Source organism: Prionailurus bengalensis, chromosome D1 (assembly GCF_016509475.1).
Source record: "Prionailurus bengalensis isolate Pbe53 chromosome D1, Fcat_Pben_1.1_paternal_pri, whole genome shotgun sequence".
Lineage (NCBI taxonomy): Eukaryota > Metazoa > Chordata > Mammalia > Carnivora > Felidae > Prionailurus > Prionailurus bengalensis.
In genome coordinates, this window is record NC_057346.1 from 62,921,093 (window position 1) to 62,993,181 (window position 72,089).

General features: G+C 37.9%; 5 protein-coding genes across 5 annotated transcripts in view; all 5 read left to right on the plus strand.

Moving 5' to 3' along the window:
* The window catches only part of LOC122482629 (olfactory receptor 56A3-like), a 1,002-nt gene extending 188 nt beyond the window's left edge, over nucleotides 1-814 (plus strand). The window contains exon 1 of the mRNA XM_043578944.1: nucleotides 1-814. This exon is cut by the window's left edge and continues 188 nt beyond it. Within this exon, the coding sequence (XP_043434879.1) occupies nucleotides 1-760 (760 nt within the window). The 3' untranslated portion in view covers nucleotides 761-814.
* Nucleotides 815-15,822: 15,008 nt separating this feature from the next.
* Nucleotides 15,823-16,782, plus strand: LOC122482630 (olfactory receptor 56A3-like). Its single transcript, XM_043578945.1, has one exon. It carries the CDS (start codon nucleotides 15,823-15,825, stop codon nucleotides 16,780-16,782), a length of 960 nt encoding a protein of 319 aa, XP_043434880.1.
* A 17,436-nt stretch (nucleotides 16,783-34,218) lies between these two features.
* Nucleotides 34,219-35,240, plus strand: LOC122482631 (olfactory receptor 56A3-like). The gene has a single exon (XM_043578946.1). It carries the CDS (start codon nucleotides 34,219-34,221, stop codon nucleotides 35,176-35,178), a length of 960 nt encoding a protein of 319 aa, XP_043434881.1. The 3' UTR covers nucleotides 35,179-35,240.
* Nucleotides 35,241-45,935: 10,695 nt separating this feature from the next.
* Nucleotides 45,936-47,339, plus strand: LOC122482632 (olfactory receptor 56A3-like). The gene has a single exon (XM_043578947.1). It carries the CDS (start codon nucleotides 45,936-45,938, stop codon nucleotides 46,881-46,883), a length of 948 nt encoding a protein of 315 aa, XP_043434882.1. The 3' UTR covers nucleotides 46,884-47,339.
* Nucleotides 47,340-69,064: 21,725 nt separating this feature from the next.
* Nucleotides 69,065-70,006, plus strand: LOC122482633 (olfactory receptor 56A3). The gene has a single exon (XM_043578948.1). The coding sequence runs from the start codon at nucleotides 69,065-69,067 to the stop codon at nucleotides 70,004-70,006; it is 942 nt and encodes a 313-aa protein (XP_043434883.1).
* Nucleotides 70,007-72,089: the final 2,083 nt, after the last annotated feature.

The following is a 72,089-nucleotide window of genomic DNA, read 5'->3' on the forward strand; positions in this document are numbered from 1 at the left end:
GTACTATCTACTCAGCATCCTCTCCCTGCTGGACATCATACTCAGTCTCACTGTCATTCCCAAGGTCCTAGCTATCATCTGGTTTGACCTCAGGTCCATCAGTTTCTATGCCTGCTTCCTCCAGATGTTCATCATGAATGGCTTCTTTGCCATGGAGTCCTGTACATTCATGGTTATGGCCTATGACCGTTATGTGGCTATCTGTCACCCACTGAGGTACCCATCCATCATCACTGACCAATTTGTAGTCAAGGCTGCTGTCTTTATTTTGGCCAGGAGTAGTATTGTTACAATGCCTATCCCCATTCTCTCATCCCGACTCCATTATTGTGGGAGAAAGGTCATTGAGAACTGCATCTGCACCAATATGTCTGTCTCCAGGCTCTCCTGTGATGATGTCACCATCAATCGCCTTTACCAGTTTGCTATAGGATGGACTGTGCTAGGATCTGACCTCATCCTCATCTTTCTCTCCTACACCCTCATACTGAGAGCTGTGCTGAGACTCAAGGCAGAGGGTGCTGTGGCCAAGGCCCTGAGCACATGTGGCTCCCACTTCATCCTTATCCTCTTCTTCAGCACCATCCTTCTGGTCTTCGTGCTCACTCTTGTGGTGAAGAAGAAAGTCTCCCCTGATGTGCCAGTCTTGCTCAACATCCTCCACCATGTTATCTTCTCAGCCCTCAACCCTATTGTGTATGGGGTGCGAACCCAGGAGATCAAGCAAGGAATCCAGAGATTATTAAAGAAAGGGTGCTAATAAGGACAACAGGATCTCTGCATTCCTGAGTTTTGAATCAATAATGGGTGAGGGGGTTGATATTCACATCCACGAGTTGCAATCTCAAAGTGGGTAAATTGGATAACGTGTCTTCTTTAATAAAACTTAAGTTTCATTGTAATTTCTTTTTTTTTCTCACTTCTCCCTTAGGACTATCGTTGACCCCTTTTGATTTTCCCCCAAAATATCCTATTTTGACAAAATACTGGGAATCCTTGGGGGACAGGTTCTGAAGTGAAAAATTTATGTTCCTGAGTATACAGCTGTTAATATGTCATGCCTTTGGAGTTGAATATACAACTGTGGACATTTTGGCTTACAGTTGTATAATATGTAATGCATTCTTATTCTTATTTCCACAGAAGGGAGCATATTAAAGACAAAGACATAGGCGTGAAATTTCAGTCCTGAATGATGGATCATTACTGCTGATCCTAATTGGGTCTCCATTTGGGTGGTGATTCAAAATGAGGTTTGTAAGAGGACAGGGTTTTTGGATGGATTTGTCACTTGTGCAACAATTAGCAATGTATTTGATTAGATTTGAGATACTCATAAATTTTCCTCCCCAAAGGGTTTGTGCTTTGGACGTTTATCTTTTGGATCCAGGCTGTCAAAATTTATGGTATCAAAATACAGTTCCTCTGATGAGTTAAAGATTGCAAGAATTGGGCGCTTGGGTGGCTCAGTCAGTTAAGCATCTGATTCAGTCTCAGGTAGTGATCTCATGGTTCATGAGTTCCAATTCCACATCAGGTGAGCTTGAGCCCCACTTCAGGTGAGTTCTGGTTATCACTCTTACCCTCTCGCTCTCTCTGCCCCTCACTCACTTGCATACGCTCTCTCTCTCAAATAAAATAAAAACTAAAAAAAAAGTTTGCAAGTGTTGTTATGTATCGTCCTGTAATAATAATTTAAATATGAAAAATATAATATCTGAACACTGTTTTCATATTAACTGTACAGTTTCTAAGCACTAGATAGAGACTTAAGGTTTGAATTGTAAGTCCTGCACAACTACCAAAAAAAAAAGGGGTCTTTGGGAACAAATTAGGTGTTCTCATTGTGTTTCATGGTATATACTCATTGGCTACCCCTGAGAATAGTGAACAATTTGTTTCAGAATATCCTTGCTTTTTAATTTTTTTTAGAGACAGAGAGAGACAGAGCATGAGCAGGGGAGGGGCAGAGAGAGAGGGAGACACAGAATCCGAAGCAGGCTCCAGGCACCAAGCTGTCAGCACAGAGCCTGATGCAGGGCTTGAACTCATGGAGTGTGAGATCATGACCTGAGCTGAAGTCGCATGCTTAACCAACTGAGCCACCCAGGCACCCCAGAATATCCTTTCTAAATATGAGCTTTTGTGCCTCAATAACAACTTATCAGTGTGTTTCCTTGTTTAGACCATGGAAGGAAAATCTCTTAACAGTCTAAATCAATACTCTCCCCTAAACCTGGGTCTTTCAGCCTTAACTGAGCACCTGGATTCATCCTTAGACTACTTAAGCTTTCACTCAGCACAACTCTGTCTGTTTCTTCATCTTCTCCATCTCACAGTGAAGAATAATAAATTGGTGTTTCATTCCTCTGCTTCTGGATATCGCTATGAGCTACTATTTGAAAAATAAACCTGTACACACATAATTAAGAAATAATAGTTAAGAGAAGCCTGGGTGGTTCAGTTGGCTAAGCATCTGACTCTTGATTTAAATTCAGGTCATGAACTCACGGTTTGAGGGACTGAGCCTCCCATATGGCTCTGCATTGAGAAATCTGCTTGGGATTCTCCCTTTCCTTTTCTCTGTCCCTCCTCTGCTCATATGCTCTCTCTCTCTCTCTCTCTCTCTCTCTCTCTCTCTCTCTCTCTCATTCTCAACAAATAAATAAATAAATACAATAGAATAGAATACTTAGAAGTACATAATCAACATTCTATTTAGGAATAATATGTTTCTCAAAAGTAAAAAAAAAGTCAAGATCCAATTAGGTTCATACCATAAATAACCTCTTTCTTTGTCACTTGAAAAAGAACTCCCCAAAATCCCATTCTCTTGCACATTTAAACTTTAATAAAATGACATGGTTTAAAATGTGAATAACTGGATAGCAACAGGAAGGTCTTATGAATATGAAGAAATAATATGCTAAAGTAAATTTATCCTACTATCTCTAAGGAGCTAATGAAAATCTACTAGTTCAAACACTATCATATATTAACATCTTCTCATCAAGGAACTAAAAACTTTCAGGACTAATCTCTACTAGGGTCACATTGTATAACAAACCCAGAGCTCTCCAATTAGCTGTTAGAAAACTTGAACATTGAATGCATGAAAAAGGCTACATCAGGGGATTTAAAGCATATACCACCCAAGACTGAGAAAATTTGGCATAAGCCATGTCTTCCAAAGTAGACTAGCAAAATCTTTATATTTAAAACCTATATTTTTGAAATTTTTGCATTGTTGTGTTTATATTCAACTTATACACATTTATGGCTCACATCAAAGAAGTACTGACAGATCCATTTGATAAGTTGAACAGATTAACAATGGCTTTATCCCACTAAAATAATCGATACTAAAACAGTGCTGTCCAGAACAATGTGGGCCACATACTTAATTTTAAACATTTTAGTAGCCACATTAATCTATAAAAAGAAAATAAACTGTAAAAAGTAAAAATGATCTTATGTATTTTGTTGAAACCAATATATCTAAAACATTATAACTTCAACACATAATAAATATAAAAGAATTTAATAATAACATATTTTATATTCTTTTTAGGTATTCCAGGTCTTTGAAATCCAGTATGTATTTTACATTTATGGCATATTTCAGTCAGGACAACTGAGTTTCAGGTGCTCAACAGCCACATGTGACTAGTAGGTAATATATGGATCAGTTCAGCACTAGACATACAGCTTCAAAAGGCAAATGAAAAATGGGTAGGAGAGCAATTGAACTGAGGAAAAATGTATCCTTCTTGGAAAAGAATTAAAACAATATTGTTTCTTCTTGGCTGTGACTTTATTTTTTTTTTATGTTTTTCCATATGGAGGAAAGGAAGCCAGTGTTTTAGAGGATGAATAATGATTTCCCTGTCTTAAAATCTTGCATTACATGAGTGCTTATGTCTTAAAGACCAGTGTGAGAAGGGTAAAGTAAGAGAAAACCCATATATTGCTTTTTACAATACACAGTCCTCAAATCCTGGAGCAACAGATTTGAAATACAAACCATATAGGGCCACCGGGGTGGCTCAGTTGGTTAAGCGTCCTCCTCTTGATTTTGGCTCAGGTCATGATCTCACAGTTCCTGGCATCAAGCCCTGCATCAAACACTGTGCTGACAGTGCAGAGCCTGCTTGCGACTTTCTCTCTCCCTTTCCTTCTGCCATTCTCTCTCTCTCTCTCTCTCTCTCTCTCTCTCTCTTTCTTGAAAGAAAGAAAGAAAGAAAGAAAGAAAGAAAGAAAGAAAGAAAAAAGAAAGAGAAATAAAGAAAAAAAGAAAGTCATATGTAAACCTTGGAAGTTACAGAAGCTAAGAAAAAAATGTAAATAAAGACTTTACTGATGATAAGACAGGAATATTAGTGCTAGGAGAAGCAACAGATGATAGTGTCAAAGGTTTATCAAAAGTTAGATGTTAATAATCATACTCTGTCATTACTTAAACTACTCATAACAGTATTTACAGGTACATATGTATGAGTATTTTAAATTAGTTGTTTTCAACTCTATTATTTTAATAAAGTATATTTTATATGAAATGCTTAATAGTGAAAATGGTATAATTACTCAGTAAAACATATCAGTAGGAAAAACAGTCTCTTAAAACCTAATACCCATATCCACAAAATGTTACAGCTCAGATTTTGTCGTGAGACTTTTCAGTTTACTTACTTATTACCCACAATTGGACCCTTCCTTCAACGTGCAGAGAAAGTGAGACAAATCTTTGGGGGCAGACACAGCTGACACCAGAAATTGTGCCAGAAGAACAATGCAGAGCACAACAGAGAAAGGTAATGGCCCTTTAGGCCAACAGTCCATATTATATTATCTGCAAAATATTCATTGATACCTAATATAGACATCTTTGTTATGGTGCTGGGGTTGCAGTAATGAGCAGGACAGTCAAGGTCCATGTTTATAAGTGCAAACGGTCTGTGCCTGGAGGAAGGAGAAGTCCAAGAAGCAAAGGGAAATGTCAATATGTAGGAAAGACATAGCCAAAGAGAAGCTAAGGTAGAGGTCTAAGTGGCAGTGGCCACTTGGCAAAAAGTCAGGACCCAAATACGGAATAGGATTTGAAGGACTAGGCAGAATATTGCATTAGGAACTTGAGTTTGAGCCAAGGAAGTAACACAATCCTATAAACCGAAGCTATACAAGCACTCTCAACAATAGCCAAATTATGGAAAGAGCCTAAATATCCATCAACTGATGAATGGATAAAGAAATTGTGGTTTATATACACAATGGAGTACTATGTGTCAATAAGAAAGAATGAAATATGGCCCTTTGTAGCAACATGGATGGAACTGGAGAGTGTTATGCTAAGTGAAATAAGCCATACAGAGAAAGACAGATACCATATGTTTTCACTCTTATGTGGATCCTGAGAAACTTAACAGAAACCCATGGGGAAGGTGAAGGAAAAAAAAGAGGTTAGAGTGGGAGAGAGCCAAACATAAGAGACTCTTAAAAACTGAGAACAAACTGAGGGTTGATGGCAGGTGGGAGGGAGGGGAGGAAGGGTGATGGGTATTGAGGAGGGCACCTTTTGGGATGAGCACTGGGTGTTGTATGGAAACCGATTTGACAATAAATTTCAAAAAAAATAAATAAAATGAAAAAAATGAAAAAAAAAGCAACCAAAGTTATACAGAGGAAATTGGGGCTGAAAAACAGGGTTCCCTTCATCAGAACCAGGCACAATCCAGAGAAAATGTATCACAGTACAGTCTAATAGAAACGATAACTCAATGCTAAGACCTCTACCTTCCAAAATATTATTCAAATAATTATACTATGAACCCAGCATGCTTAGATTAGATGCCACATGGGGGAAAGCTGAGACAAGTCATAGAATATTAGATCTGACTCCACACACTAAAATCTAGGAATAAAGTAGCTATCTAATTCCAGGATGCAGGACACATTGTCTGTCCTTTGTCAGTGAGAGTTTTCAAATGTCTTGTAATTACAAAAGTACTTGTTTATATTTTCCTTTTTGTGTAATTTAAATCTTGCTTGAATTTTGTGAGCTCTATTTTGTATATATGAATATGGGGGTACTTTCAATGTATGATATAGTTAATGTTTCAATTCTTAAAACTGGTGCTGCCTGTACACAGACTTTGATAGCAGATTTGACAGTATAGGGGGAACAAAGAATTTAAAGGTATAGAAATGTAAACTATTTAAACTAAAAAACATAGAGAAATAATGCTGAAAAAAAATAGCAGAGTGACCTGATGACAGATATAATATTAAACAGTCTAGTATTCATATACTTGGTCATTGAAAGCATAGACAGAGAGGAAGTAGGGGAGAAAAACATAGTGACAATGTATTAGAGTTTATAAACTATGTAGAAATAAAATGTGTGGTAAAAATAGAAGAATGATATGGAGGGGTCAAATGGAAATAAACCTTTATAAATTCATATCTTATATATGAAATAGAATAATATTATCTGAAGGCTGACTGATAATAGAAAGATGCATATATTAAACACTAGCACTGAGAACAGTAGAAATTTTCTTTCAAAAGCCCAGATTTTTAAGGCCACGTAGTTTCTGTTGCAGCTATTCTGCCATATAGAGTAAAAGAAGCCATGAATGGGTTCTAATCACATCCACATAGCAAATGTCTGTGGTTGAAGAAGTACCAGACATTGGAGGAGTTAAGCTGGAGTAGTTGAGGGACTCAGGGCTTGCTCATCCCTTGAACACAGCTAGATCAACTTCAAATCTTGAACACCTAGTAAATCAATTTGAGGAGTGGGAGAACAGTCTGCATAGTTTGAGAGGGAGAACCAGGCAGGTATGAGGTGTGGACACAGGAATTGGGGGAGAGAAAAGCCATGGTGCCATGGAGGGTAGGGAGCTCTTTTTGAGATGAGGAGAGATGGGAGAGAGGCAGCATCTCATCAGGTTAATGCAAGAAAAGCACTCCCCCAAAACCACTGTCTGGGGGACTGGGAAGAACTCCAGAAAGTTCTTGCAAAAAGTAGAGATCAAATTCCTATGTTCTGGAAGTCCTTACCATTCCCTGGAGTCAATTCAGGTGGGTCACAGTGCTTCAGAAGAGGAAGCCTGAGGCCTGGGAGCAGATAGCTGACACCATGGGATAGGAATCCTCTGGGTCGCAGGTTCCCCTTCCTGGACTGCATTTGGAAGAGGGTATATTGACTCTACAAGGACAAAAGACCTAGCTGGAGCCTATGAGCAGTCTTAATGGCAGGTGACAAAGGCACAGGCAGATGCTCTGCTTCACCATAAACTCCAGGCACCTGCGCAGCAGTGCGACTGCCTTTCTGGGATAGAACAGCACCAGGTGCAGCACTGTGAGGTTCACCTTGGGAAGAGGGCACTGGGTCTGTATCTTGCCAGGTCCTTTAAGATTTGCAGTTATAAAATCCACACACGCACCAGAGATAAAACATAGGAGAGCTGTCATGCCAGCCATGTCAACAGCCCAGGCACAGATGGGTTGAGGGCAAGGATCTAATGGAGGTTTGAGACACAGGAGGGGAGATTGTTTGCTTGTCTGTGAGGGCTCTCTGATCAGTGGAAGGCATGAGCTCCCCACCCCAGGGAAGAAAGAGCAGGGTGACACCATCTCCCCCAACCCCCACCAGTGTGGTTGGACTTCAGTGAGCAGCACAGCACCTCCAGTGGAAGCTGAAGTCACACCAAACCCTGCCCCGATGTGCCCTGCAGGACATCTTTACAAGGGCAGGTCTGACTATGAGCCAGTGCAATGGGCCTCTCACCCACAGGACCAACACAGGCACCCCCACACGCATGAAGTCTACTGATCATAGAGTTCTCCAAAGTCTCAGCTTCAGTTCTTCAGCTCTGGAGGAAATAGGAGCAAGCCTTTTTTTTTTTTTTTAATTTATTCTTTTCTTCTCTCTCTCTCTCTCTCTCTCTTTCTCTTTAATCAGGCTTATAGTTTTTCGTTCATTTGTTTGGGGGGTTTTGGTGTCCTTTTATCAGATTTTTGGATTAGTCTTATTTTTTTCTTTCTTTCTTTATTTTTCTTTGAAATCAGGCTTATAGATTTTTGTTTGTTCAGGTTTTTTGTTCTTTTTCCATTTTTTTTGGATCAGGCTTTTTTTTTTCAAATCAGGATTATTTTAACAAACAAATCAAGCCACACCTAGTTAAAGGTCCCAAAACCCCTGCAGAGGAACTCTGCAGAGGACTGATTCGGGGGAAAGAGCAAACAAATCACAATAGCAGAGTGTACACAGATAACACCAGAAATACTTTCTGAAGTGCTAGACCCTGGACACTCTATGACTGCCTCTTAATATACCATTATTTTCAGGAGCCGTAAACATGAACAAGCTTTCATAACATGCAAAAGAGAAACCTAGACAAAATGACAAGATGGAAGAATTCTCCCCAAAATAAAGATCAAGAAGAAACCACAAATAGGGATTGGCTCAAAACAGGTAGAAGCAAAACAGTTCAGAAGCAATCTGAACAAGAATTTAGAACAACAGTTGTGAGAATCCTTGCTGGGCTTGAAAAATACATAGAAGACACCAGAGAAGCCCCTGCTGCAGAGATAAAAGACCTAAAAACTAGTCAGGCCAAAATAAAAAATTCTATACCTGAGATGCAAAACTGACTGGATGTAATCATAATGATGATTGAAGAAGCAGAGAAATAAATAAGTGATACAGAAGATAAAATTATGGAAAATACTGAAGCTGAAAAGAAGAGGGAAAGAAAACTATTAGATCACAAACATAGACTTGGGAAACTCAGTGATTCCTTAAGCACAACAGTACCTGTGAGATAGGAGTTACAGAAGAGCATGAAAAAGAGACCAAAGTTTTATTTGAAAAAAATTAGAGCTGAGAACATCCCCAATCTGAAGAAAGAAACAGGCATTCAAGTTGAAGAGGCACAGAGAACTCCCCTAAAAGTCAACAAAAACATGTCAACACCAAGACACACCATTTTGAAACTTGCAACATACCAAGATATGCATACCAAAAGCATCAAAGCTTAGAAAGGGCCAGAGAACACCATCAGAAACTCCAACTCTACAGGCAACATAATGGCCAAAAATTCGTAACTTTCCGTATTCACTCTAAACGTCAATGGACTCAAGGTTCCAATCGAAAGACATAAGGTAACAGAATGGTTAAGAAAATAAGATCTATCTATATGCTGTTTACAAGAGACCCACTTTAGACCTAAAGACATCTTCAGATTGAATGTAAGGGGATGGAGAACCATCTATCAAGCTAATCGTCAACAAAAGAAAGCCTGAGTAGCCATACTTATATCAGACAATATAGTCATTAAAAGAAAGACTGTATCAAGAGACGCAGAAGGGCATTATATCATAATCAAGGGGCTATCCACCAAGAAGACCTAACAATTGTAAATATTTATGTGCCAAATGTGGAGCACCCAAATATATTAATCAGTTAATCACAAACATAAAGAAACTCATCGATAGTAACACCACAATAGTAAGAGACTTCAACACCCCACTCACAGCAATGGACACATCATCTAATCAAAAAAATCAACAAGCAAATAATGGCTGTGAATGACACACTGGACCAGATGGACTTAGCAGATATATTCAGAACATTTCATCGTAAAGCAGGGGAATACACATTACTCTCCAGTGCACATGGAACGTTCTCCAAAATAGACCATATACTGGGACACAAATCAGGCCTCAGCAAATACAAAAAGACCAAGATCATACCGTGCATATTTTCAGACCACAATGCTATAAACGCGAAATCAACCACAAGAAAAAATTTGGAAAGGTAACAAATACTTGGAGACTGAAGAACATCCTACTAAAGAACAAATGGGCTACCAAGAATCTAAAGAGGAAATTTAAAAGTGTATGCAAGCCAATTGAAATGATAACACCACAACCCAAAACCTCTGGGATACAGCACAGGCGGTCATAAGAGGAAACTATATAGCAATCCAGGCCTTCCTAAAGAAGGAAGAAAGATCTCAGACACAAAACATAACCTGACCTTAAAGAGCTGGAAAAAGAACAGCAAATAAAACCCAAACCAGCAGAAGACAGGAAATAATAAAAAAGAGAGCAGAAATTGATGCTATTGAAACCAAACCAAACCGAAACAAAACAAAACAAAATAGTAGAACACATCAATGAAACCAGAAGCTGGTTCTTTGAATGAATTAACAAAGTTGATAAACCACTAGCCACTTTGATCAAAAAGAAAAAGGAAAGGACCAAAGTAAATAAAATCAAGAATGAAAGAGGAAAGATGACAGCCAATACAGCAGAAATATAAACAATAATAGCAGCAATTATATGAGCACCAATATGAGAAATTATATGCCAATAAAATGGCAATCTGGAAGAAATGGACAAATTCCTAGAAACATATACACTACCAAACTTAAAACAGAAAGAAATAGAAAATTTTAACAGATCCATAACCAGTAAGGAAATCAAAGCAGTAATCACAAATCCAAAAAACCAGAGTCCAGGACCAGATGGCTATCCATGGGAATTCTATGAAACATTTAATGAAGAGTTAACACCTATTCTCTTGAAGCTGTTCCCAAAAAATAGAAATGGGATGAAAACTTCCAAACCCATTCTATGAAGCCAGCATTCACTAGATTCCAAAACCAGAGTCCCCACTAATAAGAACTATAGACCAATTTCCTTGATGAACATAGAGGCAAAAATCCTCAACAGGATATTAACCAACCGGCTCCAACAATACATTAAAAAATTATTTACCATGACCAAGTGGGATTTATACCTGGGATGCAGGACTGGTTCAATATCCACAAAACAATTAACGTGATTCATCACATCAATAAAAGAAAGGACAAGAACCATATAATCTTCTCAATAGATGCAGAGAAAGCATTTGACAAAATACAGCATCCTTTCTTGATAAAAACCCTCAAGAAAGTAGGGATACAGGGATCATATCTGAAGATCATAAAAGCCATATATGAACGACCCAATGCTAATAACATCCTCAATGGGGAAAAACTGAGAGCTTTCCCCCTAGGGTCAGGAACAAGACAGGGATATCCACTCTTGCCAATTTTATTCAATATAGCATTGGAAATCTTAGCCTCAACAATCAGAAAACACAAAAGGCATCCAAATTGGCCAGGAGGAGGTCAAACTTTCACTATTCGCAGATGACATGATACTCTATATGGAAAACCCTAACGATTCCAAAAAAAAAAAACTGCTAGAACTGATTCATGAATTCAGCAAAGTTGCAGGATATAAAATCAATGCAGAGAAATCGGTTGCATTCCTATACACCAACAATGAAGCGACAGAGAAATCAAGGAATTGATCCCAGGTCCAATTGCACCAACACCCATAAAATACCTACAAATAAATCTAACCAAGGACATGAAAAATCTATACACTGAAAACTATAGAAAGATTATGAAAGAGATTGGATAAGACACAAAAAATGGAAAAAGATTCCATGCTCCTGGATAGGAAAAACATATTGTGAAAATGTCGATACTACCTAAAGCAATTTACACTTCAATGCAATCCCTATCAAAATAACACCAGCATTCTTCACAGAGCTAGAACAAATAATCCTAAAATTTGTATGGAACCAGAAAAGACCCCGAATAGCCAAAGCAATCTTGAAAAAGAAAACCAAAGCAGGAGGCATCACAATCCAGGACTTCAAACTACTACAAAGAGGTAATCATCCAGAGAGTATGGTACTGGCACAAGAACAGACACTCAGATCAATGGAACAGAATAGAGAACCCAGAAATGGACCCACAAACGTATGGCCAACTAATCTTTGACAAAGCAGAAAAGAATATCCAATGGAATAAAGACAGTCTTTCAGCAACTGGTGCTGAGAAAACTGGACAGCGACATGCAGAAGAATGAACCTGGACCACTTTCTTACACCAAACACAAAAATAAACTCAAAATGGATGAAAGACCTCAATGTAAGACAGGAAGCCATCAAAACCCTTGAAGAGGGTTTTGACTTGGCCGCAGCACCTTCTTACTCAACACGTCTCTGGAGGCAAGGGAAACATAGCCAAAATGAACTACTGGGACCTCATTAAAATAAAAAGCTTCTGCACAGCGAAAGAAACAATCAGAAAAACTAAAAGGCAACTGACAGAATAGGAGAAGATGTTTGCAAATGACATATCAGATAAAGGGTTAGTATCCAAAATCTATAAAGAACTTATCGAACTCAACACCCAAAAAACAAATCATCCAGTGAAGAAATGGGCAAAAGACATGAATAGACACTTCTCCAAGGAAGACATCCATATGGCCAACGGACACATGAAAAAATGCTCCACATCACTCATCATCAGGGAAATACAAATCAAAACCACAATGAGATACCACCTCACACCTGTCAGAATGGCGAACATTAACAACTCAGGCAACAACAGATGTTGGCGAGGATGCAGAGAAAAAGGATCTCTTTTGCATTGTTGGTGGGTATGCAAGTTGGTGCAGCCACTCTGGAAAACAGTATGGAGGTTCCTCAAAAAACTAAAAATAGAACTACCCTACGACTCAGCAATTGCACTACTAGGCATTTATCCACAGGATACAGGTGTGCTGTTTCGAAGGGATACATGCACCCCCATGTTTATAGCAGCACTATCAACAATAGCCAAAGTATGGAAAGAGCCCAAATGTCCACTGATGGATGAATGGATAAAGAAGATGTGGTATATATATACAATGGATTAATCCTTGGCAATCAAAAAGAATGAAATCTTGCCATTTGCAACTACGTGGATGGAACTGGAGGGTATTATGCTAAGTGAAATTAGTCAGAGAAAGACAAATATCATATGACTTCACTCATATGAGGACTTTAAGAGACAAAACAGATGAACATAAGGGAAGGGAAACAAAAATAATATAAAAACAGGGAGGGGGACAAAGCATAAGAGACTCATAAAAATGGAGAACAAACAGAGTTACTAGAGAAGTTGCGGGAGGCGGGATGTGCTAAATGGGTAATGGGCACTAAAGAATCCACTCCTGAAATCATTGTCGTGCTATATGCTAATTTGGATGTAAATTTTTAAAAAATTAAAAGAAAAATAAATACTGCTCACAACTAAAAAAAAAAGAATTAATTATTGATGATTTGGGTGTAGATTATTTACATTAAAAAAAAAGTTCATAATTGTAATTAAACCAAAATCAAAAAGAATGAAATGGACTTACAAGAGTAACAGGGATAGTTGTTCATGCTTTACTGTTGAGTGAAAACAAAGAATAACATCAGATTTATGATCCACTATATTTATAAAATTCAATCCATTCATCTTTCCATAGGTGAACATATAAGCATATTTAAGTATTCCTAAGATTAATTAGAAAGACATATTTTAAACACACTGGAGCTTTCACTTTTCTAAAGAGAAAAGAAATAGGAGTGAAGTTGAGGTATTCAGGGACAGGGAAATAAAAATAGAGTAAAAGAAGACCTTTAAAGAAACTGATGCTGACAGCACAGCCCAGGGAACATGGTCAATGCTACTGTACTTGTGTTATATGGTGACAGATGGTAGCTATACCTGTGGTGAGTGCAGTATAACTTAACTGTATACACTTGTCGAATCACCATGTTGTACACCTGAAACTAACGCAACGTTGTGTGTCAACTACAATCAAGTTTTTAAACTGAAACGTAAGAAAGAAAAAACAAACTGATGATGCTTGCTCCCATAATTTGAGGATGGGAAAAATTCACATGAGGCTCAAAATGAAATAGAAATGACTCCTGTTTCCTAGTATACAGGTGTATACACATCCCATTTGAAAAATCTTCCATTACAGCAAAAATCATGATAGGACTCTCTCTTTTAAAAACACATTGCATTTTCTCAGGAATATTTTTTCCAAGTTACTCTTGCATTCTTATCATTATAACGCCATGATGAAAGTCATTATAAATTTACATCAGTCCATTTAATAGCATGGTTTGGGAGGCACCTATCTGACAATGGGCTGCAGGAAGCCCATTGGAGCTTCTGAGTGAGATTATTAGACCCATGGAGGACACCCAGTGTGCCTGTGCAAACGAGGGTGAACATGGATGGATGGATGGATGGATGGATGGATGGATGGATATAAGACCCCGAGTCCCAGGAGACTAACTGCCTACAGGACGCAGTCAATGTTGGGCTGGATTACCAGAGCTCCTTCCTTTCAGAGAGAAAGAAAAACATTTTCTTCTCCTACCTGCCTGCTTGTCTCCCAGGAGGGCCTTTTAAGCACAGGGAAATGGGGATGGAGAAGTTCCCTGAGGGCAAAGTCCCTGATGCTCTGGAGTTATAACTACACCCAGCTATTTCAGGAACTAGCCGGAACTCCAATATCAGTGGAGCCAGACCCCTGCTCACATCCTCTGTAAGTGAGTCTGGATAGAGGGTGCCTGAGGGGCAGCTATACCAGGAGTAGGCAGAACACTGGGCATGGTGGGGGGAGACATTTCTCTTTAGTCCAGATCTGTGCTCCTTTCCATTCCTGAGTCACTACTGTAAAAGTAGTGCGAAAACAGGAGAGGAGAGACCGCATGCTGTCTCAGATCAGGAGGCACGTGTGAGAAACTGTACTCTGGAACCTTCCCTTTTGCTGTTCTCTTGCCTTTTTACGTATTTTTCTGGGTGCTGCCAGAGATGCAGAGGGGCAGGAATTTGTCCACAGGAGATGAATGGGGATGGGGGTAGGAAGCCTGGAGAGTGTATCATCTGGCGCTTACTTTAGATGATTCGGAGTTTTCAACTGTACACGCTAAAATGTAGTGGCTTTATGGCAAACAATCTGCCCACAAATGCTTGAATCGTGGGGGAGGAATTAAATTTAATCTCAATAACATTAGAGGTTGAAGACAGAGACCACAACTGGGGTCAGTGGGAGTAAGAAAGTGGTTCCTCAGTTTAAGCTCAATCTAAAGAATCTCTAAAGCTATGCTGTAAAAACAGAGAATTATGCCCAGATGATCACTGAGGTATCTGTCACTGGATGCACACAATAATGTCCTAAACAATGTTTAGGAGAGATGTTTAAAGTTCTCTGGGAGTCACTGGAGTTCAGTGGTCCCTACAACAATAACTACTACTACTACTACTACTAATAATAATAATATAGAAAACAACAATAATAGACACAACATAAAAAGAAACTAAGAAAAAAATTATACTCAGAGCAGTGGAAGCAGGAGTCAGAGTACTAAGTGCAAGAGAAAGAATTATTCCAGATTTCTGGAACCCTGACCAAGAATTGTATGTGCATGAGGGTGCATGAGAGACAGTCATGTATCTGAGTCCCTACTTGAGCCAGGTTCTGCTCCTTAACCTTTGTGTAGACAAACCATATGTTTATCATATGGTAGCCCTTGGGGTCACAAAACAAAAAACAAAAAGGAAGAAATTTATAAGCACAAATTTAGAGACTCATCTGAAACAAAGTAGTCTATGAGCAATTTTCCCCTGCTCTGTGTTTCTTCAAAGAAATGACAATTCTATTTTTAAAAACCTGAAAAAAATCAAACATGTATAAATAAATCATGTTACTTCAGTCTTCTATATTGTTTAGTGATGAGAATATCTGAGTAACATGGCACAAATGATAAATAGATAAATTCACATGGGTCTGGATGACCTGCTAGGAATCACAAGATTTACCTAGGTGAAGCAAATTGTTCTAAATTCATGTGTCCGAAACCAGTAGCTAATTTAATCCTAATTTTACAGATCACTAAAAGGAAGCTGTAGAAATATATGACAAAATATGACAGTGCATCAAAATGGCACCATCTCCTTTGAGATTTCAGACTTCCTCCTGAATTGTTTTGTCAGGTCCCCCAGCTGGAAGCTCTGGTTGTCCCTGCCACTCAGCCTCCTCCTCCTCCTGGCTATGGGGGCCAATGGTATTCTCTTGATCACCATTCGGATGGAGGTCTCTCTACATGAGCCCATGTACTACCTGCTCAGCCTCCTCTCCCTACTGGACATTGTGCTTTGCCTCACCGTCATTCCCAAGATTCTGGCCATCTTCTGGTTTGACCTCAAGTCCATCAGCTTCTATGCCTGCTTCCTCCAGATGTACATCATGAATTGCTTCTTTGGCATGGAGTCCAGCACATTCATGGTCATGGCCTATGACCGCTATGTAGCCATCTGCCACCCACTGAGGTATCCATCCATCATCACTGATCATTTTGTAGCCAAGGCTGCCATTTTTATTTTGGCCAGAAATGCACTTCTTACTATGTTCATTCCCATCCTCTCTGCCCGGCTCCATTATTGTGGAAAAAATATAATTGAGAACTGTATGTGTGCCAATCTCTCTGTGTCCAAGCTTTCCTGTGATAACATTGCCTTTAACAGAATTTACCATTTAGTTGTGGCCTGGACTCTACTGGGCTCTGACCTCATTCTCATCATCTTCTCCTATACCTTCATCCTACGAGCCGTTCTTAGACTCAAGACAAAAGGGGCAGCTGCCAAAGCTCTGAGCACTTGTGGCTCTCACTTCATCCTCATCCTCTTTTTCAGCACCATCCTGCTGGTTTTTGTTTTTACCCACATTGCCAAGAAAAAAATTTCCCCTGATATCCCTGTCTTACTTAATGTGTTACACCATGTAATTCCTGCAGCTCTCAACCCCATTGTCTATGGGGTACGAACTCAGGAGATTAAAGAGGGGATTAGGAAATTACTGAGGAGGGCAAGAGAGAACAGAAAGTAATCATGCTCTTGCTTGGTTTTTCTCAACCAATAACTCAAAAACACAATCAGTAGGCAGGGACTGGGAGATAGACATATAGTTCTAATATTCTCATGGGACATGCCTGATGATAAAAACTATATGGTTTCCCCTTTACCCACAGTCACATCACACTTCTTACCCACCATGGTTTTCTGAAGAGACTAAGGATATGGCCCTCCTTTACCTACCTGACCTTGTCCTTAAGTCCTTTGGTAAGAACTGCCTCTCTAACAGCTTCTCAAAAACATGAACCACACTACCATCTCTGGAACTGTTTGCTTATTGTTCCTCTGTCCACAGAACTCCTTCCCTCGCACCCAATGGGTCTCTCTGACCACAGTATTTAAAATAGTACCTAACAATATTCCCCCAAAGCACAGATGATGTCCCAACACCTTCTCTATTTCACTGTTCTTCACAGCATTTGTCACTGCCTAATGACCATAAAAGTTCCTCATTTACTTGTTTAGTCCGTTGACATTCATTAAAATTTAAGGAGTAGAAAGGCACAGTGTTTGGTTTATGGTAGAGACCCACAAATGTTTGTAAAATTAATGATTAAATAAATGCTGAATAAATGATTAATTGTATGCTAGTTACTAGGAATATAATTCAGACACGGTACTTTTTCTCTGGGTTTTTATATTAGACTTCAAGAGTGAGGGAGACCATATTTCATCCACATTCCATGGTCTGAGCACTATAGGACAGACAGGAGCTTAGTCATAAGAGCAAAAGTATATTTTTAGGAACTTTGAATTTGAATATACTTGAGATATTCAAATGGAAGTGTATAGACTTACAGGTATCACACTCAAATAAGATTTGCTCTTGGAAGAAAAAGAGATGTACATGTGAGAACTGACTACATATCCTCATTGAAGCAATGGAAGGAGATGGAATGGCCAAGGGAAAGAAAACAGAGCAAGAACATAAGAAAGCCCACCAAAAAACCCTGAAGTGCTCCATATCACCTTTACCTTCTGGTATCAAGAGATTAACATGGATTCACACAAAGTAGTGTTCAGTGGATAAGAAAAAATAAAAGATTCACAGAAGAAAGCACCTCAACATAAACTGTGATCAATTAAAAAGTGATACTCAATTTTATTCAAGGTTACCTGTAGAAGTGTGGGGCCCTTGTCTGTCTAAACAATTTAATGTGTAAAATGAAGTACAAAATTTATGGGCCCATGTGGTCCCATTGACAAATGTGTGAGTTTATCAATAAAAAGTTAGAACAATGGGTAGAGAAATAGTTCTGATGTATGTATTCATTGTTCTGTCAGTGTACACAAAGATATTTTTGTAGTGTCAAGGCACCACCTTAACAAAAGGGGGACATAAAGTATATTTGAAAAAATAATAGCAGCAAGTTTCCCAATCTGGTAAAAATTATAAACTCAGAGTTCTAAGAAGCTCAATGAAACCCAAGAATAAGAAACATGAATAACGCTATACTAGGGGTACATATCATAATCAAGCTGTTCATAAGTAATGATTAAAGAAAAAAATTATAAAGCCAGATGAAAAGACACATCACAAATTATCTAAATAAAGGATGAAAGCAGATTTCTTATCAGAAACAATGCAAGTAAAACCATAGAGCAATATCTTTAAAACTGAAAGAATAAAAAAAGATGTTAAACTACAATTCTATATCCCACAGTAATACTCTTAAAAACAGATAGATTTTTTTTTAATTTTTTAACATTTATTAATTTTTGAGAGAGCGTGAGCAGGGGAGGGGCAGAGAGAGGGGGAGACACAGAATCTGAAGCAGGTTGCAGGCTCTGAAATGTCAGCACAGAGCTCGATGCAGGACTCAGACCCATGAACCGTGAGGTCATGACATGAATTGAAGTTGGACACCTACCAACTAAGCCACCTAGGCAACCCAGATAAATGCTTTTTTAAACATATAAAAACTGAAATAATTTTTCAATGTAGGCTCACACTACAAACAACATTTGTAAGTTTCTTTAACCAGAATGAAAATATTATCAGATGTAAATATAGATCTAAACAAATGAATTAAAAGTATCAGAATTTGTTACTACATGGGTACATATGTAAGATTTTTTAAATTATTTAAATGCCTTTAATTGCCTATCACAAAAATAACAACAATGCAGCATTTAATGTATAACATACAAAAAAGTAAAATGTATTAAAATAATAGCATAAGCCAGGAAGAAAAAAGTGGAATTAGAAAAAAGTGGAAAAAAGTGGAATTAGTGGAAAAAAGTGGAATTAAGTCATTACATAATACACAAAATAATATGTTATCACTTGAAGATAGACTGTGATTAGAGATGTGTACTATAATCTCTAAAACAAGCCCCCAAATAGTTGATACTCATAAGAAAAGAAGTAATATGGGATGGAATGTTTTAAAGAATAATTAACCCAAAAGAAAGAAAAAGAGAGGAAAGGGAACAGAGGACAAAAGCCAAAATGACATATGTAAATCCAACCACACCATAAACCAAAATAAGTACAAATTAACCAATTACCCAATTTAAGACAGAGCTTGTCATACTGAAAAAAAAAAAAACCTATTTAAATGCTGCCCACACAAAATGCACCTCATGTAAACACAAAGTGTTAAAAGTAAAGGGATGGGATAATATACCACACTAAAAACACCACCAATCAAAAGAAAAAAGAGAGAGAGAGACAATCCAAGAAACGAACTCTTAACTACAGAGAACAAACTGATGGTTACCAGAAGGGAGGTGGGTGGGGGCATGGGTGAAATAGGTGATGGGGATAAAAAGTACACTTATCATGATGTACATTGAGTAATGTGTAGAATTTCTGAATCACTATATTGTACACCTGACACTAATACAACACTGTATGTTAACAATACTGGAATTAAAATTAAAAATTAAAAAAAAGGAAATAAAAATGGGATAACTATAATAATACCAGAAAAAGTGAGTTTCAAAGCCAAAAACAACAGTAGAATATATAATATTTCAAATGCACACTGAACATTACTAAAATATATCATATTCAGGGTCATAAAATGAATCCCAATACACTTAAAAGAATTCATGCAAAGTATATTTTTTACTATAGTGGAATGAAATTACATATCAATGTGAAGTGATCTCTGGAATAAGACCAAAACATGTGAAACATAACAAGATACTTCTAAACAATCCATGAGACAAAGAAATTGAAAAAGAGAATAAAAAGAATTTTGAGCTGAAAAAAATATTAAAATACAATGTATGAAAATTTTTGACATGCTACTAAAACAATAATGTTGAAAACTATGAGGGTTAGAGGTGTCCATCCTCCACACAGTAAAACATTCATGTATAGATCTTGACTCCCCAAAAATGTATCAACTAACTGGCTACTGTTAATATGAAGACATGCCAATAACCTAACCAGTCAACTAACTCATTTTGTATGTTATATGTATAATATACTGTATTCTTACAATAAACTGTGCTAGAGAAAAGAAAATGTTAAGAAAATCAAAAAATAAAGAGAGAAAATAATTTACAGTACTGTATTGTGTTTATTTAAAAAAAAATCCCATAAGGGGAAATCCCAACAGTTCAAATCCATGTTGTTCATGGGTCAACTGTACTGGACACATCTATGAAGCATTAAATTCTTATATTTGAAATACTAGGTATCCAAACAATGACCAAATTCAACCACTAAAAACAAAAACATAAAGAAGAATAAATTAAATCCCAAAAAAGGAAAAGAAATGAACAGGATCAATGAAACAGAAGAAAGAATCTAATAGAAACAGTCATTAAACCAAAATATCCTACTTTGAGAAGAGTGACAAAATGCCCTCAGAGACTTAATGAAAGATATTTCGAATATGATGTTGGACATGCAGTTATAAAAAGGAACTGTTTTATAAAATAGTTGCTATAAAGCAATCAGGGGATGAGCTGCATAGTAGATTAATGCAGCTGAGTAGCATGTTAATGAGCTGCATTAGGCCAAGGAAATTTGTAGTCCTGTTACATCATGGTCAGAAGATACAGAAAAGAGGAGGAGGAAGTGGATAAGAGAGAGTATGCAAGGATGTCACAATGTAAATTTGGTCTCATAAGAGTCACATAAGGAATTAAATAAATGGAACGTACTTGAAGAAATAGAAATGAAGCCTGCTCATTAATTTTTAAAAAGCAAGATTGCAGTTTGAAAGGTATTGTAGAGGGGCAAATTAGATAGTAATAAATGAAAGCACCTAGACATAGTGATGTCAGAGGAAAAGAGTCCCCTCTAAAGGCTATGTGCAGATCACCTACTGTCTTAGGTGGATTCCCAATCAGACTCTGAGATTCTGATACATGTTGGTGGCATTTTGGAGAGTTGAAGTGGAAAATAAAATGATGAAGATAGAAACAAAAGTAAAACAGCCATAAAGAAATTTTAGTAATAAAAATCATGAAGGAGAAAAATTAACATCACATATGGAGGATTTAATGATGGCCACACATCTTTTTACACTCGTTGGAGAAAGAAGTGTGGGCCAGTTTCCCTCCTGCTGAATCAGGGCTGGTTCCAGTGACTCACTCATAACCAACAGATTATGGCAAAAGTGACACTGATTTTAATAATAAATATTTTTGGAGATGTCAAAGATATTTTAATTACATGGGGAAAGTTCATGATACAATGTTACAAAAAAACAAACTAGGATACAAAAATGTACATAGACCATAAACCCAGTTTTTCAAATGTTCACATGCACCTCACATTGGTTCAGTTTTCCTTTTTGGCCATGGATGTGTTATAGGCTTACCTCACTCCAAGAAGCTTGGATGACAGTGCTCTTTAACACATCTGTCTGGAACTTTTTGTTTTGCTCAGATTTTTAAATTTTTCTTTTTCTCTTTCAAGCTTTTATTTAAAATCCAGTTAGTTAACATCCGGTGTAATATTAGTTTCCAGTGTACAATTTAGTGATGCAACACTTACAAACAACACTCGAAGATCATCACAAGTGCCTTCCTTAGTCCCTGTCATCAATTAGACCAATCCCCCCAAAAACCTCCCCTCTTGTAACAACTGGTTTCCTAATGTTAAGAGTCTGTTTCTTGTTATTCCTCTTTTTTCCCCTTATGTTTGTTTGTTCTATTTCTTAAATTCCACATATGAATGAAATAATACAGTATTGATCTTTCTCTGACTTATTTAGTTTAGCAATAAATACCTTTATCCATGTCACTGCAAATGGCAAGGTTTCATTCTTTTTTATAGCTGAGTAATAATACATTGTATATAGAGAGTACCTTTTCTTTATAGATTCATCATTCAATGGACATTTGGGCTCTTTCCATAATTTGGCTGATAATGTCGCTATAAATATCGGAGTGCATTTATGTGTTCAAATCTGTATTTTTTTTATTTAAATTCAGATTAGTTAACAACAGTGTAGTCTTGGCTTTAGAAGTAGAACCCAGTGATTCATCACTTACATATACCACTCAGTGCTCATTCCAACAAGTGTCTTCCTTAATGCCTATCACCCATTTAACCATCCCGCCACCTACCTCCCCTCAGACAATCCTCAGATTGTTCTCTGTATTTAAAGTATTTTATGGTTTATTTGGTAGAGACTGTTGAAGCCACCTGGTCCCAGCAGACCCCAGAAGACGGCCACATCCGCTGGTGCTGGGGCAAGGTCGTTAAGGGTGAAGCCTGGTGCCAGATATGTGTTGTGATTTTCCATAATCCCTGAAACGCTGCTGCTACTCTGTCTCGTGAACTTTTTCTGGGATGGGCTGGCACCTCACCTCAGTCTTGGGGCACCGGCAAGAACAGGGTCCAGTGGACTTTCCTGGGTGCAGCCAATATTCGGCCATTGCTCTTTCAGCCATTACTCAATGAGACCCTCCCACAGAGGGGTGGACCGGGTCAAAGCCATAGTCCTTCAGAAGTAAGGGTCTGGGGCAAATAGCCACATCTGAGACAAAACTTGGGAGAGAGGTTCTGCCTGGGGTCTGGTCACAGAGAGTGAAAAAGCAGGGAGTGGATGAGAGCTGAAGACAGAGGAACAGTGCGCGGTTGCTGATCCAGGAGAGCAGACTGGGTGGCTGGGTGGTGCCATTTTCACCGCTCCCACGCATGTGCATACAAACCAACAAGTGCCACAACAATCCACCCCAGTAGGCTACCAGTGCCATCTAGTGGAGAGCAGAGCTATTACACTGAACCCCACCCACCTGGGCCAACTTAGCTCTTCAAGAACACAAGTCTCATCACTGGCTTAATATATGGACTACAAAGAGCTACATAGACTGTCTTCAAAGGGGAAATAAAGCAATTTCAGTCCTACTTCAATCTGTTAGCAGGTTCATCATTCAATTTTCCTTATTTTTCTTTTTACTCTTTCTCTTTCACAATTCTTTTCTTTTTCTTAAATACAGAAAGAGAAAAAATTCATTTTTATTTTCAATTTTATTAAAAATCTTTCTTTTATTTTTATTACTATATTTTTACCTTTGTGTAAATTTTTTCAAATTCTACTTTATTTCCATCATTTTATTTTAGTCTACTTCAGTGTACTCACCTTTTCAAATTTTCAAACAATTTCCTTTTTTTAAATTTTTTTTCTCATTTTAATTTCTTTTCTTTTTCTTGAATGCAAAATGAGAAAAACTTCATTTTTACTTTAAATTTCTATTAAAAATATTTTATTTAATTTTTATTACTATATTTGTGCTGTTATGTAAATATTTTCAAGTTCTATTTTACTTCCATCATTTTATTTTAGTCTAGTGTATTCACTTTTTCAAATTTTCAAACGATTTCAATTTTTTCTTCTTTTATTTTTTTATCGTTTTTCTCTTTTTCATTTCTTTTTTCTTAAATACAGAAAACAAAAAAATTCATAATTATTTTTAATTTCTCTTAAAAAATATTTTTCTTTAACTTTTTTCTACTATATTCTTTACTTTTGTGTATATTTTTTCAAATTCTATTTTACCCCCATCATCTCATTTTAGTCTACTTCAGTGAATTCATTTTTTTCAAATTCTGAAGTGATTTACTTTTTTTTCCTCTTCCCCCATTTTTTTTCTCTAATCTGTCAAAACACTTTCAACACCCAGACCAAAACACACCTAGTATCTAGCATCATCTATTCAGTTTTTGTGTGTGTGTGTGTGTTTAATTTTTAATATTTTTTAAATTTTAATTTCAGTTTTTCTACCTCATTCATTCCTTTTCTCCCTTCAAAATGACAAAATGAAGGAATTCACCCCAAAAGAAAGAGCACGAAGAAACAACAGCCAGGGATTTAACCAATACAGATACAAGCAAGATGTCTGAACCAGAATTTAGATACACAATAATAATAATACTAGCTGGAGTCGAAAATAGATTAGAATCCCTTTATGCAGAGATAAAACAAGTGAAAAATAGCCAGAATGAAATTAAAAATAGCCAGAATGAAATTAGAAATAACTGAGCTGCAATCATGGATGGATGCAGCGGCAGCAAGGATGGACGAGGCAGAACAGAACACAGAGGACAAACTTATAGAGAATAATGAAGAGGAAGAAAAGAGGGAGATGAAGGCAAAAGAGCACAATTTAAGAATTAGAGAAATCAGTGACTCATTAAAAAGGAACAAAATCAGAATCATAGGGGTCCCAGAAGAGGAAGAGAGAGAAATAGGGGTAGACGGGTTATGTGAGCAAATCATAGCAGAAAACTTTTCTAACCTGGGGAAAAGCACAGACATCAAAATCCAGGAAGCACCCCCATTAGATTCAACAATGGAATCTAGAGGACCCAGAGGTCCTCTAGAGGACCCAGAGGTCCCAGAGGACCCCCATTAGATTAAACAAAAAGCGACTATCAACAAAGCATATCATAGTCAAATTCACAAAATACTCAGGCAAGGAGAGAATCATAAAGCAGCAAGGGAAAAAAAGTCCCTAACCTACAAGGGAAGACAGATCAGGTTTGCAGCAGATGTACCCACACAAACTTGGCAGGCCATAAAGGAGTGGCAGGATATATTCAGTGTGCTGAATCAGAAAAATGTGCAGCCAAAATTATTTTTCCAGCAAGGCTGTCATTCAAAATAGAAGGAAAGATAAAAAGTTTCCCAGACAAACAAAAATTAAAGGAGTTTGTGACCACTAAACCAGCCCTGCAAGAAATTTTAAGGGGGACTTTCTGAGGGGAGAAAAGATGAAAAAAAAAATATATATATATATGTACCAAAAGCAACAAAAGCTTAGAAAGGACCAGAAAACATCACCAGAAACTCCAACTCTACAAACATCATAATGGCAGTAAATTCCTATCTTTCAGTACTCTAAATGTCAATGGACTCAATGCTCCGATCAGAAGACATAGGGTAACAGAATGGATAAGAAAACAAGATTCATCTATATCCTGTTTACAAGAGACCCACTTTAGACCTAAAGACATCTTCAGATTAAATGTAAGGGGATGGAGAACCATCTATCATGCTAATCGTCAACAAAAGAAAGCCTGAGTAGCCATACTTATATCAGACAATATAGATATTAAAAGAAAGACTGTATCAAGAGATGCAGAAGGGTATTATATCATAATCAAGGGGTCTATCCACCAAGAAGACCTAACAATTGTATATATTTATGCGCCAAATGTGGAGCACCCAAATATATTAATCAGTTAATCACAAACATAAAGAAACTCATCGATAGTAACACCACAATAGTAAGAGACTTCAACACACCACTCACAGCAATGGACACATCATCTAATCAAAAAATCAACAAGCAAATAATGGCTGTGAATGACACACTGGACCAGATGGACTTAGCAGATATATTCAGAACATTTCATTGTAAAGCAGGCGAATACACATTACTCTCCAGTGCACATGGAACGTTCTCCAAAACAGACCATACACTGGGACACAAATCAGGCCTCATCAAGTACAAAAAGATCGAGATCATACCGTGCATATTTTCAGACCACAATGCTATAAACTCGAAATCAACCACAAGAAAAAATTTGGAAAGGTAACAAATACTTGGAGACTGAAGAATATCCTACTAAAGAACAAATGGGCTTACCAAGAATTTAAAGAGGAAATTTAAAACTGTATGCAAGCCAATGGAAATGATAACACCACAACCCAAAACCTCTGGGATGAGCACAGGCAGTCATAAGAGGAAACTATATAGCAATCCAGGCCTTCCTAAAGAAGGAAGAAAGGTCTCAGATACATAACCTAACCTTACACCTTAAAGAGCTGGAAAAAGATCAGCAAATAAAACACAAAAACAGCAGAAGACAGGAAAAAGATTAGAGCAGAAATCAATGCTATCGAAACCAAAGAACATATCAATGAAACCAGAAGCTGGTTCTTTGAAAGAATTAACAAAATTGATAAACCACTAGCCAGCTTGATCAAGAAGAAAAAGAAAGGACCCAAATAACTAAAATCAAGAATGAAAGAGGAGAGATCACAACCAACACAACAGAAATAAAAACAATAATAAGAGAATATTATGAGCAATGATATGCCAATAACATGGGTAATCTGGAAGAAATGGACAAACTCCTAGTACACACTACCAAAACTGAAACAGGAAAAAATAGAAAATTTGAACAGGCCCATAATCAATAAGGAAATTGAAGTAGTAATCAAAAATATGCCAAAAGAGTCCAGGGCAAGAAGGCTTTACAGGGGAATTCTACCAAACATTTAAGGAAGAATTAATACCTATTCTCTTGAAGCTGTTCCAAAAAATAGAAATGGAACGAAAACTTCCAAACTCTTTCTAGGAAGCCAGCATTACCTTGATTCCAAAACCAGACAGAGACCCCACTAAAAAGGAGAACTATAGACCAATTTCCCTGATGAACATGAATGCAAAAATCCCCAACAAGATATTAGCCAACCGGACCCAACAATACATTAAAAAATTATTCACCACGACCAAGTGGGATTTATACCTGGGATGCAGAGCTGGTTCAATATCCGCAAAACAATTAACGTGATTCATCACATCAGTAAAAGAAAGGACAAGAACCATATGATCCTCTCAATAGATGCAGAGAAAGCATTTGACAAAATACAGCATCCTTTCTTGATAAAAACCCTCAAGAAAGTAGGGATAGAGGGATCATACCTCAAGATCATAAAAGCCATATATGAATGACCCAATGCTAGTATCATCCTCAATGGGGAAAAACTGAGAGCTTTCCCCCTAAGGTCAGGAACAAGACAGGAATGTCCACTGTCACCACTGTTATTCAACATAGTATTGGAAGTCTTAGCCTCTGCAATCAGACAACACAAAGAAATAAAAGGCATCCAAATCAGCCACGAGGAGGTCAAACTTTCACTCTTCACAGATGACATGATACTCTATATGAAAAACTCAAAAGACTCCATCAAAAAACTTCTAGAATTGATTCATGAATTCAGCAAAGTTGCAGAATATAAAATCAATGCACAGAAATTGGTTGCATTCCTACACACTAACAATGAAGCAACAGAAAGAGAAATCAAGTAATCGATCCCATTTACAATTGCACCAAAAAACCATAAAATACCTAGGAATAAATCTAACCACGGATGTGAAAAATCTATACACAAAACTATAGAAAGCTTATGACAGACACTGAAGAAGACACAAAGAAATAGAAAAAGATTCCATGCTCCTGGATAGTAAGGACACACATTGTTAAAATGTCAGTACTACCCAAAGCAATCTACATATTCAATGCAACCCCTATCAAAATAACACCAGCATTCTTCACAGAGCTAGAAAAATAAACCTAAAATTTGTATGGAACCAGAAAAGACCCCAAATAGTCAAAGCAATCTTGAAAAAGAAAACCAAAGCAGGAGGCATCACAATCCCAGACTTCAAGCTATACTACCAAGCTGTAATCATCAAGAAAGTATGGTACTGGCACAAGAACAGACATTCAGATCAATGGAACAGAATAGAGAACCCAGAAATGGACCCACAAACGTATGGCCAACTAACCTTTGACAAAGCAGAAAAGAATATCCAATGGAATAAAGACAGTCTCTTCAGCAAGTGGTGCTGGGAAAACTGGACAGCGACATGCAGAAGAATGAATCTGGACCCTTTCTTACACCATACACAAAAATAAACTTAAAATGGATGAAAGACCTCAATGTAAGACAGGAAGCCATCAAGATCCTCGAGGAGAAAGCAGGCAAAAACCTCTTTGACCTTGGCCACAGCAACTTCTTACTCAACACATCTCTGGAGGCAGGGGAAACAAAAGCAAAAATGAACTATTGGGACCTCATCAAAATAAAAAGCTTCTGCACAGCGAAGGAAACAATCAGCAAAACTAAAAGGCAACTGACAGAATGGGAGAAGATATTTGCAAACAACATATCAGATAAAAGTAATAGCCAAAATCTATAAAGAACTTATGCAACTCAACACCCAAAAAACAAATCATCCAGTGAAGAAATGGGCAAAAGACATGAATAGACACTTCTGCAAGAAAGACATCCAGATGGCCAACCGACACATGAAAAATGCTCAATATCACTCATCATCAGGGAAATACTAATCAAAACCACCATGAGATACTACCTTATACCTGTCAGAATGGCTAACATTAACAATTCAGGCAACAACAGATGTTGGCGAGGATGCAGAGAAAGAGGATCTTTTTTGCATTGTTGGTAGCAATGCAATCTGGTGCAGCCACTCTGGAAAATAGTATGAAGTGTCCTCAAAAAACTAAAAATAGAACTACCCTACCACTCATCAATTGCACTACTAGGCATTTATCCACGGGATACAGGTGTACTGTGTCGAAGGGACACATGCAACCCCATATTTATAGCAGCAGTATCAACAAGAGCCAAAGTATGGAAAGAGCCCAAAAGTCCATCGATGGATGGATGGGTAAAGAAGATGTGGGGTAATATATACATTCAAAAAGAATGAAATCTTGCCATTTGCAACTACGTGTATGGAACTAGAGGGTATTATGCTAAGTGAAATCAGTCTGTCAGAGAAAGACAAATATCACATGACTCACTCATATGAGGACTTTAAGACACATATCAGATGAACACAAGGGAAGGGAAGCAAAAATAACATAAAAACAGGGAGGGGGACAAAACATAAAAGACTCCTACATATGGAGAACAAACAGAGGGTTACTGGAGGTGTTGTGGGAGGGGGGGATGGGCTAAATGGGTTAGGGGCATTAAGAAATCTACTCCTGAAATCATTGTTGTACTATATGCTAACTAACTTGGATATAAATTTTAAAAATAAAAAAATAAAAATGGAAACTAATAAAAAAAAAGAATAAATGGATTAGAGCACCTTGGTTGAAGAGTTGGTTAAGTGTCCGACTTTACCTCAGGTCATGAACTCACTGCTAGTGACTTTGAGCCCCACGTGGGGCTCTGTGCTGACAATCAAAGCCTAGAGCCTACTTCAGATTCTGTCTTTATCTCTCTGCCCCGCCCCTGCTCATGCTCTTTCTCTCTCTCTGTCTCAAATATAAATTAAAAAACAAAAACATAAAAGAATAAATCGTTTAACCAGGATATTAAAGAAGAAATTAAAAAAAAAAAAAACAACTACACAGAAACAAATGAAAATGAAAACACGACAGACCAAAACATTTGTGATGCAACAAAGGTGGTCATAAAGGGAAGTATATAGTGATACAGGCCTACCTCAAGAAGCAAGAAGAGTCTCAAATACACAACCTAAACTTACAGCCAAAGGGGCTGGAAAAATAATAGCAAAGAAAGCCCAAAACCAGAAGAATAAGGGAAATTATAACAGTTGGAGCAACCATAAATGATACAGAAAAAAATTAAAAAACAGTAGAACAGATCAAAAAACAAACAAACAAACAAACAACCCTAGGAGTAGGTTCTCTGAAAGAATTAACAAAATTGATAAACATTCTAGCCAAACTTATCAAAAAGTGAAGAGAAAGGAGCCAAGTAAGTAACATTATGAATGAAAGAATAGAAAATTTGAACAGACCCATGACCAGAAAGGAAATTGAATCAGTAATCAAAAATCTCCCAACAGACAAGAGTCCACAGGTCAGATGGCTGGACTTAAGTCATGAAAGATAAAAATTAACACTAGGTCTGGAGATCTTATGATGGCCACACATTCTTTTGCACTCCTCCCAGGAAGTCCTGCTTAATCTGGACTGGCTCCAGGGACTCACTCATAACTAACATTATGGCACAAGAGATGATTATAAATGTGATTAAAATTTATCTCTTTATTTAAAATAAAGAGATGATTAAAATGTGATTATAAAATACACATAGAAAATAAAAATCTAAATATTAAAAAATATGTTTAAAAAATGTTTTAAAGTATCACATTTGGATCCATTTCAAATGAAACTCAACCTGCCTTATAACAGTAAACTACAAGCAATAGTAATAAAAATAATGTGGGATTGTTGTAAGGGAAGTCAAAGACACCAATGATGAAACAGAAACACAGCTATGCGTGCATGAAACTTGGTATATAATAAAGCTGCAAGCTCAAATTAGTGAAAAAAGGATAAATTATTTATCTGTGTAGGAAGAAACAAAGTTATTCAACATATTAAATTAAAAGGGTATTCAAAATACTTAGTAACCTCCACCAACAAAACAGAAAAGAGTCAGACCCTCCTCTGGAACCAGGCACAGATGGCCCCACTCTGCTGGAAGTACCCCACACCTCATGGATCATGGGGAGGTCTAAGAGACACCATGAGAGTGCCCAGGGTAGCATTGAGGTGCTAGGGGTCTCAAAGTAGAGGATAGTTACAAAAATAGCAAGTAGCATTTGATATTTGCACTGCTGTGTACTTATCAGGGCATACTAACTTCATACCACTCCTTACTCTTGACAAAATAAACCACAACCAGGTTTATATACATCAGTATGAAACATAATGCATGTTTTGAAAATATTACACAAACAAAAACATATAAACAAAAGTACCTTTGTGATCTAGAGAATATCTATTCATAGAAAAGAAGAGATTTTGACTTGGTCAAATTGAAAAATGTGCATTGAATAATGAACCGCAGACACAAATTGAAAGCTTTATAACAGATTAGAGGAGATACTAGCAATATCTAGCCAACAGGAGGCTCTAATATTTAAAATATGCACAGGGATTTTGTCGATATGCATGAAAAACAAAATGAGTGGAAAAAACAGCTAAAGGATATCAAATATAATAAACAGCATGAAAACCAAAAATGGCTAAACATTATATGAACAATGCTTACTTATCAGGAGAAAATCGAATTAAAAATAATAAAATACTATTTTTCATCCACCTACTTTTTTTAATGTAGCATGAAATGGTATATGGAATATGAAAAATAAATACACTTTAGGAATTTATAGTGAGATTTTGTAAATATTTTGGGTAACAAATTTGATATTCCTAGTGAAATTAAATATTTTTACATGTTATAACTAAAAAAAAATCACACTCCTACACATTACCTATTTTAGGATTATAATAGAAGTATACAAGGAATTTGACATAACAGTATTTTTTGGTTAAGAATTAATTATAGGTCATTTGGGTATAGATTACTTTAAAAAAAAAAGAAAAGAAAAGGCACATAATTGCAATTAAACCGAAATCAAAAAGAATGAAGTGGACTTACAAGAGCAACAGGGACAGTTGTTCATGCTTTACTGTTGAGTGAAAACAAAGAATAACAGATTTATTATCAGACATACGATCCAATATTATTTATAAAATTCAGTCCAAATCATTCTCCCATAGGTGAACATGTAGCCATATAAGCATACTTAAGAATAATTCTAATTATTGCATATTTTAATCACACTGTACCTATCACTTTTCTAAAGAGAAAAGAAATAGGAGTGAAGTTGAGATATTGGGTGAGGTTGAGATATGCAGGAGACAGGGAAATAAAAATAGAGTAAAAGAAGACCTTTAAAGAAACTGATGCTGACAGCACAGCCCAGGGAACATGGTCAATGCTACTGTACTTGTGTTATATGGTGACAGATGGTAGCTATACCTGTGGTGAGTGCAGTATAACTTAACTGTATACACTTGTCGAATCACCATGTTGTACACCTGAAACTAACGCAACGTTGTGTGTCAACTACAATCAAGTTTTTAAACTGAAACGTAAGAAAGAAAAAACAAACTGATGATGCTTGCTCCCATAATTTGAGGATGGGAAAAATTCACATGAGGCTCAAAATGAAATAGAAATGACTCCTGTTTCCTAGTATACAGGTGTATACACATCCCATTTGAAAAATCTTCCATTACAGCAAAAATCATGATAGGACTCTCTCTTTTAAAAACACATTGCATTTTCTCAGGAATATTTTTTCCAAGTTACTCTTGCATTCTTATCATTATAACGCCATGATGAAAGTCATTATAAATTTACATCAGTCCATTTAATAGCATGGTTTGGGAGGCACCTATCTGACAATGGGCTGCAGGAAGCCCATTGGAGCTTCTGAGTGAGATTATTAGACCCATGGAGGACACCCAGTGTGCCTGTGCAAACGAGGGTGAACATGGATGGATGGATGGATGGATGGATGGATGGATGGATGAATGGATGGATATAAGACCCCGAGTCCCAGGAGACTAACTGCCTACAGGACGCAGTCAATGTTGGGCTGGATTACCAGAGCTCCTTCCTTTTAGAGAGAAAGAAAAACATTTTCTTCTCCTACCTGCCTGCTTGTCTCCCAGGAGGGCCTTTTAAGCACAGGGAAATGGGGATGGAGAAGTTCCCTAAGGGCAAAGTCCCTGATGCTCTGGAGTTATAACTACACCCAGCTATTTCAGGAACTAGCCGGAACTCCAATATCAGTGGAGCCAGACCCCTGCTCACATCCTCTGTAAGTGAGTCTGGATAGAGGGTGCCTGAGGGGCAGCTATACCAGGAGTAGGCAGAACACTGGGCATGGTGGGGGGAGACATTTCTCTTTAGTCCAGATCTGTGCTCCTTTCCATTCCTGAGTCACTACTGTAAAAGTAGTGCGAAAACAGGAGAGGAGAGACCGCATGCTGTCTCAGATCAGGAGGCACGTGTGAGAAACTGTACTCTGGAACCTTCCCTTTTGCTGTTCTCTTGCCTTTTTACGTATTTTTCTGGGTGCTGCCAGAGATGCAGAGGGGCAGGAATTTGTCCACAGGAGATGAATGGGGATGGGGGTAGGAAGCCTGGAGAGTGTATCATCTGGCGCTTACTTTAGATGATTCGGAGTTTTCAACTGTACACGCTAAAATGTAGTGGCTTTATGGCAAACAATCTGCCCACAAATGCTTGAATCGTGGGGGAGGAATTAAATTTAATCTCAATAACATTAGAGGTTGAAGACAGAGACCACAACTGGGGTCAGTGGGAGTAAGAAAGTGGTTCCTCAGTTTAAGCTCAATCTAAAGAATCTCTAAAGCTATGCTGTAAAAACAGAGAATTATGCCCAGATGATCACTGAGGTATCTGTCACTGGATGCACACAATAATGTCCTAAACAATGTTTAGGAGAGATGTTTAAAGTTCTCTGGGAGTCACTGGAGTTCAGTGGTCCCTACAATAAAAATTAATAATAATATAGAAAACAACAATAATAGACACAACATGAAAAGAAACTAAGAAGAAAATTATACTCAGAGAAGTGGAAGCAGGAGTCAGAGTCTAAGTGCAAGAGAAAGAAATATTCCAGATTTCTGGAAACCTGCCCAAGGATTACATGTGCATGGGGGTGCATGAGAGACAGTCATGTATCTGAGACCTTACTTGGCCCAGGTTTTGCTACTTAATCAGGGCATATTGTGTATTTATATGTCATATGATAGTCTATGCGGTCAAAAAAAAAATAAGGAAGAAACTTACAAGTACAAATTTAGACACTCAGCTAAAAGAAATGAGTTCCTAAGCAATTTTCCCTTTCTTTATGTTTCTGCAAACAAATGACTTTCTATTTAAAAGAAAATCAGGGGTTCCTGGGTGGCTCAGTCGGTTGGGTTCGAGCCCTGTATTGTGGTCTGTGCTGATGGCTCAGAGCCTGGAGCCTGCTTTGGATACTGTGTCTCCCTCTCTCTCTGCCTCTCCATTTCTCATGCTCTCTCTGTCTCAAAAATAGACATTAAAAAAAATTTTTTTAAGAAAAAAATCAAACACGTATAAATGAACCATATTATCACAGTCATCTATTATTTAGTGCTAGAATTTTCTGAGTAACCCACCATGAAGGATGTACAGATGATATCAAATGGATCTGTATGACCTGCTAGGAATCACAAGTTTCACCTAGATGAAGCAAATTGTTCTAAATTCATGTGTCTTAAGTCAGTAGCTAATTTTTATCCTAATTTTATAGGTCACTAAAAGAAAGCTATAGAAATACATGACAAAATATGACAGCACATCAAAATGGCACCATCTCCGTTCAGGTTTCAGACTTCCTCCTGAATTGTTTTGTCAGGTCCCCCAGCTGGAAGCTCTGGTTGTCCCTGCCACTCAGCCTCCTTTTTCTCCTGGCCATGGGAGCCAATAGTGTTCTCCTGATCACCATCTGGCTGGAAGCCTCTCTGCATGAACCCATGTATTACCTGCTCAGTTTCCTGTCACTATTGGATATCGTGCTCTGCCTCACTGTCATCCCCAAGGTCCTGGCCATCTTCTGGTTTGACCTCAAGTCCATCAGCTTCTATGCCTGCTTCCTCCAGATGTACATCATGAATTGCTTCCTTGGTATGGAGTCCTGCACATTCATGGTCATGGCCTATGACCGCTATGTAGCCATCTGCCACCCACTGAGGTACCCATCCATCATCACTGACCATTTCGTAGCCAAAGCTGCCATTTTTACTTTGGCCAGAAATGCACTTCTTACTATATTCATTCCCATCCTCTCTGCCCGGCTCCATTATTGTGGAAAAAATATAATTGATAATTGTATCTGTGCCAATCTCTCTGTGTCCAAGCTCTCCTGTGATAATATTGCCCTTAACAGAATTTTCCAGTTAACTGTGGCCTGGACTCTTCTGGGCTCTGACCTGACCCTTATCATCTTCTCCTATACCATCATCCTACGAGCCGTTCTTAGACTTAAGACAAAAGGGGCAGCTGCCAAAGCTCTGAGCACTTGTGGCTCTCACTTCATCCTCATCCTCTTTTTCAGCACCATCCTGCTAGTTTTTGTTTTTACCCACATTGCCAAGAAAAAAATTTCCCCTGATATCCCTGTCTTACTTAATGTGTTACACCATGTAATTCCTGCAGCTCTCAACCCCATTGTCTATGGGGTACGAACTCAGGAGATTAAAGAGGGGATTAGGAAATTACTGAGGAGGGCAAGAGAGAACAGAAAGTAATCATGCTCTTGCTTGGCTCTTCTCAAAACTACAATCAGAAGGCAGGGACAGGGAGATAGAAATAGTCCTAATCTTCTCATTGGGGCATGCCTGATGATAAAAACTATATGGTTTCCCTTTACCCACAGTCACATCACACTTCTTACCCACCATGGTTTTCTGAAGAGACTAAGGATATGGCCTTCCTTTCCCTACCTGACTTTGTCCTCAAGTCCTTTGGTCAGAACTGCCTCCCTAACAGCTTCTCAAAAACATGAACCACAGTTCCGTCTCTGGAACTATTTGCTTATTGTTCCTCTGTCTACATAGCTCCTTCCCTCAGGTGCAATGGGTCTCTATGACCACAGTGTTTAATACCTAACAATATTCCCCTAAAGCACAGAATATGTCCCAACATCTTCTCTGTTTCCCTGTTCTGCACAGAATTTATCACTATCTAATGACCATAAAAGTTCATCAGCTTGTTTAGTCAGCCTACATTCACTAATGTTCAAGGAGCACCAGGGCAAGAATTTTTGCCTGATGTATCTCCAGCCCAGTGTTTGGCATATGGTATAGACCCATGATATTTGTGAATTGATGGTTTAATAAATGTTGGAGAAATAATTGAATGTAGGCTAGTTCCTAGGAATATAATTCAGATATGGTCTGTTTTATATATGAGTTTTTGTATTAGGTATCATGTGTGAGGGAGACCCTATTTCATGCCACATTCCATGATCTGAGCATTGTATGGAACATCTCCATAGGGCAGGTGGGGGCTTAGCCATAAGAGCAAAAGTATATTTTTAGGAACTTTGAATTTGAATACACATGGGATATTCAAGTGGAAGTGTATAATAAATACTTGGACTTATAGGTTTCATACTCAAGTAAGATGTACCCTTGGAAGAAATAAAGATGTGCACTTGGGATAGACCACAGATCCTCATTGAAGCTATGGGAGTAGATGGAATGGCCAAAGGAAAGAATATAGAATAAGAACATAAGAAAGCACACCAAAAAGACCCCATATCATCCTTACCTTCTGGTATCAAGAGATTAACATGGAGAAAACATGAAGTAGTGGTCAGTGGATGAGAAGAAAATACAAGAGAATCCCAGAAGAAAGCACTTCAAAATAGATTGTGATCAATTAAGAAGCTACAGTCAACTTTATTCAAGGTTACCTGTAGAAGTATGGGGCCCCTGTGTATATAAACAACTTAGTGTGTAAAATGCATTACAAAATGTATGGGCCCAAGTGGTCCCATTATAAAATGTAAGGGTTCATCAATGAAAAGTTAGAACAACGTGTAGAGAAATAATTCTTACGTATGTATCATTGTTCTGTCAGTATACATCAAGATATTTTTGTAGTTTCAAGGCACCATCTTAACAAAAGAGAGGACATAAAATATATTTGAAAAAATTATGGCTGCAAGTTTCCAAATCTGATAAAAATTATAAACCCAGAGTTCCAAGAAGCTCAATGAAACCCAAAAATAAGAAAAATGAATATAACTTTACTAGGGGTACATCATAATCAAACTGCTCAGAAGAAATGATAAAGGAAAAAAATGTAAATCCAGATCAAAAGACACATCACATTGGTGCCTGGGTGGCTTGGTTGGTTAAGCGTGGGCTCAGTTCTATTGCCATTCATGGGTTAAAGCCCTGCATCTGGCTCTTTGCTATCAGCCCGTAGCCTGCTTGAGATCCTCTGTTTTCCTCTCTCTCTGCCCCTGTCCCACTCCCTCTCATGCTCGCTCACTCTCTCTGTCTCTCTCTCTCTGTCTCTCAAAAACAGATAAACATTTTTTAAAAAGACACATCACAATTGTCTAAATTTAGGATGACAGCAGATCTTATCAGAAACAATGCAAGTAAGAAGACAATAGAGCAATATCTTAAAACTGAAAGAAAAATCTTGTTAAGCTAGAATTCTGTATCTCTCAGTAATACTCTTAAAACAGATAAATGCTTTTTTTTAAACAAAAAAAACAGAATAATTTTTCTATAGCAGGCTCACACTACCAACATTTGTAAAGTTTCTTTATCCAGAAGGAAAATATTATCAGATATAAATATAGATCTAAACAAAGGAATGAAAAGCATTAGAATTTGTTACTACATGGGTAAATATGTAAGGTTATTTTATTACTTAAATGCCTTTACTTGCTTGTTGCAAAAATAATAACAATGAAGTATTTAATTTATAACATACAAAAAAGTACAATGTATGAAAATAATAGCATAAGCCAGGAAAGAATTAGATCACTGTTAAATTATTACATAATACACAAAATAATAATTATCCCTTGAAGATAGACTGTAATTAGAGATGTGAACTATAATCTCTAAATCAATCTAATCTCTAAGTCTCTAAAGCAAGCCTCCAAAATAATTAAAACTCATAAGAAAAGAAGATAGAATGAAATGTTTTAAAGAATAATCCAAAAAAAAGGGAAAAAGAGAAGAAAAGAAAAAGAGAAAGCCAAAACGATACATTTGAACCCAACCACACCCATGATTCAAAATAAGCATAAATGAACTAAATACCCAATTAAAAGGCAGAAATAGTCAGACCAAGGAGAAAAAACAACTCATTTAAGCACTGCTCACATTAAATGCACCTCATACAAAAACAAACATGTTAAAAGTGAAAGGATGGGAAAATATACAGCACTAATAACAACACCAATCAAAAGAAAAAAGAAACAAACCAAGAAACAGACTCTGAACTATAGAAAACAAACTGATAGTTACCAGAGGGGGGGGGGGGGTGGGGATGGGTGAAAGAGGTGATGGGGATTAAGAGTACATTTATCCCAAGGTACCTGGGTGGCTCAGTCATGTAAGCAGCCCACTCTTGATTTTGGCTCAGGTCATGATCTCAGGATTCCTGAGTCTGACCCTACATCGGGCTCCACACTGACCATGGGAGCGTGTTTAGGATTGCTTTCAGTCCCTCTCTCTCTGCCCCTCCCCCACTCATGCACTTGTGCACTTCACGCTCTCTCTCTCTCTCTCTCTCTCTCTCTCTCTCTCTCGCCCGCGCGCGCGCTCACTCCCTCTCAAAATAAATAAACAAAAAATAAAAACATAAAATAAAGATTTTAAAATTTAAAGAGTACACTTATCAAAATGAGCACTGAGCAATGTGTAAAATTGCTGAATCACTGTATGTACACCTGACGCTAATACAACACCGTATGTTAACAATACTGGAATTAAAACTAAAAATTAAAAAAAGAAAGAAAACTGGAATGAATATTGTAATACCAGAAAAGATGAGTCTCAAAGCCAAACACAACAGCAGAATATACAATATTTCAAACACACTGAACATTTACCAAAAAAGGTCATATTCTGGGCCATCATACGAATTCCAGTACACGTAAAAGAATTCATGCAGCATATATTTTCTGACTATAGTGGAATGAAATTAGATACCAATATGAAGTGATCTCTAAAATAAGACCAAAATATTTGAAAACTTAAAAAGACACTTCTAAATAATCCACGAGAGAAAGAAATCCAAATAAAGAGGCAAAAGAATTTTGAACTAAAAAATAATTAAACTACAACGTGTGAAATTTTTAAAATGCCACTAATGCAATAACACTGACCCTTGAACCCTGTCAGGGTTAGAGGTGTCCATCCTCCACACAGTAAAACATTCAGGTATAAATTCTGACTCTCCAAAAACCTATCAACTAATATTAACTAATATCAACTAATATTATCAACTAATAGCCTATTGTGACTGGAAGATTTGCCAATAACCTAATCAATCAACCAACTCACATTTTGTATGTTATGTATAATATACTCTATTCTTACAATAAACTGAGCTAGAGAAAAGAAAATGTTAACAAAATAAAAAAGAGAGAAAATACATTTATAGTGTTATATTTCATTTATTGAAAAAAAAAATCCCCATAAAGGACATCCCCACACTTCAAATCCATTTGTTCATGAGTCAATTCTACTGGACACACATATGTAGCATGAAATTCTTATTTTTGAAACACTACACCTGCAAACAATGACCAAATTCAACCACTAAAAACAACAACATAAAGAAGAATAAATTTAACCCAAAATAAAGAAAAGAAACGAACAATATAACAGGATCAATGAAATAGAAAAAAGAATATAATAGTAAAAGTTATCAAACCAAAATATCCTACTTTGAGAGGAGTGATAAAATGTCCCCAGAGACTTAATGAAAGATACTGGAAATATGAAGTTGGATATTCAGTTATAAGAAAAAAACTAATTGTTTTAAAAAATAAAGCAGTTGCTATAAAGCAGTCAGGGGATGAGCTGAATAGCAGAATAAATAAAGCTGAGTGCATGTTAATGAGCTGGATCAGACCAAGGACATTTGTAGTCCTGTTACATAAAGTTCAGAAGACACAGAAAGAAGGAGGAGAGAATGGCTGAGAGATGATATGAGAGCATGTCAAAATATAATTTGGTCTAATAAGAGTCACATGATGAGGTAAATAAATACAACAGGAACATACTTAAAGAAAGTGACATGAATAACTGCTCAAAACTTTTTAAAATGTAAGACTGAAGTTGAAAGTATTGTAAAGAAACAAATCAGGTGTTAAAAAAAAAAAAACCTTCTGGATATATTATGGTATCAGAGGAAAACAGTCCATTCTAAAGGTTGAGTGAAGGTCACATACCACCTTTGGTGACATCCTAAATGGACACTGAGAGTCTGATGTATGCTGGTGGTATTTTGGGGATTGGAAGTTGAAAATAAAAGGATGGGGGCGCCTGGGTGGCGCAGTCGGTTAAGCGTCCGACTTCAGCCAGGTCACAATCTCGCAGTCCGTGAGTTCGAGCCCCGCGTCAGGCTCTGGGCTGATGGCTCAGAGCCTGGAGCCTGTTTCCGATTCTGTGCCTCCCTCTCTCTCTGCCCCTCCCCCGTTCATGCTCTGTCTCTCTCTGTCCCCAAAATAAATAAACGTTGAAAAAGAAAAGAAAAGAAAAGAAAAGAAAAGAAAAGAAAAGAAAAGAAAAGAAAAGAAAAGGATGGGTTGGGGTGCCTGGGTGGCTCAGTCGGTTAAGTGCCGACTTTGGCTCAGGTCATGATCTTACAGTTATGGGTTCTAGCCCCACATCTGGCTCTGTGCTGACAGCTCAGAGCATGGATCCTGCTTTGGATTCTGTGTCTCCCTCTCTCTTCTGCCCCCCCCACCTGCTTGTGTTTTGTCTCTGTATCTCAAAAATAAAAAAAACATTAAAAAAATTTTTTTAAGAAAAGGATGGAGTAGAAACAAAAGTAAGTCAGAAATAAAGCAATTTTAGGAAAAAAAAATGATTTTAAAAAGAAAAATTAGCATCACATATGGAGGTTTTAATATGGCCACAAATTCTTTAACACTCCTCCCATACAGAAGCTGAGTCCAGTTTCCCTCCTGCTCAATCAGCGTTGGCTCCAGTGACTTACTCGTAACCAAATGAATAAGGCACAAGTGATGCTAATTATAAAACACATGTAGAAAATAATAATCTACCAAATTTTTGTAAAACCTAAAAATGTTTGGATAGATTCAAATGGGAACTCACCCAACCATAGAACAGTACATACAACAAAGCAATAGTAATACAAATAGTGTGGATTGCTGTAGTAAGTGAAAACAAACACACAATGATGGATCATATACACAGCCATGTGTGCATGAAATGTGGTATACAATAAAGCAAACTTCTCAAATTAGTGGGGAATCAAATACTCATCTCTATATAGAGTTAGAAAGTTAAAAATATACACAAGATAAAGAGATAAAGATAAGAAAGATAAAAATTAAGTTATTAGTTAACACTATAAGCAGAACTGGTACAGCACCTCCCTCAACAAAACAGAGGGTGTTCAGACCATGCACTGTAACTGCCATTGATGGACCCCACCCTGTTGGCAGTAACCCACATTTCAGGGATCATGAGAAGTCTAGGAGCCACCAGAAGAGTGGCCAGGGTAGTGCTGAGGTACTAGCGGACTCAAAGTAGACAATATTTATAAAACAGGCAACACAGTATTTCATATTTTCACAGTTGTTGTGAATGTATCAGTTTGTAATAACCTAATACCACTCGTACTCTTCACAATGTACACCACAGACTTAAATACATCAATATGAAACCTAATGCACTGAGTTTTAAAAAAATAAATAAATAAAACCAAATAAAAGAAGCATCTTTGTGATCTTGTAGAATGTTCCCTAAATAAGATCCATGGAGAAACTCTATTTCTAGAAACATAGAGATTTTGCCTTGGTCAAATTGAGAGATGTCCATTGAGTAATGGACTGCAGACGCTAAAATTGAAAGCTTTATAACAGACTAGAGAAGGTACTAGCAATATCTATCCATCAAGAGGCTCTAGTATTTAAAATATGCAGAGGGGAACCAAGCTGGCTCGGTCCATGCGACTCTTGATGTTGGGGTCATGTGTTTGAGCCCACATTGGGTAGAGAGATTACTTAAATAAAAATAAATAAATAAGAATAAAAATAATAAATAAAATACGCACAGAGTTTTATAAGTATGTAAGCAAAACAAAAATTAATAGAAAAACCAGGTAAAGGATGTGGACACATAAGTCACTGCCACTAATGGCTGAACAGTATATGAACAATGCTCACTTAACAGATGAAAAATAAATTAAATATAATAAGATACGAATTACATCCATCTAGTTTTTTTAAAGAAAAGATAATAGCATTAAATGGTGTAAGGAATGTGTAAAATAAAGAAAATTTAGGATTTCTATTGAGATACTTAAATACTTTGGAGAGAAATTTGGTAATTCCTAGTTAAATTAAATATTTTTATGTTATAACTGAAAAAATCCTCCACATCTGTCTACTTTAGGTCTATAAGAGAAGGTGTACAAGGAAATTGACAACATTATTTTTAGTACAATTATAGTCTACTTGGGTGTTGACTACTTCCATAAAAAGGAAAAATGCACATATTGGAAATAGAACAGCAGTCAGAAAGAATGCAGTGGGTGTACACAGAAAAGCATGGACAGATGTTTAAGATTTAGTGTTTACATCCGATCTATAACCCAATGACATTTATATAAATTCAACATCCAACCTTTTCTCCCCTAAGCATACAAGTAGCTAAATAAGCATACTTAATATTAATTAGGTGTATTTTAAGAATCCCGGAGTTTTTACTTTCTGAGGGAAAAGAGAAATAAGAGCGATATTGAGATACACAGGAGAAAGAATAAAAATAAATCAAAAGAAGGGCTTTCAAGAGACAGATGACAATGGCAAATCATAGGGAATATAGTCAATGGTACTGTAAAAGCTCTGTATGGTGACAGATTGTAGCTACACTTGTGGTGACCATAGCATAATGGATAGGCTTGTCGAAACACATTGTTACACATCCGAAACTAGTGGAAATTTATCTGTCAACTACACTCAAATAAAAAAACTAATGAAAATAAATATATAATAAAGAAACCAACCATGTTTGCTCCAATTATGGAAGAGTATGAAAAATTCACATGAAGTTCAAAATGAAAGTTAAAAAAAAAGAACAATCATGGTTCCTAATACACAGTTATACATACATCCTACTTAAATTTTTCTCACTAAAGGGAACATTTCTATTGACTTTTCTCTCTGAAAAACATACTGCATTTTCTCAGGAATATGGTTTTCAGGTTTCTCTTGCATTTTCATCATTATAATGCAATGAGAAAAGTCACGATAAGTTAGTATGAATACATTCATTAGGATGGTTTGGAGGGTACCTATCTAAAAATTGTGTTCTGGAAGCCCATGAGAACTTCTGAGCGAGCTTATTGGACCCATGGAGGGCACCGAGTGTGCACATGCAAAAACTGTGAACATGGATGGATTGATGTAAGACCTCTACCCCCAGGAGACTAACTGCGTACAGAACACAGTCCATGTTGGGCTGGATTACCAGAGCTCCTTCCTTTTAGAGAGAAATAAAATCATTTGCTTCTTCTACCTGCCTGCCTGTCTGTCCCAGGAGGACATTCTAGGCACAAGGAATTAGGGATGGAAAGTTCCAAGAGGGCAAAGTCCCTAAGGCTCTGGAGTTATAACTATCCACAGATACTTCAGGAACTAACTGAAACTCCAATATCAGTGGAGCCAGACCCCTGCTCCATGCTCTGTAAGTGAGTCTGAGTAGAGGGTGTCTGAGATGCAGCTATACCAAAATTAGCCAGAGCATAGAGGAGATCTTTCTCTTTATTCCAGATCTGTGCTCCATTCCATTCCTGAGTCAGTATTGATGAAGTAGTCTGAAAATAGGGCAGTAAACACTGCATCCAGTCTCGGGTCAGGAGGTACATGTGATAACCTGTGCTCTGAGACCTTTCCTTTTGCCCTCCTCTTGCTTCTTTGGATCTTTTCCTGGGTGATGCCAGATATGCAGAGAGTAGGAATTTCTTCATAGGAGATTAATGAGTGGAAGGGGTCAGGAAAGCATATCATTTGGAGCTCAGATTAGAAATTTTTGGGTTTTCATCTGTGAATATGAAAATTTAGGAGTTATGGGCAAAGAATCTGTCCATAAATGCTTGAATCATGACATAGGAACTAAATTTAATCTGTACAACTACAGGACTGAGGACACAGACATAGTTGGAGCGTTAGTGAGAGTCAGAAGATAGTTCCTCAGATTTCAGCTCAATCTAAAGAGTTTCTAAAATCTGCTGCCACAAACAGAAAATTATGCACAGATCACAGAGGTATCTGTCACTGTTCAGATCAATGATGTCTGAAAAAGTACTTGGGAGAGATGTCTCACAATTCTGTCTGAGTTTATGGAGTTAGGTGGTCCCTAAAAACCCTTCCCTTCTTCAAACAGGGCTTCCATAGTGCTATGCTGGGGCCTGTCCAGCAGCCTGGGAAAAAGTTTGCCCTGCAGGGTCTCTGCTTTTGTCATTGCCCTTCAACCTCACTTGGCTTCTTCATTCTGTCTCTACCTGGAACCAGTAGTTATTAGCTGTAGGTCCTCAGCCCTCATGCTTCATTGGCTAGCTCTGATTGCAATCCAAGATTGAAAGAGAGGAGAAGAAAAACATATATGGTCTCAGATGCTTTACTTCTAGGGTAGGTCAATGCTTGTTGAATCAATTGTAGAATGAAGAATATGTAGGAACATTCCAGAGAAAATAGGAGAAAGAGTCAGTAAGTAGAAAGAACAGATAGAAAAAGTCCTCCTAGGCTGTCCTCAGAAATTCTATCCTGGTGCTAGACACAATTATCCCAAAGTACTTCAGGAGAAAAAGAGAACATACTTCTTCCTCTTTACTTCTCCATGGATACTCATGTCTGAATTGCCATTTCTTCCATGTGGCTGTACTCTCCAAAGCCCATTTCAAGACTTTTACCTCTGTGCATTCAAAGAAACCCTAATTCGTTCCAAGAATACTCTGACACCCTTGAAGAAGGAAAACTTCTTGGAGATGGTAAGATTTGTGTCTCTCTTGCAAGGGTTAGTTGAAACAATTCTGTAGAGAGTAGAATCAGAGAATACAGTAAGAAAAGATCAAATGACTAAACCTAAATGATGAAAATGCTGTTTAGGGTAATATTTTAAATTCAGCATCCTGATATTGTACATGCTGTGGGTCACTTTGGCAAAGACTGGTCTGAGCTAGTGCCATTAGTTGTGCCTCAAACCTATATGTGAATGAATCCTATGAGAAGTTTGACAGAAAGACAGAGTTCAATGAACATAGCATTCAAGACAGGAGAAGGACCTTAGGTCAAAACTCAAGGCTCAGTGTTTTTTCCTATGGGTTTTTATCTTCAGAAATCTCCTGCACTTCCAGTATCTCCCAGCCTTTGTGGCCACTCCACCGTGGCAAAGCATAGAACTACTAGACAAGAAAAAATGGATTATTATATTGACGATATAAAGAGAAACAGAAAGGGGATAAAAGAACTTTAAAGGTAGACTTTATCACCTTCACACTATTGTAATCAGAATAATCAAATTTCATCTTGTTCCATGACTGGTATCACTCTCTCATACCTATGTGTTATTGCCTAGGCTCCTTTTAAGACTCTTTCTTCCAAAAGTTAAGAATCCTACAAATATAAACATGTATAGGGGAGGAGCAGTTATTTGGCAGGACCATACCAGCCTAATTACAATCACTTTTTAGACAAAATGAAAATTATCCTACGTTACTTTCAGGGTACCATTTTAAAATATAATTAAACTCCATTTGAAAACTCAGAATGGGGGTGCCATGGACAACTAGGGACATTCACCTGAGTCCCTATTTGTGCCAGTTTCAACTACTCACCTGCACACATTGTTATGGTTAAATTATCATATAGTAGTCTATGTGGCCATTAAAGAAAATCAAAACCCAAAGGAAGAAACTTGTAAGAACAAATTTAGCAACTCACTGGTTACAAAGTGGTTCTAAAGTAATTTTGTCCCTCTCTTTACTTTTGGCAAAGATACAACAATTCTATTAATAATCATCCTTGAAAGAATCAAGCATGTATAAGTAAACCATATTACCTCAGTTCTCTATACTGTTCACTGGTAAAATCATCCAAGTAGCAAGGCACAAAAGATAAACAGATGAATTCACATGGTTCTGGATAACCCGAGGCTTGTGCATTTCACCTAGGTGAAGCAAATTTTTCTAAATCCAGGTGTCTTGAGTCAGTATCCAATTTTTATCTTAATTTTACAGATCACTAAAAGAAATCTGTAGAAATACATGACAAAATATGACAGCGCACCAAAATGGCACCATCTCCTCTGAGATTTCAGACTTCCTCCTGAATTGTTTTGCCAGGTCCCCTAGCTGGAAATTCTGGTTGTCCCTGCCCCTCAGCCTCCTCTTTCTTTTAGCCATGGGGGCCAATAGTGTTCTCCTGATCACCATCCGGCTGGAGGCATCTCTGCATGAGCCATTGTACTACCTGCTCAGCCTCCTCTCCCTGTTGGACATCATTGTCTGCCTCACCGTCATCCCCAAGGTGCTGGCCGTCTTTTGGTTTGACCTCAAGTCCATCAGCTTCTATACCTGCTTCCTCCAGATGTACATCATGAACTGCTTCCTTTCCATGGAGTCCTGCACGTTCATGGTCATGGCCTATGACCGCTATGTAGCCATCTGCCACCCACTGAGGTACCCATCCATCATCACTGACCAATTTGTAGTCAAGGCTGCTGTCTTTATTTTGGCCAGGAATGGCATTTTAACAGTACCTATCCCCATTCTATCATCCCGACTCCATTATTGTAGGACAAATGTCATTGAGAACTGCCTCTGCGCCAATATGTCTGTCTCCAGGCTCTCCTGTGATGATGTCACCATCAATCGCCTCTACCAGTTTGTCGTAGGATGGACCCTGCTAGGATCTGACCTCATCCTCATCTTTGTCTCCTATACCTTCATACTGCGAGCTGTGCTGAGACTCAAGGCAGAGGGTGCTGTGGCCAAGGCCCTGAGCACATGTGGCTCCCACTTCATCCTTATCCTCTTCTTCAGCACCATCCTTCTGGTCTTCGTGCTCACTCTTGTGGTGAAGAAGAAAGTCTCCCCTGATGTGCCAGTCTTGCTCAACATCCTCCACCATGTCATTTTCTCAGCCCTCAACCCCATTGTGTATGGGGTGCGGACCCAGGAGATCAAGCAAGGAATCCAGAGATTACTGAAGAAAGTGTGGTAATAAGGAGAATTGGACCTCTGCATTCCTCACATAAAATGAGTTTTGAATCAATAATGGGTGAGTGGGCTAAATTATATCTATGAATTGCAATCTCAAAATGGGTAACTTGAATATTGTGTCTTCTTTAAAAACTTAAGCTTCAGTGTTAAGTTTCCCTTTTCTCACTTCTCCTTTAGGAATATCTTTTGCCCCTTTTGCCTTTTCCCATACATATTATCCTATATTGACAAAATACTGAGATTCCTTGGGGGAGGTTCCAAAATGAGAAATTTATGTTCCTGAATATACAGCTGTTATTATGTCATGCCTTTACATTCTTAAATACACAACTGTGGCTATTTGGGGGTAGAGTTGTATAACATGTAATGGATTCTTACTTTTATTTCTACAGAAGGGATCATATTGGAGAAAAAGATATAGCAGTGAAATTTCACTCCTGAATATGGAAGGTTGCTACTTCTCTCTAACTGGGTCTGCAATTGGGTGATCATTCTAAATGAGCACTGCAAGAGGACAGGGTTTTTTTGTCCTGGATTTCTCATTTGTGCAACAATTATCAATGAGGTCAATTATAGTTAAGAGACTCTTAAATTCTCCTCCGCAATGGATTTGTGCTTTACACATTTATCTTTTCAATCCAGAGTGTCACAGTTTAGTTCAATCTAGGGTGTGCATAAATAGTTTAACTAATGAGTTAAAGGTTTCAAATATTGTGTATATGATCCAGTAATAATTTAAATATAAAAAATATAATATCTGAACACTTTTTTCATATTAACTGAACAATTTCTAAGAACACTTTGTGTCCTGGGAATTCTGTTAGCTATTAAGACTCAAAAATATATAGAAAAATGTGGCTTTTGGGAATTCAAATTTTTCTTAGGAGGAATAAAAATATGAGTTCCAGGAATATATTCTCAATGGGAAAGAATGGGGAATGGGGTAATGTACCTACTGGTAGTAGGGTACCTGGAAACTTAAGAAAGCACTGGATAGAGAGTTAAAAGTATGAATTACAAGCCTTGAACAGCTACCAAAAAAGGATGGGTTCTTGGAAACAAATGAGGCAGTCTCATTGTGTTTCATGTTACTCATCAGTTACTCCTGAGAATAGTGAACAATTGTTTTAGAAAACCCTTTCTAAATTTAAGCTTTTGTGCCTCAATAGAAACCTATAAGTAAGTTTCCTTGTTTAGACCATGATAGGAAAACCTCTAAACCATCTAATGCCAAAATTGTCCCCCAAATCTAGGTCTTTCAGCCTTCACAAAAAGCACCTAGATTCATCCTTGACCACTTAAGCTTTCCTCAGCATAAGTCTGTTCATTTATTTTAGTTCTCTGCCTCACAGTGATGAATAACAGGTTGGTATTTCGTTCCTCTGGTTCTGGTTATCACTATGAACTACTATTTGAAAAGTAAACATGTACTCACATAATTAAGAAGCAATGGTTAAAAGCATACAATCAACATTTTAACTGGGAATAATATATTTATCAAAGGTAAAAAAAGAATGTCAAGATCCAATTAGGTTCATACCATAGATAACTTTTTTCTTTGTTACTTGAAAAAGAATTCCCCAATATCTCATTCTCTCACCCATTTCAACGTAATAAAAATGACTTTGTTGAAAGTGTGCATAACCAACAGAAAGGTCTTACAAATATGAAGAAATAATACATTAAGGTAAATTGAAGCTACTATCTCTTAGGAAATATTACAAGTCTACTAGTTTAAACACTATCATATATTAACATCTGCTCATTAAGGGACCAAAAACTCTCAGGACTAATCTCTACCAGAATCACATTGCATAACAAAACCATATCTCTCCTATCAGCTTTCAAAAACTTTGAGCACTAAATGTATAAAAAGGGCTACATCGTCTCCAAATTAGACTGATAAAATCTTTGTATTTAAAACATATTTTTTTGTTAAGTACTGGGTGTTGTATGTAAGTAATGAATCTCTAAATTCTACATCTGAAACTAATATCACACTGTGTGTTAACTAACTGGAATTTAAATAAAAACTTGAGAAAAAAATGTTTTGAAAGCTTTGCTTTATTGTGTTTATACACAGCTTTTACAGGTTTATGGCTCACATCAAAGCAGTATTGACAGATCCATTTGATAAACAAGGTGAACAGATTAACGATGGCTTTATCCCATTAAAATAATTGATACTAATAAGTATCTCTTCTAGAACAATGTTGTCCAATGTGAGCCACACACACATACTTAATTTTAAACATCTTAGAAGCCACATTAAGATATAAAAAGAAAAGCTAAATGGATTTTAATAATTATTTGTTGAATCCAATATGTCTAAAATACTATCATTTCAAAACTTAATAAATATGAGAATATAATAAATATATCTCATTCTTTTTTTTGTACACTAGATCTTCTAAATCGAGTGTGTACTTTACATTTATAGCATATTTCAGTCAAGACTATCACATTTCAGGTGCTAGTAGATAATCAGGACTATCACATTACATGTGCCAATAGATACCATATGGATCAGTGTAGCACAAGACATGGATTTAAACAGCAAATGAAAAATGGCTATGAGAAAAATGAATTGAGGAAAAACATATCCTTCTTGGGAAAGAGCTAAGCAAAATTCTTTCTTCTTGGCTGTGTTTTTCTCTTTTTTATGTTTTTCCACACGGAGGAAAGGAAGCCAGTGTTTTAGAAGATGAATAATGACTTCTTTGTCCTAAGATGCTGCATTATATGAGTGCTTATGGCTTAGAAACCATTTCTAAACCAGTGTGAGAGGGTAAAATAAGAGAAGGCTAATCTACTGGCTTTATACAACACATAGTCCTCGAATCCTGCAGCAACAGATTTGAAATAGAGCTATGCTTGCCTTGGAAGTAACAGAACCTAAGAAAAAATGTAAATAAAGACTTTACTCATGATAAGGCAAGAATCTAAGTGCTAGGGGAAGCAATAGATGTTAGTGTCAAAGGTTTATAAAAAGATAGATGATAATAATCACACTTTATAAGACTTTAAACTTTTATTACCAGTATTTACATGTACTTATGTAGGAACATTTTTTTAAGTTTATTTATTCTGAGAGAGAGAGAGAAAGTGGGGTAGGAGCAGAGAGAAAAGGAGAGCGAGAAACCCAAACAGACTCCACGCCATCAGGGCAGAGTCCAACACATGGCTCCAAATCATGAATGGAGAGATCATGACCTGAGCTGAGATCAAGAGTAGGATGCTTAACTGGCTAAGCCACCCAGGTGCCCCCATATTAGTATTTTAATTCGTTATTTCGTGCCCTATTATTTTAATAAAATATATTTAAAATAAAATTTTTAATAGTGAAAAGTGTCATAATTATTCAATAAAACATATGAGTAGGAAACCAGACTTAATACCCCAATCCATAAATGTTAAAGTTCAGATTTTGTTGGTGAGACTTTTCACTTTTCTCACACATCACCATAATTAGACCCTTCTTTCAATGGCTAGAAAAAGTGAGACAGATATTTGGGGGCAGATCCAGCTGACACTGGATATTGGGCCAGGAGAACAATGCAGAGCACAACAGAGAAAGGTAATGGCCCTTCAGGCCCACAGTTAACATCATTTTATCTGCAAAATGTGCATTGACACCTATTATAGACAAACCCTTGTTGCAGGGCTGGGGTTGCAGGCAAGGTCCATGTTTATAAGTGCAAAGGGCCTGAGGGGCGCCTGGGTGGCGCAGTCGGTTGAGCGTCCGACCTCAGCCAGGTCATGATCTCGCGGCCCGTGAGTTCGAGCCCCGCGTCAGGCTCTGGGCTGATGACTCAGAGCCTGGAGCCTGTTTCTGATTCTGTGTCTCCCTCTCTCTCTGCCCCTCCCCCGTTCATGCTCTGTCTCTCTCTGTCCCAAAAATAAATAAACGTTGAAGAAAAAAAAAAATTAAAAAAAAAAAAAAAGTGCAAAGGGCCTGTGCCTGGAGGAAGAAGTCCAAGAAGCAAGGGGGAAATGTCAATATATAGGAAGGACACAGCCAAAGAAAGGCTAAGGTAGAGGTCTAAAGCAGTGGCCACTTAGCAGAAAGTCAGAACCCTAATCTAGAATAGGATTTGAAGGACTAGGTAGAATATTGCTTTAGGAACTTGAGTTTGAGCCAAGTAAGTAACACAATCTTATAAACTGAAGATATGTAGAGGAAATTGGAGCTGAAAAACAGGATGCCCTTCATCAGAACCAAACACAATCCAGAGAAAATGTACCACTGTGTAGTCTAATAGAAATAACTCAATACAAAGACCTCTCCCTTCCAAAATATTATTCAAATAATTACATTATAACTCCAGCATTCCTAGATTAGGTGCCACATGGGTAAAAATTGAGACAATTCGTAGAAAATCAGACCTGACTACATACACTATAACCTAAGAAAAGAATAGTGATCTAATTCCAGGACGCAGGACACATTGTCCTTTGTCAGTGGGAGTTTTAAAATTTCTTGTAATTAACAGACACTTGTTTATATTTTCTTTTTGTTTAATTTAAATCTTGCTTGAATGTTGTGAGGTCTATTTTGTATATATGAAGATGAGGTTACTTGTGATACTGTATGATTTTAGTGAGTGTTTCAATTATTATAAATCTGGTACTCCCTATAAAAGGGGATTTGATAGCAGATTTGACACTGCAGGAAAAAAATACAAATACAGGTATAAAAATTTAGGCTACTTAAATTAAAACATAGAAAAAAATAATGCTGAAAAAAATATAGAGTGACCTGATAATAGATGAAATAATATTAACCAATCAAGTATTGATGAACTTGGTAATTGAAGGTATAAACAGAGAGGAATTAGGGGAGAAAAACTTGGTGACAATATAGTCGAGTTTATAAAATCAGTAGAAATAAAACATGTAGTAAAAATAGAAGAAGGATAACAAGGGGTGAAATGGAAGTAAACTTCTATGAATTTGTATTTTATATGTGAAGTAGAATAATATTATTTGAAGGTTGATTGTGTTAATAGAAAAATGCATATTTAATTTTTTTTTCAACGTTTATTTATTTTTGGGACAGAGAGAGACAGAGCATGAACGGGGGAGCGGCAGAGAGAGAGGGAGACACAGATCGGAAACAGGCTCCAGGCTCTGAGCCATCAGCCCAGAGCCTGACGCGGGCTCGAACTCATGGACCGCGAGATCGTGACCTGGCTGAAGTCGGACGCTTAACCGACTGCGCCACCCAGGCACCCCGAAAAATGCATATTTAAATACTACAATTGCAACAGCAGAAATTTTCTTCAAAAAGTTCAGATTTTGGGGTACCTGAGTGGCTCAGTTGGTTGAGCATCTGACTCTTGATTTCGGCTCAGGTCGTGATCTCACAGTTCATGTGATTGAGCCCTTACTTAGGCCCCAGGTTGGGCATGGAACTGCTTGGGATTATCTCTTTCCCTCTCCATCTGCCCCTCCCATGCTCATTCTCTCTCTCTCTCTCTCTCTCTCTGTCAAAAACAAATATTTTGGGGTTCTTGGGTGACTCAGTCAGTTAAGCATACAGCTCTTGATTTTGGCAGTCTCAAGTCATGAGATCAAGCCTGGCACTGATTCTGCCTGCTTAAGATTCTTTCTCTCCCTGCCTCTCTGTTCTTCCCACTGCTTCTCTCTCTCTCTACAATAAAAATTTTTAAAAATTTAAAAATAAAAGTAAATAAACATTTAAAAACTAAATTAAAAGCCCAGATTTTTAAGGCTGTATAGTCTCTGTTACAGCTACCATGCCAAGTAGAGTAAAAGCAGTCATGAATCGAGGTGCCTGGGTGGCTCAGTAGGTTAAGCTTCAGCTCAGGTCACGGTCTCCTGGTTCAGTTTGTGAGTTTGAGCCCCGCCTTGGGCTCTGTGCTGACAGCTCAGAACCCAGAGCCTGCTTTGGACTTTGTGTCTCCCTCTGTCTCCGCCACCCCTCCCCTGCTGGTGCTTTATCTCTCTCTCAATCTCTCTCTCTCTCTCTCTCTCTCAAAAATAAATAAGCATTAAAAAATTGTTTAAAAAAAGAAGCCATGAATGGACATTAATCACATTAACATAGCAAATGTATATGGTTAAATCGATGGATCAGGAAGGGGTGGCAATTTTGACCCCCTGGACACATTTGCCAATGTCTCAACAATTTTGCTCATTACAACCATGGGAGGCAGAGGTGAGGATGGAAATGTGCTGACAACTAGTGAGCAGAGGCCAGGAATGCTGTTGAATATCTCACAATATATAGGACAGATTCACACACACAACAAAGAATTGTCTGACCAAGATGTCAATGCTACTTGAGAAACCCAGGTCAAAATAATCCGAATAAAAGCCGGAAATAGACATATGGGATTTGGAAGGGGAAAAAAGCAAGTCTCATCTATATGCATCCAACTGGACATCCATTTGCAAAGAGATACATGATAGTTAGATGACTGATTGATACATAGATAGATAATAGGTAGATAGATAATAGAACAATGATAGATAGATAGATAGATAGATAGATAGATAGATAGATAGATAGAGATAAATAGAGACAAAGACCTTCCACCCTTCACAAAAATTTACTCAAAATGGATCATGGACCTCAATGTAAAATGAGAAACTATAAAAGTCCTAGAAAGTAACATAGGTCAAAAACCTAGATAACCTTGGGTATGGGGATGCCTTTTTAGGTGCAACACCAAAGACACAATCCATGAAAGAAGAATTGATAATCTGGACTCATTAAAATTAAATACTTCTGCTCTGAGAAAATCAATGTCTAGAAAATGAAAAGACAAGCCATACACCTGGAGAAATAATTCCAAAGAGAACACACCTCACCAAAGAAGATACACAGATGGCAAATAAACATACAAAAAGATGTTACACATCATGTTATCAGGGAAATACAAATTAATACCATTATACACTTATTAGAATGGCCCAAATCCAGAACATTGACAACAAATGCTGGCAAGGCTGTGGAGGAACAAGAATCCTCATTCATTGCTGGTGGGAATGCAAAATGCTACAAGCCATACTAAGTAGATGAGTGGGTGGTTTCTTACAAAACAAAACACACTCTTACTGTTTGATCCAGCAAGTGCACTCCTTGGGTTTTACCCAAAGAAGTTGAAAACTTATGTCTATACAAAAACCTGCACAAGGATTTTATAGCAGCTTTGTTCACAATTGCCAAAACTTGGAAGCAACCAAGGTGTCCTTTAATAGGTGAGTGGTAAATAAACTGTGGTATATCCAATGGAATATTACTCAGGTCTAAAAGGAAATGCAGCAATCAAACCATGAAAAGACACAGAATAATCTTAAATGCATATACTAAATGAATAAAGACAGTGTGAAAAGGCTACATGGTATATGATTTCTTCTATATGACATTCTGTAAAAGACAAAACTATGGAGACAATAAAATGAGCATGGGTTGCTGGGTGAGGGAGGGAAAGTGGTGGAAAGATGAACAGGCAGAGCACAGAGAATATTTAGGTCAGTGAAAATACATAATACTGTATGATATTATAATGATGGACATATGCCATTATTCATCTGTCCAGATCCACAAAATATACAACACAAAAAGTGGACCCTAAGGTAAACTATGGATGATTATGTTGTGTCAATGTAGGTTCACCCTTGGTAAAAATGTATGATGTTAATAATGGGGAAGGCTGTGCATATGTGGGGAGCAGGGATTATATGGGAAATCTCTGTACCTCCCTCTTTATTTTGTTGTAAACCTAAAACTGCTTTAAAAATATTAACTTTAAAAAATCAGAGTAGTAAAAACTAAAAAGGGGGGGCAGAATATACACAAAAGCAAATGATCATAAGAAAGCTGGAATGGTTATACTAACATCAGACAAATTTCCAATTCTGATATGGTCAGATAAATTCCTAGCAGGCCTGCTAATCTTGCAGATATCCTCTATATATCTCAGGGCTGAAGGCACTGAAGGGTGAAGGAAAACATGAGGACACTGGATGGAAACTGAGCCTGAGGGAAGGAAATGGTGTGGGCAATTCATCATTTCTTTTGACTTTAGCTTGAATGAATAATAAGGTAAGCACAAAACATGGAGTAATTAAAACCAGAAGTCTTCTTATCTCTCCTAAAAACCTAGAGGAAAGTTTGAGGCAACAACAGCTACTGGAATAGGAAACAAGAATCAAGGAAAGGAGAGAGAGTGTGGAAAACCTAAATTCTGTGTATGAACTCTTCCAAGTCTCTAATTCCTGAAACATGTAGGCACACAGCAAATACAAAGCAGGTCAGACAAAGATAAAAGAGCTGAAGTAATATTTGAGCTGTTTTCCAACACAAGTTTCTATTTCAGGATCAAACCAAGTTAACTGTCTGCTTAAACAAAAGCTTCAAACCTCTTTGGAAGACTGTAACAGACCCCACAGCCTCCATAACATGATATCCACAATATCCAGCATAACCGAGGTAAGACTGAAAATCAGTGAAATAGCCATTTTACTATTTACTCTACAACAGTAGAGAAAAAATTAATGAAACCAGAAACTGATATTAAGATAAATAAAATTAATATATGACTAAGCAAGGGGCACCTGGGTGGCTCAAACAATTGAGCATCTGACTTTAGCTCAGGTCATGATCTCACAGTTCATGAATTTGAGCCCTTCCTTGGGCTCTGTGCTGACAGCTTGGAGCCTGGAGCCTGCTTCAGATTCTGTGTACCCCTCTCTCTCTCTCTGCCCCTCCCCTGTTTGTGCTCTCCCTCACAAAAATAAATAAACATTTAAATATGTATAGAGAGAGAAGTTGAGTTTGGTGTCTTCCTTTGTTGCCATCTTGTACTGGAACTCAAGAAAAAAAGGAAGAGTTCCAGTACAAGTTAGAAACACAGGAAGACTCCAAACTCACCTCCTCCATGGACACACCAAATCTAAAGCTATTTATAGAGCAATTCCTCCTAGAACTGAGTGCTAACTGAACAGCTTATACACAACAAAAGGTATGGAGAACTCCAGGAGAGACGGCGATGGTAATGAAGAGAACCTCCACTCCCAGCGCTGCGAACTGCAGTTGAGATGGACATTACTGAGGGATTAGGAGCAGATTTATCTGCCCTGGGGCACGGGGGGGGGGGGGGGGGGGAAACCCTGAGGTATAAAATAGCAACTTATAAAAGATCCATCCCTAGAAAGCTGTCAAATGGCATGAGTGCTGCTGAAACACACTATGGTGGAAAGGACTGGCAAGCACTACAGTTTACACTCCCCCTCTACCTTGAAAGGGAAGACTAGGGCAGGGTCTGGGAGCTATAGCCAGCCTGCTATCCCTCAACAACCACTGGGTTTCTAGCCCACACCAACTCCAGACACACGGACACAGAATAAAAGCTGCGATTTAAAAGAGCAACTAGCATAGAAAGAAGCCAGCCCTAAAATTCCTCCAAATGGCAGGGGCAACTGCTGGAACTCTCTCCAAGATGGAGGGGCTGGCAAGAGCCCCAGCTTATACTCCCTCTCCAAGATGACATCATGAATTGGAGTAGGGTCCAGCCATCCTAACCAACCTACCCAGTGAGCCCAGGGCCCCTAGCCCACACCAGCTGCAGCCATCCCACCAAGATAGCCCCAGGGTGGTGAACACCAGGGTACCTCTGGTCAGTGCTCACTATAGCTACACCCTTCATGCCGAGGTGACACGTGCTTAAAGTACCCTGGAACACTTTAGGTACACACTGCTTCAGCTTCAGATGGCTTACTAGGGCGTCCCCATGGCAGAGCACTCTGGGACCTCCTAGCTGATAACTGATTAGTCTCCAGCCACTTTCCAGGGTACCCTCATGTGGACTGCCCTGGGACACCCCCACTCATACCAAACTCAGCGCCAGCCACCTCACAAAGGCACCTATGTGCTGAGTACCCCAGGATATCCCAGGTTGAATCTCTTTCAGCTTCAACCGTCCTACCAGAGTGACTTCAGAGTTGAAAGCCCCAAGACACGCATGTTTGTACTCACTCCACCCTCACCTGTCCTGCCAGGGCACCCTTTGCACAGAGAAGCCAAAGACTACACAAGACCATACCCACTTCAACTACAGCTGTCCTGCCAGTACACTCAATGAATAGAAAACCCAAGGACCACCCAACCCACAACCTGCCTTGGCTCCAGCCACGCTGTTCAGGATATCCTCTGAGCAGAAAGTCCTGGAAAACTCCAGTTTATATCCAATTAAGCTTTAGCCATTCTACCAAGGAGTCCTCTCTGCATAGATCTCCAGGACCCCCCAACCCCTGCCACCTACTTCAGGTTCACCTATCCTGCCAGGGCACCCTCTGTACATAAAGTCCAGGGAAACTGCCCCCTCGCCCCAGCCTGCATCCACTTCAAGTTCATCTGTCCTGTCAGGGGCCTTCATCCCTTTCCATCCCACCAGTGCAGCCCCAGCACAGAGTGCCCCCTAACTCTATCCCACATCAGCAACAGCTCCAGCCAGTCAGTGAAAATCACCAAACACACTTGGGCTACACAGAAAATGATCACGCACAAGACCATTTCTTCATGTTTAGGAGAAGTAGCAATTCCATCTAATTCATAGGAACAAACATAGAAAGTCAAACATAATGGAGAGACAGAAGAAAATGCCCCAAAAGAAAGAACGAGATAAAACCTCGGAAAAAGAACTGATTGAAATAGAGTTAAGCAATATGCTTGATAGAGTATAAAGTAATGATCATAAATATGCTCACTGGCCTGGAGAGAAGAATGGAAGAACTCAGTGAGAACTTCAGCAAAGAAACAGAAAATATTAAAAAAAAATCAGAGTTGAAGAATACAATAGCTGATATGAAAAACACATAGGAGGGAATCAACAGTAGATCAAAGGATGCAGAAGAAAGGATCAGCAATCTGAAAGATGGGGTAATGGAAAGCACCCAAGCTGAACAGCAAAAAGAAAAAGAAGTTTTTAAAAATGTGGATAGGTTAAGGATCTCTTGGACAGCATCAAGTTAACACATATTTGCATTGTAAGGGTCCCATAAGAAGGAAAAGAGAGAAAGGGCAGGAAACTTATTTGGAGAGATAACTGAAAACTTCCTTAACCTAGGGAATACAATAGATATCCAGGTTCAGGAAGAACAGAGTTCCAAACAAGATGAACCTAAGTAGGTCCACATAATAATACATAATAATTAAAATATCAAAGCTTAAAGATAAAGAGAATTTTAAAAGCAGCAAGAGAGAAGCAAGATTACATACAGGGGAAATCCCTCAAGGCTACGAGCTGATTTTTCAGCAGAAGCTTTGTAGACCTGCAGAAAGTAGCATGATATAGTTAATGTGCTGAAAGGAAAAAACTTGCAACCAAGAATATTCTAATCAGCAAGGTTATCATTCAGAATTGAAGGAGACACAAATAAAAGTTAAAGGAGTTTACCACCACTAAATCAGCCTCACAAAAAAATGTTAAAAGGATGTCTTTAAATGGAAAAGAAATGACCATAATTACAAGTAATGAGACTATAAATAAAATATAAAATATGACAACATATACATAAGCAGTGGCGAAGAGAATAAGAAAAAGGTCTTTTTTTTAGAATGTGTGTGTGTTTGAACTTAAATGACCATCAACTTAATATAGACTTATATATCCTTAGGATGTTATATATAAACCTCATGGTAACCCAAAACTAAAAACCTGTAATAAATACACAAAAATATGAAGAGAAAGAAAGCTAAACATAACACTACACAAAGTCATCAGTAACAAAAGAAGAGAGCAAGAGAAGAGAAAAATAAACAGAGAACTACAAAAACAACCAGAAAAAAATTAATAAAATGGCAATTAGTACAAACTTATCAATAATTATTTTAAATGTGAATGTTCTAAATGCTCCAATCAAAAGACAAAAGGTGGAAGAACAGAATTAAAACAAAGAAACAAAAACAAGACCTATCTATATGCCACCAATAAGAGACTCATTTCAGACCTAAAGACACATATAGACTGAAAGTAAAGGGCTTGAAAAACATTTACTATACAAATGGAACAGCAACAACAACAAAAAGCCAGGGTAACAATACTTATATCATAGAAATAGGCTTTAAAACAAAGATTGTCAATATATGCAAAAAAAGAATTTGACAAAAATACAGCATCATTTCTTAATAAAAACCCTCAAGAAAGTCAGGATAGAAGGCACACTTTAGTATCATAAACACCATATATGAAAGGGCCACAACTAATATCTTCAATGGGGAAAAACTGAGAGCTTTCCCCCTGAGATCAGGAACACGACAAGGATATCCACTCTCAACACTGTTGTTTAACATAGAGTTGGAAGTCCAAGCCTCAGCAATCAGACAACAAAATGAAATAAAAGGCATCCAAACTGGCAAACAAGATATCAAACTTTCACTTTTCACAGATGACATGATACCTATGTGAAAAACTAGAAAGACTCCACCAAAAAGCTGCTAGATGTATGAATTCAGCAAAGTTGCAGGATGTAAAATCAATGTACAGAATTCAGTTGCATTTCTATACACCAATAATGAAGCAACAGAAAGAGAAATCAAGAAATTGATCCCATTTACAATTGCACCAAGAACCATAAAATACTTAGGAATAAACCTAACCAAAGATATAAAGGATCTGTATGCCAAAAACTATAGAAAACTTATGAAATAAATTAAAGAAGACACAAAAGAATGGAAAAAAAATTCCATGCTCATGGATTGGAAGAACAAATATTGTTAAAATGTCTATACTACCCAAAGCAATCTACACATGCAATGCAATGCCAATCAAAATTGCACCAGCATTCTTCTCAGAACTAGAACAAACAATCCTAAAATTTGCATGGAACCCCAAAAGACCCCAAATAGCCAAAGTAATGTTGAAAAAGAACACCACAGCTGGAGGCATCACAATCCCAGACTTTAACCTCTACTACAAACCTGTAATCATCAAGACAATATGGTATTGGCACAAAAACAGACATATAGACCAATGGGATAGAATAGAGAACCCAGAAATGGACCCACAAATGCATGGCCAACTAATCTTTGACAAAGCAGTAAAGAGTATCTAATGGAAAAAAAAGACAGTCTCTTTAGCAAATGGTGCTGGGAGAACAAGACAGCAACATGCAGAAGAATGAAACCAGATGACTTTCTTACACCTTACACAAAAATAAACTCAAAATGAATGAAAGACCTAAATGTGAGACAGGAAACCATCAAAACCCTAGAGGAGAAAACAGGCAACCACCTCTTTGACCTCAGCTACAGCAACTTCTTACTCCACATATCTCTGAAGGCAGGGGAAACAAAAACAAAAATGAATTATTGGGACCTCATCAAGATAAAAAGCTTCTGCACAGCTAAGGAAACAATCAACAAAATTAAAAGGCAACCGACAGAATGGGAGAAGATATTTGCACATGACATATCTGATAAAAGGTTACTATCCAAAATCTATAAAGAACTTACCAAATTTAACACCTGAAAAACAATTAATTTGGTGAAGAAATGGGCAGAAGACAGGAATAGACACTTTTCCAAAGAAGACATCCACATGGCCAACAGACACATGAAAACATGCTCAACATCTCTCACCATCAGGGAAACCTGATCAAAACCACACTGAGATGCCACCTCACACCAGTCAGAGTGGCTAAAATTAACAACTCAGGAAACAACAGATATTGCCAAGGATATGGAGAAATGGGAACCCTCTTGCACTGTTGGTGAGAATGCAAACTGGGGCAGCTGCTCTGGAAAACAGTGTGTAGGTTTCTCAAAAAGTTAAAAATAGAATTTTTAATTCTATGACCCAGCAATAGCACTACTAGGAATTTATCCAAAGGATACAGGAGTGCAGATTCATAGGAGCACATGTACCCCAATGTTTATAGCAGTGCTATCAACAATAGCTAAATTATGGAAAAGGCTTAAATGTCCATCAACTGATGAATGGATAAAGGAGATGTGGTTTCTATACACAATGGAATACTACTTGGCAATGAGAAAGAATGAAATCTTGCCATTTGCAACAATGTGGATAGAACTGGAGGGTATTACGCTAAGTGAAATAAGTCAGTCAGAGAAAGACAGATATCATATGTGGAATTTGAGAAACTTAACAGAAGACCATGGGGGAAGGGAAGGGGGAAAAATAGTTTCAAACAGAGAGGGAGGAAAACCATAAGATACTCTTAAATACAGAGAACAAACTGAAGGTTAATAGGAGATGAGAGGGAGGGGAAAATGAGTGATGGGCATTGAGGAGGGCACTTCCTGGAATGAACACTTGATGTTGTATGTAAGCAATGAATCATGGGAATCTACTCCTGAAACCAAGAACACACTGTATACACTGTATGTTAGCTAATTTGACAATAAATTATATTTAGAAAAAATAATAAAAAGAAAAGAAAAGAAAAGAAAAGAAAAATTCATCCTAGTAAAAGCCAGTGGAAGAGGCTTAAAATTATGAATATTAATTTAATTCTTGTCCTATCTTTCTTACCATTGTTGGTGAACATTGCTCTTGGGTGAGCAAGTTTCCAAGTGCCTCAAAACAAATAAAATAATAATAATAATAATAATAATAATAATAATGCAAAAACTGTAATAATAGACAAAGAAGGGCATTACATAATAATAAAGGTAACCACCCAGGAAGATATAACAATTGTAAATATCTATGTACCAAACACTGAAGCACCTAAAAACATAAAGCAAATATTATGGACATACAGAGAGAAATTGATGGTAATACAATAATAGAATGGAATTTATTTAATGTTTATTTATTTATTTTGAGAGAGAAAGAGAAAGAGCAGGGGGCACAGAGAGAGAGAAGAGAGAGAATCCTCAGCAGGCTTTGCACTGTCAGCACAGAGCCCAACACGAGGTTCAATCTCATGAACCATGAGATCATGACATGAAGCAAAATCAAGAGTCAGACACTTAACCAACTGAGCCTCCCAGGCTCCCCAGAATAGGATTTTAATATACCAGTTACATCAGTGGATAGATCACTCAGAAAATAAATAAGGAAACAATGTTTTTGAATGATACATTAGATCAGATGGACATAATAGATATACGCAGAACATTCCATCCAAAAACAACTGAATACACATTCTTCTCAAGCACACATACAACATGCTCCAGGATAGATCACATGTTAGGCCACAAAATTCTCAGTAAATTTAAGAAGACTCAAATCATATCATGCATCTTTTCCAACCACAATGGTATGAAACTAGAAATCAATTACAAGAAAACACACAAACACACACAAGAAGGGTAAACATACTACTAAAAAACGAATGGGTTAACAAAAAAATCCAAGTAGAAATAAAAAAAATACATAGAGACAAATGAAAATCAAAAAACATGTCCCAAAACTTTGGAACACAATGAAAGTAATTCTAAAAGGGAAACATATGGGAGGGGTGGGGTTAATGACAAAAATGACTATACCAGAGTAAACAACTTGATATCAGCCCCATGATAGACAGCACAAACCATAAATACATAAAAATAAAGATAAGACTTAAGAGCTTATAGAAAATATAAAGTAACAACTTTGGGACCTTGAGATGGGGAAAGAGTTCCTAAACAAGAGTCAACAGTAGGAAGTATCAGGAGAGATCTAGACAGGGTTGCCTATAGCAAAATTAAAGATTTCTATTAAAGTGGCAGTCATCAAAACAGTATGGTACTAGCACAAAAACAGACACAGAGAACAATGGAACAGAAGAGAAAACCCAAAAATAGACCCACAATCCTTCAACAAAGTAGGAAAGAATATCCAATGGAAAAAAATCTCTTCAACAAACGGTGTTGTGAACGCTGGACAGCGACATGCAGAAGAATGAAATTGGACCACTTTCTTATACCATACCAAAAATAAACTCAAAATGGGTGAAATATGTAAATGTGAGACAGGAAACCATCAAAATCCTAAAGAAAAACACAGGCAGTGACATCTTTTACCTCAGCTGTAGAACCATCTTACTAAACATGTCTTCAGAGGCAAGGGAAACAAAAGCAAAAATGAACTCTTGGTAAAAGCCTTCCACACAGTGAAGGAAACAGTCAACAAAACTAAAAGACCACCTACAAAATGGGAGAAGATATTCACAAATGACATATCTGAAAAAGGGTTAGTATCCAAAATCTACAAAGAGCTTAATGGGGTGTCTGGGTGGCTCAGTCAGTTAGGCATCTGACTTCAGCTGAGGTCATGATTTCACCACTCATGAGTTGTAGCTCCTCGTTGGGCTCTGTGATGACAGCTCAAAGCCTGGAGCCTGCTTCTGATTCTGTGTCTCCCTCTCTCTCTGCCCCTCTCTCGCTCACACCATGTCTCTTTCTCTCAAAAATAAACATTAAAAATTTTTTTAAATAAACATTTTTTTAAATTAAAGAACTTATCAAACTCAACATCTAAAAAACAAATAATCCAGTTAAGAAATGAGCAGAAGATATGAACAGACATTTTTCCAAAGACATACAGATGGCCAAAAGACATATAAAAAGATGCTCAACATCACTCATCATCAGGGAAATACAAATCAAGACCATGATGAGATACTGCCTCACACTTGTCAGAATGACTAAAATTAACATCACAGGAAACAACAGATGTTGGTGAGGATGTGGAGAAAGGGGAACCCTCTTACACTATTGGTGGGAATGCAAACTGGTGCAGCCACTCTGAAAAACAGTGTGAAGATTCCTCAGAAAGTTAAAGATAGAACTACCCTATGACCCAGCAATTGCACTACTAGGTATTTACTCAAATGACACAAAAATACTGATTTGAAGGGGCACATGCACCTTGATGTTTACAGCAGCATTATCAGCAACAGCCAAATTATAGAAAGAGCCCAAATGTCCATTGACTGATAAATGGAAAAATATGTGGTATAGATAGATACATGTCGATAGATGATGATGATAGATAGATAGATAGGTAGATAGATAGATAGATAGAGATTATAGAGATACAGATATAGATATAGGCAATATAGATGATATAGACATAGGTATATACAATGGAATATTACTCAGCCATCAAAAAAGAATGAAACCTTGGGGCACCTGGGTGGCTCAGTCAGTTAAGTGTATGGCTCTTGATTTTAGTTCAGGTCATGATCTCATGGTTCATGAGACTGAACGCCACATTGGGCTCCATGCTGTAAGCATGGAGCCTGCTTGGGATTCTCTATCCGCCCCTCTCTCTTTACCCCTCCCCACTCTCTTTCCTTCTCTCTCTCAAAATAAATAAATAAATATTAAAATAAAAAATAAGAATGAAATCTTGCCATTTGCAATGACATGGATGGAGCTAGGAAATAAGTCAGAGAAAGACAAACATATGATTTTGCTCATGTGTGGAATTTAAGAAACAAAGCAGAGGAACATAGAGAAATGGAAAAAAAAGAGAAAGAGAAGGATGCAAACCATAAGCAACTCTTCACTACAGAAAACAAAGGACAATGTTCTCTATACATTGGGGTTGATGGGCAAAGGTGGATGGGAGATGGACAATGGGTATTAAGGAAGGCATTTGTTGTGATGAGCCCTGGGTGTTATATGTAAGTGATGAATCACTAAATTCTACACCTAAAATCAATTTTACCATATATATTAACTAACTAGAACTTAAATAAAAATTGAAATTAAAAAGTACATCATGTTCAAAAATAGACAAATGTGTGACAGATTAGGAGAGGATGTTAGCAATGTCTAAAACAAGAATTAAATGTTCTAAAACTTAAAATTTTTAATATAAAATTATGTACATTATCAAGAAAAAAGAAGAGCAAAAATGAGTAAAAAGTATAAGTAGATAATTCAGAGAAAGGAAAACCAGAATGACTAAAAACTTTATTTAAAAAACACTAAGCAGGGAGCCTGGGTGGCTCAGTCAGTTAATCATCCGACTCTTGATTTCAGCGCAGGTCATGATCTCACAATTCACAAGTTCAAGCACATTGATAATAAATGATTTTATTATTAATATTAATAAATAAAAGCATTAGCATAAAGCTATATGAAGGGCATGATATTAGTATATAATAATGTGAAAAGTGTGGCTATCTCAATTCAGGGCACCAAAGTCCCCAAAGGAAAATAAAGGAAGACTTCATGTTTCACAACAATTATTAAGTTAAAATCAAATTACATTTTGTAAGGTTTCATTGTAACAAAAATACTTTCACATGGGTATCCTCTCTGGAAAATGCGTTTCATTTCTCAATAGGTAAAATTGTTGTTCATTTCGCTTTTATCATTATAATGTCATGGCTAAAGTCACCATAAGTGATTATCTAACCATTCAACAACATGGACAGGCAATACCAGTCCTTCACTGAGCATGTGCCTGGAATCCACAAGAATGTGTAGACAAAGTTAGTGCATCCTTGGAGGGAGATGATAGCATATATGTACACGAATGAATGCACAGGTGTATATGTAAGTCTTTGACATGCAGAGAAATAACCCACCTCAGGCATATAAACAATATAGTGCCTCATAGGGCTGGGCTCCCAAAGGCTCTTTTTCTCAGGTAGAGATAACCATCCTCTTCCTTAACTATATGCCTATCTGTTCTAGAAGGGCCTCATGAGATTGATATTCTTGATTTCCATCTCCCTCTCAAGGGAACAGGAATGGACAGGTTCCCCTAAGGCAGCATCCCTAAGGCCACTGAGGTTATAAGAGTCTCAGCTTTACTGTTCAGATTTCCAATACCAATGGAGCCAGAACCCATGCTGTAGCATCCTCTGAAAGTGAGTCTGTGAGGGAAATCCCAGAGAGGGACATGCAGGGCAAAGACACCAAGATTTGCCAGAAGGCAGGAGCCTTATTTCTTCAGTCCAGATGTGTATCCCTGTTGTTTCCTGAGTCAAGGGTGCTTGAGTGGTCTAAACAGAGGTAGTAGAGCCTGTGTCCTGTGTGACAAAAGGATCCTTCTTAATTGCCTTCACCACATCTGGGGGTTGCATGTACCAGGGATATAGTTCAACTGACGCTTATCTATGGAAAATTAATCAATGTCTTAGGATAGCTGTAAAATGAATAGATTTTTTTTATTTTTTTAATGTTTATTTATTTTTGAGAGAGACAGAGACAGAATGAGAGTGGGTTAGGGGCAGAGAGAGAGGGAGACACAGAAGCAGAAGCAGGCTCCAGGCTCTGAGCTGTCAGCACAGAGCCCGACATGGGGCTCGAACTCACAAGCTGTGAGATCATGACCTGGGCCGAAGTCGGACTGTCAACAGAATAAGCCACCCAGGCACCCCAAAAAATGAATTGATTTTTCAGTCTGAAGTCTGGAAATCTAGAGGCCACACAAGAGAAAACCTGTGTATATATACTTGATTCATCAGGAGGAGAAATAAACTCACCCTATGTCATGACAAAGATCAGAAAACAAAGATGCATATAAGAGTGAAGAGAGGGAGAATAACTTAATTCAATATATTCTAAAAGCTGAAATGCTAATACTAGAAAAAGCTTCCGGGGCGGGGAGCAGGGGGATGCTTTTCTTTCTGTCTCTGGATCCAGTCTAAATTTGAAAGATAGACTGGTGGGAATATTTCACAAATTTATCCAAATACCATGAGGCTAGGCAATCCTTTTCATCCCCTCCAAAACTCCAAGTCTGTGTTTCCAGGGTGTCATAACATAGTTCCATCCTGGAGACTGGGGAAAGAGCCTGAGTTAATTCCCTGCACTGGTCTCCAGCTTCAACTGGCTTCCCTGATGGAGGCAAGAAGTAACTAGCTTTGGGGCCTCAGTCTTACTGTTGCCACAGAGAGTCTCTCATTGCAGAGGAAGATTGAAAAAGGAAAAGAAAAATATATATGTATATCCAAGTACTTTAGCCCTAGAGCTGAGTAGATACTCATTGCTTGTTGAATAAATTATTGGTTGAAAAAAAAGAGAAAGGAGAAAAATAGAAAAAAAAAGACTTAAAAATAAGATGGAAAATTATTCCTTTGTGCTCTCCAGGAATTCTATCTTAGCGCTGGAAATAAGCTTTCCAAGACTGCTCAGGAAAAAAAAATCTGCTTCTTCTAGGTTTCCTTATGGATCCTCTTTTCCTGCAGCAGAGGTGCTTCCATGTGGCTGGATCCTCTAGAAATCAAGCAGGGATCCTACATCCAGTTTAACTACGGTGAGATTTGAGGCCGAGCTAAGAATTATAGTGCTATAATGTTACTACATAAGATGTAAGCAGAGGAGAAGCTGGAACAAAAAATTAAGTGCAAAAGACAAATCCTGACAGGAGGAAGTAGTGTCAGAATTTGACACTGAAATTTGCATGTGTTGGGATAAAATTAGCTGGTATAACAGCAAGTCAGCCTTGTATATAGTGTCTCACTGACACAGATGAGACAACTTTCAAACCACTCTGAAATTTACCAAGGCATTGTTTACATATGCTGTCCTTAAAAACAGGAAAAGGAGCGGGAGCTTGTTTGGAAATTACTTTTGCTTCCCAAGACAGACACACAGTTCCTGGCAGACACTAATAGGACAGCACTCCCTTAGTTTTGAAGCAGAACATCAAAAGGAATGAAGAGGAGTTGGGGAAGCCGAGGGTAATTCCTACTACCTTTCTCTGACCCAGCAATTCTCAGGGCCATTGGTAAGAAGGGTTGAGGTCTAACAAAAAACAAAGTGATCAGGATGGGAAGTGTGGGAGCAAGGATATACACAGATGAAAACAAATGTGTCATTTTAACAGCTACATCCAATGGCTTCTGATCATTGAAAACTAGTTTCAGTTCTTGGTTCATACTTCTATTAAAAATCCTTTCTTATCAACTCAGCCTCCATTCCAAAAATGCCTCTCTACTATGGTAATCAACTTTCAAAAATTGTTGTTACCCTAGGGGGATAGGTTTCTTTTTACAGAGATTGAAGAACCAAACACAATATCATGGCATTATACGGCTCAGGAATTCTGACAGACTATCTAACCAATGTTCCTTTGCTGACTAGAAGTACCAGTATAGATGGCTAAAAATTGGGTTTTAAATGAAATAGAACTTTGCATCTAGACTGAGTATTATTGTAAGTGATCTTGGGATTTTCTCAACCTTTCTTCACCTCATTTGTAAAGTCAGGAAAGACATACCTCACATAGTTGTTTTAATCTCAAGTGAGATAATGCTCCAAGTATATATTAACACAGTGCCTAGTAAGTATTGAAAATCCATTGAATACACTGCAGACATTTTTATTTTCTTGCTAGCTAAACAAATGCAAAACAGTTAAGTTTAAATACTAAGGAACCAGAGTAATTTCCACACATGGGATGACATCTGAACAGAACACCAGTACCAGGTGGACAAATCTAGGGACCCTACACAGCATGATTTTTAAGACTCCAGATATGCTGATCTCAAACATGTTGCAGGCATCTCTCACTGCAACAGGCAACTCTTTTTCATGGCTTTCTTTGGACTTGCTTTTAAAAGTCAGCAGGAGAGGAGTCCTGGGATCACTTCACTTTCATGTGAATGAAGTTCATCTTCACCTACCCCCTCCCCAAATATTCTGCATACTGCTCTGTCATGATTCTTATCATTGTCTTTATGTTTATCTAACCTTATCACCCCCAGTGGATTGTCACTTCCTTGAGAACAAAGATAATCTTTGTGTCTCCTGTATATAAAGGGTAAATAAAAAGCACACAGAAAGAAAGGAGTGACAACACTGAGCAGTACCTGCTGTGGAAATTGGGGACATTATCTAGGCAACTGGGTAGAGGAATTGAGAGGGGAATTACTGAAGACCAATCTCACCACCTTCACATTGCTGAAATCAGGGGGTCTATTTTATCACAATGTTCAAAAGTAAAGAAGCTGCTCCTAGCTAACTGAAATTACTAATTCGATTTTATAAGATTGTTTCATTAAGAAATTAGAAATATTCAGGAAATGAGGAGAAACAAAATTTGCTGAAGATTTAAATGAATTTCTTTTTCTGTATGTAACATGCAAAATCCCCAGTTAAGGCAAAATAACCTGCTGGAGCCATAAGTTACATCCAATGAAGTCGAATTTTTTTCTTTCATTTTAACCACAGTCAGAGGTTAATTTTGATCCTAATTTTTTAGATTATCAAAGAAAATCTGTAGAAACAGAATCCACAAGATGACAACTCATGGAAATGACTCCACTAGCGTTTCAGACTTTCTCCTGAATTGTTTTGTCAGGTCCCCCAGCTGGCAGCTCTGGCTGTCCCTGCCCCTCAGCCTCCTATTCCTCCTGGCCATGGGGGCTAACGTTATTCTCCTAATCACCATCCGGCTGGAGGTCTCTCTACACCAGCCCATGTACTACCTGCTCAGTATTGTCTCCCTGCTGGACATTGTTGTCTGCCTCACTGTCATCCCCAAAGTCCTGGCCATCTTCTGGTTTGACCTCAAGTCCATCAGTTTCTATGCCTGCTTCCTCCAGATGTACATCATGAATTGCTTCTTTGCCATGGAGTCCTGCACATTCATGGTCATGGCCTATGACCGCTATGTAGCCGTCTGCCACCCACTGAGGTACCCATCCATCATCACTGACCAATTTGTAGTCAAGGCTGCTGTCTTTATTTTGGCCAGGAATGCACTTCCTACTGTGTCCATTCCCATCCTCTCTGCCCGGCTCCATTACTGTGGGAGAAATGTCATTGAGAATTGCATCTGTGCCAATATGTCTGTCTCCAGGCTCTCCTGTAATGATGTCACCATCAATCGCCTCCTCCAGTTTGCTGGAGGCTGGACACTGCTAGGATCCGACCTCATCCTCATCTTCCTCTCCTACACCCTCATACTGCGAGCGGTGCTGAGACTCAAGGCAGAGGGTGCTGTGGCCAAGGCCCTGAGCACATGTGGCTCCCACTTCATCCTTATCCTCTTCTTCAGCACCATCCTTCTGGTCTTCGTGCTCACTCATGTGGTGAAGAAGAAGGTCTCACCCAATGTGCCAGTCCTGCTCAACGTCCTCCACCATGTCATCCCTGCAGCCCTCAACCCTATAGTTTATGGAGTGCGAACCCAGGAGATCAAGCAAGGAATCCAGAGATTACTGAAGAAAGGGTGGTAATAAGGACAACAGGATCTCTGCATTTCTAATACATGATGACTTATAAATCAGTTAATGGAAAATTGGGTTGAAACTCATAGCTCAAATAAATTGAGATAGTAAGTTCAAGGAAAGAAGTAAATTTAAATCTGAAACAATTTCTTGACTCTGTCCCTCTGCTTCAAATTCTAATGCTCCCCCAAGAAAAATCTCTCATTTCTGTGACTTTTTAAAAATTTTTCCCAATCTTTGGAGTTCTATTCTGTCTGAAATATGAGAACTCAGGAGGATGAACTCTATAGTTGAGAAATAAATCCCAGTTAATACTGTATTTACTATTTCTATACAAGTAATTTTTTAAATATAAAACTGTGGGTATTAATGCCCTTGGTTGTAACATTGTCATTAATTTATTACTGTTTTTAACCTAGTTGCATAATGCAGTTGAAAAAGACCACAGTATTTAAATGTCAGCTCTGAGTGATGAATAATAGCTAGAGTCCATAAGTAAATCTCTTTCCATTACCTCCAACTAAGCCAGTAATTTTCTTCTCTTCCCATCTTTGCCCAAGCAAAGAATGTGCCTTTTCTGGTGCAACCCTCAGAGGGCTAGAGCTCTTGGAAGAATTGCTCACATGTGGAGAAATGAGATTTACTGGGTTTCAGAGAAGTTATCACACAAAGCCTCTTCTTTGGTGTCCTCACACCAGTGTCTGTGCTTGAAGCTTCATCTTCAGGACTCGAAGACTCACTCTGCAATGTGCGTATAGGTTTCTGCTTTGGTGTACTAACATGTCACAGCATCAGAAGATGTCCCAGCAATGAAACTTTAAGCTATTAGGGCCTACTATTAATTAAGCAAAGATTTCCTAGGCAACTGCTCTGGTATAGAAACTTTGTTAGAGTTTGAGGGCACAAAGATGCACAGAACAAATATGCAATCATTGAGGAATGCATATGCTATTTTTTAGACAGAATATAAAGCAATCTAGGCCCTATAAAATTGAAGAAATATTTTCTTCTACATAGAAGAAGGTGGAAAGAAATGAGGTATAAATAAGCACAGTAAGCAACTTACAAAAGAGAAAATTCCTGAGATGGTGAGTTAGAAGTTCTGAACTCTAGTACTTGCACAACCACATACAAGATTGTGACTGGAAACAAATCAGTAGCCTCACTGAGTTTCAGCATCTTCATCTGTTACATGAAGACAGTGAACTAGTTATTTTAAAACGTATTGCTTGTTCTAAGAGTCTATGAAACCATGTTTTGCCTTTAGATAGGCAAACCCTCTCCTTTCTCCTTTCTCCCTTTTTTTTTTCAGTCCCTGTGGCTGTTTCCACTTTTCCACTGTCTCTCCAGCTGCTTTTTGGGGGGATGGGGAGGTGGGGAGGGGTGCTTTTCCCATACTCTCCCCACACCCACCCACCCACACCCACCTGTCTCCATCCTCTATCCACAAGCAAAAACAGCTCCCTGCCCTCCACGGCTTCTCTCTTCCCCTGTTCACCTCTCTGAGCCGCGTACCTGGCTCGGTTAATCATCAAATCAGTTTTCTAGGTGTGCAAGATGGTTTAGTGTTGATCTGGCTGCATTTCAGAGACAAGAGATGCAAAGAAACTTCCATGCTTTTCCGACACCTTGCCTCCTCCCCTAACAGGTAGGTGGAATACAGCCATAGAGAGGGTGGGGCAGAAGCCCAGGGCAGTGGCCACAGGGGAGATCTGCAAGCAGCAGGGCCTGTGACAAAGAACAAATGGCTATTAAAAGGTGACTATCAGGATGCCTGGGTGGCTCAGTCAGTTAAGAATTCCACTCGCTCAGGTTACGATCTCGTGGTTCATGTGTTCAAGCCCTGCATTGGGGTTCTGCACTGCCGGTGCTTCTCTCTCTGCCCCTCCCCCAGCTGCTCCCTCTCTCTCCCTCTCTCAAAAGACACAAATAAATAAACTTTAAACAGTTAAAAAATAAAATTTAGAAAGAAAACAGGTGGCTATCAGTCAAGACCTGGCAAAGGACTAGAGATCAATGTAGAGCTAGTAAATGGGAACTCACATCAGAACCACAGCAGGGACACAATCCTACAAACCAGAGACATACAGGA

Coding starts and splice junctions, on each gene's coding strand:
- LOC122482630 (XM_043578945.1), top strand. CDS start 15,823: ATGACAGTGCATCAAAATGGCACCATCTCCTTTGAGATTTCAGACTTC.
- LOC122482631 (XM_043578946.1), top strand. CDS start 34,219: ATGACAGCACATCAAAATGGCACCATCTCCGTTCAGGTTTCAGACTTC.
- LOC122482632 (XM_043578947.1), top strand. CDS start 45,936: ATGACAGCGCACCAAAATGGCACCATCTCCTCTGAGATTTCAGACTTC.
- LOC122482633 (XM_043578948.1), top strand. CDS start 69,065: ATGACAACTCATGGAAATGACTCCACTAGCGTTTCAGACTTTCTCCTG.